Source organism: Cibotium barometz, chromosome 3 (genome assembly GCF_041138505.1).
Source record: "Cibotium barometz isolate CiBa-2024 chromosome 3, ASM4113850v1, whole genome shotgun sequence".
Taxonomy (NCBI): Eukaryota; Viridiplantae; Streptophyta; class Polypodiopsida; order Cyatheales; family Cibotiaceae; genus Cibotium; species Cibotium barometz.
In genome coordinates this window covers 27,055,668-27,127,756 of record NC_141048.1, presented here as the reverse complement: position 1 = coordinate 27,127,756, position 72,089 = coordinate 27,055,668, and the positions used below count along the sequence as shown (strand labels likewise).

The 72,089-nt window shown below is 45.8% G+C and overlaps 1 protein-coding gene across 1 annotated transcript; it reads left to right on the top strand.

Moving 5' to 3' along the window:
* The first annotated feature begins 20,280 nt into the window (after nucleotides 1-20,280).
* Nucleotides 20,281-68,489, top strand: LOC147639891 (protein HIGH CHLOROPHYLL FLUORESCENCE PHENOTYPE 244, chloroplastic-like). The gene is made up of 8 exons (XM_086775062.1): nucleotides 20,281-20,648; nucleotides 21,281-21,519; nucleotides 39,205-39,303; nucleotides 39,404-39,598; nucleotides 39,712-39,804; nucleotides 67,556-67,651; nucleotides 67,775-67,915; nucleotides 68,028-68,489. Exons 1-8 carry the CDS (start codon nucleotides 20,414-20,416, stop codon nucleotides 68,202-68,204), a joined length of 1,275 nt encoding a protein of 424 aa, XP_086631188.1. The 5' UTR covers nucleotides 20,281-20,413; the 3' UTR covers nucleotides 68,205-68,489.
* The last annotated feature ends 3,600 nt before the right edge of the window (nucleotides 68,490-72,089 follow it).

Here is a 72,089-nt window from a genome sequence, read left to right as displayed (position 1 = left end):
AAGGGCAAGAGAGTGGGAAGAATGTTTACTTTGCATGTAAGCATGCCTAAGGTCAAAGCTACTATGTTTGCACAAGGTTCAGGTATTATGGCCGATATAAATATTTGGCAAAAACATATAATTCATGTAAATGAGCAGTGATTGAAGTCCATGTAGAATTTTGAAATTGTTACAAGTTTGCCAAAGTTTAAGGTGGATGGAATATATAAGGTTTGTGAAGCATGCCGATTTGGAAAGCAAACAAAGAATGTATTTCCACATGAAAGAAATGTAAGCAAAAGGGCACTTGATGTGGTGCACTCAAATGTATGGGGGTTGACAAAGATGGCATCAATGGGAGGATGTCACTATTATGTATCTTTCATTGATAACCACATAAGGAATGTGTGGGTGTACTTCATATGAAAGAGAAAAGTGAAGTGTTTACTCACGTTTATAATTTCATAATGTTGGCTGAAAAACAAAGAGGTTTACAAATTAAGTGCCTGAGGTTAGATGGAGGGGGAGAATATTTCTCCAATGAGTTTAATGTGTATCTGAAAAAGCATAGAATTCAAAGGCAATTTAAATGGAGGTACACTCTACAGCAAAATGGTGTTACTGAGAGAGGAAGAACATGCACATTACAGAAGTTGCATGTGCATTACTGGATGAGAAGAGCCTGCCTCATCATTATTGGGCTGAAGGATTTGCAATTGCAATTTACATTATAAACATGACCCCCACAACATCAGTGCATAGTGTGACTCTAGAGGAGAAGTACAGTGGTAGAAAGTCAGATTTGTCACATCTGAAAGTTTCTTGATTCATTGCACATGGACATAACCCTGATGAGCTACACAGTAAGCTAGATCCAAAGGCTGAAAAATGTGTTTTCATTGGTTACTCCCTTGAGCCAAGGGGTTATAGATGTTACAATCATATCACACATGTGATGAGGGTGAGCAGGGATGTTGTATTTGATGAGATGAACAGTTGGTATGCTGATGTAAAAGACTCGATTGGGACTGATGCACAAGAATAGGTGGTTTCACAAAATGCAGGTTAGTAATAATCAGAGTCATTGAGTGGACTGAGAGAGTCCTCTAGTAGTGGTTCTATTGATAGACCATGGAGTGGAAGGCTATGTGAGAATGTCAATCCTACAAATTTAGCACGTACATCACATAAAGGCAAAGAGAAGGTCGATGAGGCCCTTGGTATGTCTAATATTTCAGCAAGGCATTTGTTTGTTTATGTGGAGAGTCTAGTGGCTCAAATCAGAGCCTTGATGAGGACTTTAGGATTCAAGCTATCAAGACACCTCATATAAGGAAGGCTAAGGCAGCCAAGAGGACACCAAGGATAGATCTGGGACCATGTAGGTCGAATAGGATCAAAAACCCTGTTCAGAGATTCATGTATGATGGTTATGTAGCTCACCATTATGCATACATAGCAAAGGTTGTGCAGAATGTTAAAACCACATGTTTTAGGGATGTTGTTGGGCATGCAAATTGGGATATAGCCATGGATGAAGAAATGGATGCATTGGATGCAAATAATACATGGGAATTGGTGCCTTTGCCTAAGGGTAAAAGGCCATTGGATGTAAGTGGGTGTACAAAGTGAAGCATAACTCACATGGAAGCATTAGCAGGTATAAAGCTAGATTGGTTGCTAGAGGTTATGATTAGAACTACGGCATTGATTATGAGGAGACATTGAGCCCCATTGCAAAGATGGAAACCGTGAGAGTTATAATTATATAGCGGCTGCATCAAAAGGTTGGGTCGTACATCAGATGAATGTAAAGAATGCATTCTTGCATGGTGAGTTGCAAAAAAAAGAAAAGTGTATTTGGACCAGCCACCTGGTTATGATGAAGATTTGAGTCACCCAGATTATGTGTGCAAGTTACATAAAGCCTTGTATGGTTTGAAACAAGCACCAAGAGCATGGCATGACAAATCGTCAGGTATCTTGTCACCATTGGCTTTCATATGGCAGATGTAGATCATTCACTCTATATGTAAAAGAGTGATAAGGGGATTGTCGTCATTACCATTATGTGGATGACTTGATTGTTGGGGGTGACAAAGAGAAAGAAGTTGAGCATGTGAAGGGTATCCTCAAGCAAAAGTTTGACATGAAGGATTTGGGTGAGCTAAGATACTTTCTTAGCATTGAGGTCATCATGACACCTCATGGCATATGTCACAGCGACATTATGCTTTGGACATGTTGTCCAAATATGGTATGGGTGGATGTAAGCCCATTTTTGTACCACTGGATCAAAATGGCAAGCTAAGGTACGAATACAGGTGAGATGTTAGAGAATCCCACTATGTACGAGAAGATAATGGGTAGCTTGATCTACATGATGATCACCATGCCAAACTTGAACTACACAGTTGGGTTAGAAAGCCAATTTATGTAGGTTCCTCGAAAGCCACATTTGGATGGTGTGAGGCGCACACTACGCTATGTGAGGTCCACACTAGATTATGGTCTCTTTTATGAGGCTGGTATAGAGTTGTAGGTGTATGGATACACTGATTGCAGATTGGGCTAGTAGCATCTTAGACAGAAGATCTACTACTAGTGGATTTATGTTTTCCTTTGGGAGTGGTGCTATTACTTTGAGCAGCAAGAAATAGCCAACATTTGTCTTGTGTCGAGTGCAGAGGTAGAGTACAGGGGTGCTGCAATGACAAGATGTGAGGTAGCTTGGTTACATAAGCTACTTGGAGATTTGGGACTGCATGTGGAGAGGCATGTTGTCATTTATTGTAACCACCTTAGTAGCATATAGTTGGCTAGGAACCTAGTGTTTCATGTGTGGACAAAACACATAGAGGTCCACTATCACTTCATCAGAGAGAAGGTCTTGGGTGGCAGGAGATATTGATCTCGTGTAAGTCAGCATAGAGGAGCATGCTGCTAACATTTTCACCAAGGCCTTGGGAGTTGAGAAGCTTTGTAGGTTCCATATCATGGTTAGAGTCTTGGAGATGGAGTTAAGGAGTGTTGAGATGTCAAGCTCAACTAGAGTTGACACTCATGACATGCTTGGGTGACCATTCCACATGGTGCATTTGGTAGCTGCTGACATGACGAATTTTCACCAATGATTCTATAGCTGGACTACACCTGCATAGTCCACACATCAAATTATGGCATACTTATCTTGCTAGCTCACCTATTTAGTGTGTTCACATTATTGATCGCTTGTACATAGTACTCTAGTACTTATGTTGAATTTTCACTTATCTTTTGTAGCCTTCTTTTGAGAGTAAGAAGAAGAAGATTATTTCAGCCTTCCATCTTTGTGTGTGTGTTATCCATTGCTGTGTTAGTGTGTATGTACTTGCAAGAACTCAAGCTTTCTCTCTCTTCCCTTGAATCTTTTCACTAAACTCCTCATCAAGGCTCTATTTCAAGCCACTATATCAGTAAAGGAATGATGAAACATCAAGCATTATGAAAGGTTGATCCACCTTCTCATATCCCATGATATATGTGAATTTGCTAAATTTTTAGCACCTATAGTATCACCAAATGCCACCAAATAATGTGTAAAAATTCTTGGTATTCTATCTTAACTTTCCCAACCAAGGTCTAACAACAATAGAGTATATGTGCTTGTTGCTCTCTATATCCACATTTTTGTTTACATAAGCCTCTATCAAATCCACATTATTGTTTACATGAGCCTTAAATCAAATCCTTCATTGGTGTATACTAGCTACTCATCTCATTAAACACAACGTCCTTGCTCACTCATATCTCACCATAGTAGTTTATAGCATCTAAAACATTTTTTCTCAAGAAAATATCTAATAAAGATGCATTTTTCTACCTTGGGATCCATTTTGCTTCTCACCTCATCTGATATGTGTACATAGGCAAAATATTATAAAGTGCACCAAATCTAGTCTTTTGCTTGTAAACTTATGTTGAAGCGCCATGCTATGAACTACATTGTGGGGGTTTAATTCATAGTATAAAGTTAAATTTATATTGCTTCCTTCTAAAACTAGTGAGGCATTCCTTTCTCAATTATGAATGCACGGGTAACTTTTACAATATGCATGTCCTTCTTTTCTATAATCCCATTTTGTCGCAGGGTGTACATGTATATAAACTACCTCCATTGAGTTCATTGGGATAATTATTCTCCCCCACCATATGATCATCTCAAGAATTTTATGGGGATGTATTTTCCTTTCTCAATTGTAGCCTTGAAGCTCTAAAAGTGTGTGAATACTTCACTTTTCTCTTTCATGAAGTATACCCACACTATACTAGTGGTGTGTTGCCATATATATAGGCAGTGATGTGTGTGAACACACTTAGGACCGCCGGGGCACTTTTTCCCTCTTTAGGAGGTTTTTTCCCCCCGGCTTGTATATACACCCATCATTCTAGGGCTAACTTATCTTTTGTACATTGACACAATCTAATACACTTTGTGTTGTGTGCATTCTTGCTTCTTCTTCTCCAAGCTTTGTGTGCTTTCCTGCAACCCTAATTCCAACAATTGGTATCAGAGCAGGCATCGGCTCCCAGGGCTACACTGCCAGCACCCTCCGACTCACGTTCTCCGATTGAGGTGAGCTTTCATGAGCGCTTCCAGGTCCCTATACTCTGCAAATAAGTCCGTAAGGCTTAGCGTTCTCAGAAATCGCATCTGAGGTCGTTTCGGGCTCCGTTTTTGCATTTCAAGTTCTACACAAGTGTTCGTCATTTTCTGCAGAAATTTCGACAGTGTAGTTTTCTGCAAAACAGGCATACGAGTTCTATTGTGGACCGTGCTACATAGCACAAGTTGTCTTTTGTTCAGTCTTTGCTTCATTACAGGTAGCTTTTGTATCAGTTTCAGTCAGTGGCCATGGTGGATAACAGCAATGATGTATTTCGCATGTTGTCTGCTGAAGACAAATTGGATGGAGACAGCAACTACCCACTTTGGGCATACATGATGCAGCATGTTTTGGTTGCAAAAGGAGTGTGGAACATTGTGCAGGGTATGGATGTACGTCCAGGTTCTGTGGATGTAGGATCTGTTGAGGATGTTGCAGGTTCTAGCAGCTCTACTGTTGCTACTGTTTTACCTACTGCTGAACAAGCTCGTTGGGATGGTAAAGATGCGCAGGCTCATGCCTTGATTGCACTTTCTGTCAAACGTAACATCACCCCACATATTCGTTCAGCTAAAACAGCAAAACAGGCTTGGGATATTCTAGCTGGTTTGTATGCAGGTCGTAACGAGGCAAAAATCGCTTACCTGCGTAAAGAGCTAGAATTGAAGATTATGCAAGAAGATGATGACATGAATGTTTTTCTTGCTGAGATTAAAGATCTCAAAGAACAGTTGATTTCTGCAGGTGAGATTATTCCTGATCATTCTCTTGTGCACAGACTGTTCTTGATGCTTTACCTGAGACATATCAGACTTTTGCTTCCACATGGAGACTTCTTAATGAGGACAGACCTGATGCTGTCAAGTATGATACTTTAGTCAACAAGCTCTTGCAAGAAGCACAGTCCAGGCAAAACAGGGCCAGGCAGCATGCAGTTGATCAAGCATTTATTGCTGCCCAACAGCAGAGAAGAAGTGGTAAGGTAGCCCCTTCCACTGTTTCTTCTCCTATTAGTAGGTCTGCAACTTCTTCTCCTTCCACAGGTAACAACAATAAGTCTGAGAAGGCTCTTGATAAAGGCAAGAAAAAGACCAGGTGCAACTATTGTAAGGCAAATGATCATGTCATTAAGAATTTCCCTAAGCTAAAGGCTAAAGAGGCAAAGAAGAAAGAGTCAAATGCAGCCACAATAGCGGATGCTTCTACAAATGCAGATTCTGCAAATGTTGTGCAGGATACAGAATGGGCGTTTAGCGTGTATTGCCAGTATGACCCATCTGTACATGATGCATGTTTGGCAGTTTCTGTTGACTCTCATGTCTGGTATCTTGACAGTGGTGCTACAAAGCACATTACCTCGCATCGTGATATGTTCACTTCTCTTGAGGCTGTCCCTAATGGGAATACTGTCACATGTGCCAACAATGCTTCTTACCCAGTGAAGGGCATTGGTAAAATTATGCTTACTGCTGTAAATGGCAGCACTTTCACACTTTCAGATGCTTTGTATGTGCCAGGGATAAAGAAGAATCTATTGTCTGTCTCTGCGCTTGCTAGACTTGGACTTGTAGTCAAATTTGTGGATGACAGATGTACTGTTCATGATTTGACTTCTGGTGATACGATTATTGTATCTGGCACCTTGTTTCGTGGGCTGTATAGGCTCAATTCTTATGACAAGTGTGTGGAAGATTCAGCAAATGCAATTTCTGATGAAAAGGCAGTTTCACATGCAAAACTATGGCATGCTCGTTTTGGCCATCTGAACTTTGCTAGTTTGCTGCGTTTGCAGAAATTTGATATGGTTGCTTCATTGCCCCCTCTTGAGGCACCATTGAAACATGTTTGTGAAGGCTGTATTTTGGGCAAAATGCAGCGTTCTGCGTTTCCAAAGGATGGTTCTGTGCGGGCCACTCGCAAATTGCAACTTGTACATGGTGATGTATGTGGGCCTATGCAAACTCCGTCATTTGGTAAACACTTGTACTTCGTGACTTTCATTGATGATTACTCAAGGCATGCATGGGTATATCCACTGAAGGCAAAGTCCGAAGTGTTTTTGTGCTTCAAATAGTTTTTTCTTATGGTTGAAAATGTATCCAATTGTACTGTGGGCACCCTCCGTTCTGATCGAGGGGGGGGAGTACATGTCTAAAGAGTTTGATGCATTTCTGGCTAGCCGTGGGATAAAACACCAATGTACAGTGCCGTATACCCCTCAGAAAAATGGTGTTGCTGAGAGGAAAAACAGGTCACTTATGGAGATGGCACGATGTATGGTCAAGAGCTAAGCTTTGCCACATGCGTTTTGGCTTGAGGCTGTCATGTGTGCTGCATATGTACTCAACAGGTGTCCCACTAAGGCCTTGCAGTCTATTACTCCATACGAAGCTTGGCATGGCAGGAAGCCTTCTATTGGTCACTTGCGTATCTTTGGTTGCTTGGCCTATGCTTCAGTGCCTATGCAACAACGCAGAAAATTGGATGATAAGGCTGTCAAATGCATTTTTGTTGGTTACAGTGCTGAGAGCAAGGGTTACAGATTGTATCATCCGCAGTCAAAGCGTATGTTGATTAGTCAAGATGTTGTTTTTGTGGAAGATGCTATGCAGCCTTTGTTATCATGTACCAAAGAGACAGGTGTGAGCTCACGGGATGTATTTGATACATTGTTGCCTCTGTTTACAGGTGGGAATTCAAATGTAAGTCCTAATGAGGCAAATATTCAGCCTATGCAGATTTCAAACGACATCATAGATCAGCCTATTTCTGATGCAGATTTATAGGATGTAATTTCTGAGGATAGGGCTGAAAATGAGCAGGCTAGAGGTATGCCTAAATGGCTGGTGCAAACCTTGCGTGATAGTAAGATTGATGCACCTATGACTAGTCGTACTCGTTCAGGTTTTCAGCATGCCTCTTATGCATCAGATTGTTATGCTTTGGCTGTGTCTAGTATGTGTGAAGAGGAAGAACCTCTTTCATTTGATGAGGCACAAAATTCAAAAAATTGGTTGGCTGCAATGCAAAGTGAATATGATGCTATAATGAAGAATGGTACATGGTCTTTGTGTGATTTGCCTATTGGTAAAAAGGCCATTGGGATGTAAGTGGGTTTTTAAATTGAAACGAAAGCCAGATGGTAGTGTTGATCGCTATAAGGCTAGACTTGTTGCAAAGGGTTATGCTCAAGAAAAGGGCATTGATTTTGATGAGACCTTTGCTCCCACTTGTCGTATGACTACCATTCGTAGCATTTGTGCATTGGCAGCTCATAATGGTTGGAATGTACATCAGTTGGACATTAAGATTGCATTCTTGAATGGAGATTTGCATGAGGAGGTGTATTTATCGCAGCCTCGTGGTTTTGTTCAAAGAGGGCAGGAAAACAAAGTGTGCAGGTTGAAAAAGGCTTTATATGGTTTAAAGCAAGCTCCACGAGCTTGGTATGAAAAGATACATGCATATTTGACTGCACATGGTTTTCAGAATAGTCCAACAGAAAGCACTTTGTATGTTAAACGTGTGGATGATGTACATCTAATCATTGCTCTCTATGTCGATGACATGCTGCTCACAGGACCAAATGAGAGTCATATTGCTGATTTTAAGGCTGACTTGAATGCCTCTTTTGAAATGTCAGATTTGGGGCATTTGCATCATTATTTGGGGATACAATTTAAGCAGTGTGATGGAGGTATTGCTTTGTGTCAGACAAAGTATATTGAGACATTGTTGCAGAGATTTGGCCTTGAAGACTGCAAGCCTATTGCTACTCCAATGGAGACAGGTTTGAAGTTGAGTCTTCATGATGCTGGAGATCACTTTGATGTCACACTCTATCAGACAGCTGTTGGTTGCCTCATTTATGTATGCATTACGAGGCCAGACATTCAGTTTGCAGTCTCACAGGTGAGCAGGTTTATGCATAGCCCAGGGTCTCAGCATTGGAAGGCAGTTAAACGCATCTTTCGCTACTTGAGTGGCACCATTCATCTTGGGTTGTTTTATCCCAAGGGGGGATCATTGCCGCCAGATTTACATGCTTTTTCGGACTCAGATTGGGCTGGTTGCTATGACACAAGAGTGTCCACAACAAGTGGTTTTTGTTTCATGCTCGGTAGCTCATGCATATCTTGGTTGAGCAAGAAGCAACCTACTGTGGCCACTTCTAGTTGTGAAGCTGAGTACAGGGCAGCTTTCACAGCTACGGTTGAGTGTGTGTGGCTCAGACGGCTTATGGCTGACTTGGGTGTTGGACAGGAGTCTGCCACCTCTATCTTCACTGACAGTAAGAGTGCATTGGCAGTTGCGAGAAACCCAGTTTTTCATGCTCGCACAAAGCACATTGAGGTTCATTATCACTATGTCAGGGAGAGACTCTCAGCAGGAGAGATCAGCTTGACCTATGTGCCAACACAGGACAACCTCGCCGATCTTTTCACAAAGGCGCTTCCTCGTGAGAAGTTCGAAGCTTTCCGCAAAGCTTTGGGCTTGCTCCCCTTTGTGGATTGATCTACTTCGGGCATGGCACTCCCCTATACATGAGTGCCAGCTCTCGTTCACACCATCACTCCCAGGGGGGATTTGTTGCCATATATATAGGCAGTGATGTGTGTGAACACACTTAGGACCGCCGGGGCACTTTTTCCCTCTTTAGGAGGTTTTTTCCCTCGGCTTGTATATACGCCCATCATTCTAGGGCTAACTTATCTTTTGTACATTGACACAATCTAATACACTTTGTGTTGTGTGCATTCTTGCTTCTTCTTCTCCAAGCTTTGTGTGCTTTCCTGCAACCCTAATTCCAACATGGTGATCATCAATGAAAGACACAAAATAGTAGCATCATTTTGATTGATGATGTCTTTATTGCCCCCAAACATTAGAATGCACTACATCCAAAGATCTTATATATTCTTATTATGTGGAAATGTATGCTTAGACTATTTTTGTAATTGGAATGCTTTACATACTTTGTGCATTCCATCCATTTTGAACTTCGACAAACCTATAATAATACTTTGGGCTTTCATATTTTTTAGCCATTAAATATTGATATGAAAAATGCATTTATGCCAAATATCAATATTTGTAATTCCACTTCCACATGTACCATGTGCAAACATTATTGCAGTTTTCACTTTAGGCAACATGTTTACATCCATTGCAAACATGTTTACATCCATTGTAGTTTTCACTTTAGGCAACATGTTTACATCCATTGCAAACATTATTATAGCTTTCACTTTAGGCAGCATGTTTACATTGATTATAAATATTGTAGCCTTCTCTTCAGGCATGTTTACATCCATTGTAAACATTATGCCAATTATGTTCCCTTTATAACCATATGCGACACTAGTTATTGAAATCTTCTACATAAAAAGTATGAGGGTAGACCCTGCTCAACCATTTATCCAACAAAAACTAGGTTCTTTGTAATATTGGAACATGAAGTACATCAGTTAGGTACTCTATTTTTCCATCTTGTATAAACAATAGCACCTTATCAACATGCACAGTAGGATGCACAATATCATCACATGTTTCCACATGCCTTGGTTTTTTCATTTTTTGCATATTTTTAAACCACTCACTATGACTGGTCATGTGGTTAGAAGTGCCTAAATCATACCATATATCTCCAAGATCTTGTGCATCTACAGTTGTGGAACTAAGCATATGTTACATCAAAAAAGGAAGTAGCTCACTTCTATTTTTGACTTGCTTACTTGAAGATGCATAGTTCTCTAATTACTACAACCCACCTTTAATGTCATTCTACTTTTTATAGCAGCCCTCGGTCTCTTTAGCTCCCCATGCCATCTCTAAAGTGGCCTCTTCCACTTGTTTGTGCGTTACATTCATATTTTTGCTAACCATGATTTTTGTTTCCAAAATGATTGGCCTTTAGGTAAAGATCCACCTCTACCTCTACCTCTACCTCTACCTCCTTGTGTCTGTGTATAAAAGGCCTACTCTCCTATATATTTTTGGAAGATGATTTACTTTTGACATTTATCTCCTCAATGATCAAAAGAGTTGTAAGGTCTTTAAATTTTAGGAAGTTTTCTTGAGTTTAGACAGACCTGTCCGAAACTGATCATGCTTTTTACCAAGCCCACTCAATGTGATCGTTCGACACCAAGTTAGAGCTCCAATATAGGGAAGGACATATGTAAGCCCTTTCACTTTCACTGATACTTAACTTATTCCTCTACCTCCTTGTGTCTGTGTATAAAAGGCCTACTCTCCTATATATTTTTGGAAGATGATTTACTTTTGACATTTATCTCCTCAATGATCAAAAGAGTTGTAAGGTCTTTAAATTTTAGGAAGTTTTCTTGAGTTTGGACAGACCTGTCCGAAACTGATCATGCTTTTTACCAAGCCCACTCAATGTGATCGTTCGACACCAAGTTAGAGCTCCAATATAGGGAAGGACATATGTAAGCCCTTTCACTTTCACTGATACCTAACTTATTCCTCTACATATTATGTAGGTCTTGATTTAACTGTATCTTTCTTGCCTTGGTAATATTACTATACAACTTAACCAAGGTACTTATCCTTCTTTGCCTTGGTACTATATCTTTCTTATATTGGTACTTATATGCTATACAACGTAACCAAGGCATCCCATGTAGCTCTTACTCTAACTACATCTTTCTTGCCTTGTTTCTTATGCTATACAACTTAACCAAGGTAATTATCCTTCTTTGCCTTGGTACTATATCTTTCTTATATTGGTACTTATATGCTATACAATGTAACCAAGGTATCCCATGTAGCTCTTACTCTAACTACATCTTTCTGGCCTTGGTTCTTATGCTATACAGCTTAACCAAGGTGTCCCATGTATCCTGAGGTATTTTTCATCTTGTATATGACCCATCACATAGTAGCTTAGGTGTCATTGCATCATATATATGACCAACACACTAACATATAATTAGTACATAACTTTGCTAGCTTTGATGTTATGCCTTAAAGGCTTGTGCTTGTGCTTGTGCTTGTTGAGGAGTGTCAGTTTCTTTTGGTTGCTCTGGCTCTATCTCATCACTTGAAAACAAACTCCTTATAGCCTTTGAGGAAGTTTCTTATCCTCAACTTTGATGCTTGAAAGTTGTTCTTGCCTAACTTCTTGCTCAAAATCTGGGAATAGATCATTAGACAAGATTACTTGCACAACAACTTACCAAATAATACTTGTAAAAACTTCTGCACTTGCAACAAACTTGTAATCTCCAACATAATCATCTCTCTTGTAGTATTGTAAACCTATTATACTATCAATGTTGTATGTATGTGAACCAGTCACATAAATACACGTCTACCAAAAACCTGCAAATCTCATATTATTTACATAGAATTTCCTACAAGTAAATTTTTTCCACAAATGTGCATCTAAGAATGGCATTTCCATAGAGAACACAAGAAGAAGGAAGGATGGCCTGTGTAGCAAAATGGGATTGCAAATAGGAAGAACATGCATATTGCAAAAGTTGTTCATGTGTTGATAAATGAGAGAGGGATGCCTCAATTTTTTTGTGCCGAAGCAGTACATATTATATTATGAACAGAATCCTCACTGTTGTAGCAACAGTTCATGGCATGATGCTTGAACAAAAGTTTATCGTCGGTAGAAAGCTTGATTTTCCATACTTGAAAGTGTTTTGCTTCATTGCCTATGTACATGTGCTAAATGAAGTGAGAAGCAAACTAGATCCCAAGGTAGAAAAATGTATCTTTATGGTGGATAATTCCTTGAGCAGAATAGGTTATAGATGTTATAACCTTTTTGGATGCTCATTGCATTTCATAAGTAGTAGGGTTACTCAAGAAATGCGAGTGAGTAGGGATGTTGTTTTTATGGGATGAGTAGCTAGTATACTCCAATCAAGGATTCCATAGACACTAATGTAAACAACAATGTGGCACAATGAATCACATGTGCTTGGTGGACCTAGAGAGTCCTCTAGTAGTGGGTTTATTATTAGAACTTGGTCAAGAAGGTTGAGGTAGAGTGCCAAGAATTTTGACACATCATTTGATAGTACTACAGTGCTGAAAGTTCAGACCTTGGTCAAGAAGGTTGAGGCAGAATGCCAAGAATTCTGACACATCATTTAATGGGTGCTAAAAGTTCACTAAATTCACATGTATAATGGAAGAGAAGGTGGATCAACCTTTCATAATATATCATGTTTCTCTATGCCATTATTTATTGATAGGGATAGTGACTCAGAATATAGCCTTGATGAGGGGTTTAGGATCCCGATTATTGTTACACCTAGTGTACAAAGAGCCAATACTGTGTTGAGAACACTGGCACCTACTAGAGCATGGTCAAAAAAGATAGGAGAGTATCTTGTCATATTAGATTTCATATCTCTATGATAGATTTTAAATAAAATGCCCCAACTGGTCTTAGTGTGTTCAAAACACATTACTACCAAATATGGCTACAAAATTGTCAAATATGTGAACCTTGGGTTGATGCTACAATATTCATTAGAGAAGTGTATTCCTCATATGAAACTACGATGTAATCAGAAGGTGTGACAAAAATACTGAGTATCTAAGCTTTTGGAGGATAGGTGACTCATAAGTGTATTCCTCATATTCCTCATATGCAACTACGATGTAATCAGAAGGTGTGACAAAAATACTGAGTATCTAAGCTTTTGGATAGGTGACTCATAAGTGTATTTATGTATACTAAAAGGTCTTTGATTTGCTTCCCTCTTCTATCCCCTTTTGATGGATTAGGGGACTTGTAACTGTATTTATGTGTACTAAAAGGTCTTTGATTTGCTTCCCTCTTCTATCCCCTTTTGATGGATTAGGGGACTTGTAACTGTATTTATGTGTAAAAAGGTCTTTGATGTACTTCCCTCTTCTATTGCCACTTGATGGATTATGGGGACTCTCCAGTGAAGTAGGTTAGTTTGGTAACATAGGTGTAGGCATCTTAGGAGGTCTGCCCCCCCTCTCCTATGGCTACTGGACTTGGAGTTGTAGTGCTCGTAAAGTAAGAGGCCTATGAAAAGGAGTAGGTAAATCCGATGCTCCTACTTAATTAACTCTCTTAGAGCGGTTAAACCTATGGCAATGGCTAGTGTTGTGATTTCCCATTCGTGCACAATAGCCACACCACAGATTTGGTCTTAGTTTTAGGTGCACAATATACGACATTCTCTTGACTTATGATTGAATTTATAATATGTGCACCAAACCATGTCCGAAGATTTCTTGTCTCTTTATTAGAGTGATCTCAACTCATCCTTCAACTGCTTGATCAATCGTCCAATAATATGAGGGAATCTTTCTTAACTTCAACCTTTTGTCCCCCTAATTTGAATGATGCCTCAAAGCTAATTATTTCCTTAGGTGGTCCCATGAAATTATTATCGTAATTAATGGCATACACATTCATTGAAGGTCTTGTGCCTTTGAGCATAAAGGGCATCATGCAATATTTTGCTTTGTAAACCTTCTAAAAGAAATGATGGATTAAGCGGGTTTGGCTAGGTCTATCATGAGGCTTACACCTACTATAGAGATATATGGCCTTGTTAATATACACATGTATTTTATCTCTTTCTTTTTACTTAAATGTATTTAGTTGGTTTACTGAACTCCACTTGGCACTAGTTCTAGCATAAGCAATCAAAAAAGATTATTTCAAGTCTTGATATGTTGCTTTACCTTCTTCTTCCGGTTCCAATGTTTGAAATAATTTTGTAGCTTTACGCTCAAGGGTGAATCCAATCCTTGAGGGATCATCATATTCACTCCCAAGGCTTCACAAACTTGTTCAAAGGTTTAAAGATGACCATGGATATCACATGAACCACTAAAATTGTTCATGGCCTTGGAGATACTCCACACCCTAGAATTTCTTATGTTATGTTCTCTTTCTCTAGAGAGTACAGAAGCAACTGTTGTCAAAATAGCAGAGGTTGTCGAGTTGTTCGTGGTCTTGCATAGCTTCAACAATTTTGATGGCATCATTATTAGAAATCATTTCTAAAGGTGGTGTAGGATAAACATGAGTGGTGCATGATGTGAAGATGATGTTCTACATGAGTGGGTCTTTTTGTTAGTACCACCACACTAGAATTCCTAGGGAAGCTCCTCAGGGGGGTTCACCTCTAAGAAATTTTATGTACCACATGCGTTCAAGGGGTATTTAAAAAACCCCCTTACACTTACATGCTTTTATGAATAAAATGGTCCCTTTTTCTTCATAAACTTATGGTTTTTTTCCAAATTTGGTTTTAAAAAACCCTCCTATAAATGTACTTCTGTAACTTTTTTGAATTGATATACCCTTGCTAATGAACTCACGTGCTACACTTACATATTTTTAGTCGAGCCCCTTGAGGGAAGCTCCCCTACCTGCAGCATAGCATGCACACTTGGAGGGGTGTAGGTGGGTGTTAGGTGATGCAACCTTTCTATTTATTGGTATCGCCATGCTAGAATTCCCAAGGTTGCCCCCCTACCTACTAGCATAACATGCACACTTGGAGGGGTGTAGGTGGGTATTGGGTGATGCAATCCTTCTATTTATTCTTGCTAATAGTTTAAGAATTTGTTTATGTACATTGGTCCCATGGGAGTGGAATCTTTTGTCAATAATATTTATGTACTCATTGCCAAAGAATATGCATACATGTTCACTGAAAGAACTAGGTAGATCCATTGTATTGATAATACTGATATGGCACACAAGGCTTGAGTATTCTTCATATATCACACTATGAAGATCAGTTAATGTAATTCTATCACGAGGAAGAGGAGGTGCAAAAGGTCTACTTAACTCTAAGGGGGTACTATGAAAAATTATTTTTGGGAACCCACTGGAGGCTCCAATCCCACATCCATTTGGAGATTATGTCATCTGCATTTCACATCCAATGAGGTAGAACCCGAACCTGACAATTTTTTCTCTTTGGGTTGGGATTTAGAGAAGCATCTATCTCCCCCTACCTAAGCTCTTACTTAAGCTGGTCTTAACATCAAATTCTTTATACAAAATGCAATGATTCTCTCAAACATCTCTATAGAAATAGAATCCCAAATTGGGTCTATCAGTTCAAAACACTATTTGGTTTTCGAGTATGGATGTGTGCTTGACTGAAGTTGCCTCACAATATCAAAAACTTTGTTCTTGTTGTCCATATAGACATACTTGGAAATAGAATGTAAAAAGCTTTATCTGATTGTCTAAATCAAGAGCCAACTAAGATTTTGTCACTTTACAAGTGCATAGGAATGCCCGATTAAGTTCAAACTTTGATGGACCTTTGGTTAACAAAATTTAAAAATAATTTATCAACTTTCTAAAAATAACACTTTTGACCACCTTCACATAGGAGATTGTTTGATAGGCTTTGGACGATCAAGAATAGAACTCTAGATTTTTCTATCAATAATAACCTATTATGATTGTGGAAGACAAATAACTTTTTTTGGCACAGGTTCAAAAACTCTCCTACTAGAGGTGGCTACCTTCACAAAGTGCTAGAAATATTAGATTTATGTGTAGCTAGGAGGCTTTAGTTTCTTATGAAATATGCTCAAAGAGACTTAGTCCTAGGAGGCTGATTTGATCACAAAATCACCAAGTTAGCTAGAAAAGGAACTAAAACTGCTAAAGATAGCTACTTGACTAAAGTTGTCCATCTAAGCCCAAACTCGATATGTGGGTACCTCAAGGCACCCTCCAGCATGTACATTAGAAGTGTATTCTCCATTCCAACTAAACCTACTTCAATATGGAGATTTACTTAGGCATGGAAAAATCAAAAGAGGGGACCTTTTTCAAATCCTCGGCATAGCTATAAGCCTGATTGTTCAACTTAAAATCTGTCTAGATGGGGTTAGAGTATAGGTAAGACTTTCTATGTACAAGAGAGATGGTCTGAATTAAAATATAGTTCAAAGACTTCCTTTGCTAAGAGTTGGTCCAATTCCTGCAAACGTGGCGCAAGATAGAGCCAAACATTGAAAATTGGCCTTCTCAAGGGTCTAGACTCCCAAAGAATTACTCAGACACGTCTAAATAATGTCCAATCAAATCTTCTTGGCATGGGGCTAGTATCATTTGCTATCGATAACACTAGCCAAGAATTAGATTTAAGAACAAGAAAATGCAAAGAGAATTAGGATCAGGAAAGGAGACTAGCATTCTTTGGCTAATTTTTGGTCTTAGACCCACATATAATAAGCCCACATTTCAAGGATAAACACTTTAGATCATCCTCCTTTGGGGTTGCATGTAGCACCAAAAAATATTATACTAGAATGAGCTCAAAACTCCTTACAAGCACAACAAGGTATGAGAGCACAAGTGTGTATGCCTTTCCTTTATGGAAATTCTTAAGCTTGGTACTAAGAATTCCATGGGCATGATAGCATTTATTCTGTATATCAAGTTGAAAGATGTGGTGTGGATGTCCATCTTGTAAATGGTTCTATAAGCCCAAAGAGAAGTTGGCAAATTCTATTGCTAGTCATTTTGCGTGAGGCTTCAACAGTGTTGGTTAGGATAGCACATATAATATTGTTGGTGCTTTCAACAACCTGACCATTAGAGCTTGGGAGTAGTAGGGTGAGGATTTGTGATGTACTACCATGAGTTTTCTCAACAAGAACTTGATCACATCATTGATGAGGTGAGTCCCCATGTCGCTTATTACTAGTTCGAGTGGACACTCGATTATATTCTCATAAAGACTTTCTTATGGGATGATGATTCAAATTTGGCACTTAAAGAAAATTCAAAATAGTTTCAAGACAAAGTGATGACATGAAATGTTAATTTAAAATCTTTCCAACAATCTTATAAAAGATTTGCAAAGATAATGTGTATCATATCATCTAGTTTTTTATTACTTTCTCTGAAGTATTTTAATATCCTCAACTTTTATTTAACTTGCCATTAATCGATCATCTTGTGCTTAAAATCAATTGTTTTCCTTCTCATCTGATTCATGGTGTGGTTGATACACCTGCTATGAAGAAGAGCTTGTTTTGTTCAAGTTTTGGAAATATTTCCCATTGTGTGTCATGTTTTTCCTGGCTTCTAAACAAGAAACTTGGAGGATTGGTAACTCTTATGAGATGAAACTAGATCTCAATGGTCGTATTCGTACTTAGGATGCATGCTCCTAGATTTTATCAAAATGTCTAGAACATTTGATCATTTTTTTGTGTATTAACCGCTCATGAGCTTTGAGCTTTATGATGGGATTAATTATGTAGTTATTTTGATACTACAAAATTACAATTACTGCTAGGGATCTCACACTGTTAATTATTGATGTTAGTTTCATTGACTTTGATGTTCCTCGAGTGGTGCCACTTCCTTTAGTAGTGCGTATTCCATCACTGTTTTGGTGCCATCTCCCTCACCCATTAAGCCCTTTAAAGCCACTTGGACGAAGTTTAAGGGGAAGAAGCTGATTAATGTTTCAGATATGCATGTGTTGCAATTGGTATAGACCATGATAGGGATATCATTAACATGTTCCTTAATGGATTGGATGGTCCATCCATTACTTAGGTGCATCAGTGTGATTATGCTCATTTTTTGATATAGGTTACATTGAAGAGTGTTCTTTTTTGAAAGGTTAGGAAGGATAAAACAACTTATTAGTTGTTGCATAAATTGTAAACCAACCCACACAAAAGAAGTTAGGGACTGTGGCATCTTATGTTCAGAAGCTACAATGATTATTTATAATGTTTGGTATCAGGTACTCACTTGGTGGATTACTTTCAGTAGAATTATTTGGGGATGTACAATAAGTTTTGGAATGCTTCGGCATCAAGTACTCACTCAATCGATTCACTTTTGGTAGAATGATTTGGGGATGTGTAGTAAGTTTTAGAAAGCTTTGGCTCCTAGCAGATATGCCTTTTGATCATGTGGTGGCAGAACCAAAAAGGATGGAACAAATCCTCAATTTATCTACAAATTCTCCAAAGAAAAAGAAAAAGAAATCCAATAAATCCAAATACAAGTTTTCCAAAGAAATCCAAGGAATCCAAATACAAATAAATCCAAGAAATGTAGATACAAGTTTTCCAAAGAAATCCAAGAAGGTAGAATTATCGGATTCAAATTTTGATGAAGAATCTGATTTCGACAACTTAGAGTCTGAAGTCTCATAGGAGGAGAAGCCAAAGAAGAAGCATTTCCAATAAGAAGGTAAGAAGGTAGGAGACCAAATCTAGGAGATAAGCTAAGAAGATAGGATACTAAAGATAAGATAAGCTAAGAAGGTAGGATACTAAATATAGGATAAGCTAAGAAGGTAGGTTACTAAATATAGGATAAGCTAAGAAGGTAGGAGACCAAATTTAGGATAAGCTATTAGAGGTGTCTACCAAGCTTAATCCCATATTTTACCTAGATGTGTGGTGCATAAGTTGCTCACTGTACAGCTAAGAAGATACATTTGTGCTATTTTTATGAACAACATTCATTCTACGATAGAAGATTACTACTAACAATTTCAAAAAGAGGAAGAAGTTGTAGATTTAACTCAACATAATCTAAGAGTAGTCAATCAAGTGGGCACTGCATCTAGTGGAGGTCTGACATAAAATTTTTGAAGACATGAAGATTGACAATAAAACTTGAAGTGCTAAACATCGAGGTTCCAACTATGGCATCCCGAGTGTGGGAAGCATCGAATTCCTCATGTAAGTTCTCTGTAAGCATGTCCAAGATCATGAGCCAGTAAGCAATTTGTTGTTGGAATCTCATGAAGGGCTACGTGAACACTTTGCTTGAGATGATGTAACAAGCTGGAAAGTTTTTTAAACAAGATTATATGCTTCAATAAGACAACAAAGGGTGCTCTCATCACTTTTTAGCTCCATTATGGTGTTCTAATTATTACGATCACAAATTAGCTAGGTATAAAGAATAAGTGAGTTATTAGGGTCATCAAGTCATGTACTAGCACAACTAATTTTACAACAATGCTTGACCAAGATCGAGGTCTCCAATGTTAGCGGTTAAAAGTTAGTGGGCACTAATTGCATCCAAGTTGAGCCCAAAAGCTTGTTAATTTGTAAGGGTGATTACAACTTTGACACCTCTAGCCAATTCTTGCAAATATCTCCCTTTTGCTCACAAGGGACAATTGAGATCTCCCTTTTGATGGGGGCAAGTTTGAGGTATGGATAACTACTTTGATGGGTGGGTGGCTCAAATGTGTGCGATGGCCCTAAGGGCCTTTATAGATTGTGCGTGCATAGTTGACTTGTAGTACACACACGAAAAATCACTATTTGTGATCCATCTTCCATGGCCGGGTTGTGTAGGCCATCCACGAAAGATTTCTTATGGGGGATGTGTAAAGTGGCGTTAGGAGTGTGTTCGTGCAAACTCAAGGGCAGCTTCCCCTTCTTGCTTGTAATATTCCTTATGATAAATGCATGCAAGTAGCTAGAATGACATCTAAGTGGTTAGTCATGTTTTAGTGAGGCTCAAAATGGGGGTGTCTAAGGGATTGCTTTTAGGAGGCATTTATTTTGAGAATTTTTTAAATTAAAATTTTTGTGGGAAGATCGTCATTCGCATTTATTAAACTTTTATACTTTGAAGGTTTAAAAAAAAAATAAAAAATTTGCGCGACAACGCTGCGTTATCCACTCTTGCAGCACATCATGGGACAGCCACCCAACTTCTGCATACTGAAAATGTGTCCGAGAAGAGTTGAGCAGAATCTTTGTGGGCTCTAAGGCCTTCCGGAGCTTGCATGGTTTGCATACCCCAGAAGAATATACACATGGCAGGCCCCATGGCCTTGGCCCAGACCCCCGCCCTCCATAGCCTCTCTTCTCCTTCCTTCGCTGACAGGAGCCACACTACATCATCATCCCCATTGGCCAGTGCAGGATCGCCCCCTGAGCTCTCCATCAGCTCTGCTTTCTGGGGTTCTATCAAGCTCAATTGCCCTCCTTCGAATGCTTTTGGCAAAGCTACCAGTTCAAGTAAGCCGTGGCATGAAGTTTTAATTGGCGATTCCTCAGTGTTCTGCATATGGGATTATTGCCATTGTTAATTAACGGACTTGCATCTCTCATTCGAGGGTTGTGGTCCAGCTTGGATTTTCCGTACAATTAGTCTGCATCTCTTTGATGATGGAAGTTCTGCTTGTGGGACTACTGCACTTTGCCATAATACTTCTGGGTTGCTGCACAATGCTTTACCGGTTATAGCTCTGCATGTGGGATTCCTTTGCACCTGTAACTTGCTGCACAATGCATTTTCATTTAGTTTGATGGTGGAAAATCTACATTTGTAATTATACTGCAGTTGTCTATTGCTGCACAATGCATTTCCATGCATCCTGATGATGGTAGCTCTGCATATGTGTTTGTGTGCTGCTTCAAGATGCCTTTCTATACATTGTGATGATCATGTTATTTATATACGTTGTGGGTTGCCATACAACACACTTTCCATTATACATTACAATGATGGCAATTTTGCACATGGATATCTGCACAATGCTTTTTATACATGCTCATGACCTCCGCTTATTGCAATTATGGGTTGTTAACAGCACATTGTGTTTTCTACACATATTGATCATTCCATATGCATGTGATCCCTTTTTCAGAGAGAAGGGCAGCCTGCTTATCTGTGAAGTGCGACGCCAACAAGGTTATGGCAGCAGCCACAGCTATGTCAGGGACTCCTGTAAGGCCAACCAGTATACTAGTAGTGGGGGCCACAGGGACTTTGGGACGCCAAGTTGTCAGAAGGGCTCTGGATGAAGGCTATGAAGTAAGGTGCTTGGTGCGCCCCCGCCCTGCACCTGCTGATTTCCTGCGTGACTGGGGAGCCATGGTGGTGAATGTAAGCCTTCTTGTAATATTCATTTTTGTTTTTACTCTTGCTCTACAAACACACCCATAGGCCATTGAGACAACAAGGAAGGCCAAGTCACCTTGGATCACTTCTGGCAATAATGTTGAAAGGCAAGACCTCGTGGAAGGGTGACAAGGTTTTACAGGTAGCTGCCCAATCGGTGACCTCTATTCTAACCTAGGCCCATAACGTCCCTCTGATTTGTACGGACTTTATCCTCTTGCGAAAAGGGCCTCAGCTGGCCTCAACGTGAAAATAGGACTGGTAAAAGTAACCCCCTAGTTAAAAAAGAAGTGACCAATTGAACTGGATCACCTTGTAAACGATGTGAGGTATTAGAAATTATAATCTTGATTTTACTAGGATTCACTGTAAGATCCCTCTCACAAAAAGATTGAAGTGCATTGACGTGTCTCTGCAACTACTCTGCTGAATCTGAAATGACCATGCCATCTGCTTAACAAAAGAATAGGCACTACTATCCGGGCCAGCTGTGATCCTGTACTCCCAACCTCTCAATAAACTCTGAAATTTCATCAATGTACAGTCCAAATAGAGTAGAAGAGTGTGGACAACCCTGTTTGACATCAATCGTGTTGATTACCTCGCCTGATTGACCTCCTGGTGCTCGTGCTTGTCCATTCACAGACTTGTATTGTGCCGTCACCTCTCCATATCATCATCAAAAGCCTTGTGGAACTCCATAAAACAAAACATAGTTGAGGGAAACTGGAAAAGGAAATGGAAATGGGACAGAAATGGAAGTTTCTAAGGGGTGGAAATGAACGCCACGTCAGCAAGGAGTGCTGAGGGAGGGAAGGGGGTGAAACTTTATAGTTGTTTGCAGCCCTTTATGATCATATTATGGGCAGGGATTGTAAGGTTTGTGAGAAGGGAAGGGGAATTAAAGGGAGGGCATTTTCTTACACGCTCTTGTTGATTTAGCTGAAACGTTTCAGGCTTCAGCCAGCGGTTCAGGGTCACCAAAATGTTTCGGCACCTTTGCCTGTTTTACAATTTGACCCTCCTGAGTAGCCACTTCTGCCTTTTCTCTTAATTATGAAACTAAAGTAGACTTATTGATGCTCTCACCTCATCAATGGTAGCCCTGAGGGTAAAGATATGATAGTTTCAAATACTTCTGCCTAAATCCTGCCTACCCTACGGCCCTCTTCCTCTGTCTCTTTGCCAAAGAACTGATCTCAGTCTCCAAATTTACCCCATAAATCTTAATCAAAGTATGACATGATGGTACGATAGTTGACAAATCATGATAGGGTGGATTGGAGCAATGGTGTTGATGGTCTGAGTGGGAGGGAAACCCTCACATAAAGGCCTATTAAAGATGCCAACTAAGGTAGGGGCCATGTTTTTTGATCTTCGGGAAAAGTGCTTCATCCAGAGATACTCATGGCTCTATTGTTATGACGTCAGTTGTGTTGAAGAGGGCTGCAACAGTGGGACATGGGATGTGTGATATATCCAGTGGGAACTGATTGCGATTATCATACAACTTACGTGTATATGTCGCCTATATGCTGGGGCCAGTGATGGGCTTGGGTGGCCTCTACTCTTCACAACAATGTGCCCAGCATTTGAGCTGTTTGCACTCAGAAAGAGTTGGTATAGATCTGATTCATGCTTAGGCAGGAATGCGTGTTTCTTAAAACATTGAGAAATGGAGTCCTCTTTGAAGAGCAGTTCATAATGAGTTGTGAGGCAGCGGCCATGAGACCAGGTGCTAAAAAATCAAGATTTGCCACCTGCTGGTATAAGTTCTTGTCATAAACACAATCAAGAGCATGATGAAAGTGGATGCGGGTAAAGGTGAGTGGGTGTTGGGAAAGGTGTGATATGGTGAAGGCAAATATGTGTGATCGATTCCGATTGGTGGTGGTGGAATAGTGAAGTCCTGGATACGTCGCATGAAAGCAAACGTGAAATTCATAGGCTTCAAAATGAGCTCGTGGCTGCCGAAGCTACCCAAGAGTTGCTAACCAACAGTCACAAGCAAGACATGGATGCATTGCGGCTACAATAGCAAGCACTAGAAACTGCCAAGATTGCGGCAGCCCACTTACATGAAGCCCAAAAAGACATCTTGTTGTACAGTCAGCTCATAGATCTACCATAACTGGTGTCCAGTATGGTGTTATACGAGCTTTATTAGGTTTATCTGTAAGGGAACAACTGGGTCTATGTGGAATTAATACATCTGCATCTGTCTACTTTTTCTCTGGGCATTGAAGTCACCCAGAAGGAGGATATCTTCTCTATGATGTATACAAATAAAGGGCATACAGTTTTTTAATAAATCTTGCGCAAAGGTAGAAGGCTCCAGAGGGAAGTAACAAGTGTATTCCCCTCTTCCTTGGCAAGCATAGACAGATTAACTTGAACCAGGCCTCTGCGCCCGTCTGACCATCAAGAGAGCACTATATGTGAATGAGGCCGAAACAAGATTGCCACACTTGATCCTTGGAGTCCTTTGGATGTCCGAGTCTCAATGTCTCTTCTTGTTTATGTCTATAAAGACTCCAGGATCTGACCACAAACTTGAGGTGGCCATGTGCAGCGCATCCATGATCGCATAGACCTTGTGCCCCTATGAGGGGTGCTGATTTGCAATCATAACTCGTCCATCTCTATATACTTCCCACTTCTTCTGCTACTTCTTGTTGGGTCTGGATAGTGGTGGCTTTATATGCTCTAGAGCCTTGTATCTGAATTGCCTGTGCTTTGAGGTCGGCATTGTCCCCTTTAACCAATTTACAGTTTCTCTCCGTTATGTTTCAATTGATTGTTATCTTCTTTTAGGGAGATAACTTCCGGTTCTAGCTTGTTAGTATGCAGGAAAAGAGCGTCTTTCAAGAAAAGCGTAGCTTCTCATAATAGTTGTGCCATGGGCCTGATGGGTCCCAAGGACGACGTTGCTAGAGCTTTAATTTTTCCTTGAGTTTTGTATGTAAATTCCATTTTGCTGAACTGGGCATGGTGACTGGATTTGTAGGGTGGGAAGGAAGGGGAAAAAGGAAAGATACAATGTGAGGGGATCAAAGTGGGTCCTTGACATCTATGATTGTATAGAGGCTCTCCACATCCATTGGCTTTGGAGGGCCATTCCTGTATGATTTGAAGCTGTTGCAAGTGGGTCTTGAGCCTCTAGCATGGTGCACCTGGATTGCTTTATCAAGGGAGACACCTGAGAGGTGGGGTGGAACATGTGCTGTTTAGCGTGCGTTGCCTACCACTCGTTGAGTAGGGGCATCTGGGTCAAGGCCATCTTTTGATCTCATAACACACTGGGCATCTGAAAAGACAGTGCTTGTCTGTGTTGACCTCTAGTGAACAGAATCGGAAAATTGTGTTCTCCTTGGCAATGCCCTCTGCTCGCCCATTCTCCACCCTCAGGCTATCTGACCTGGTCGATTGCAATCCTCATGGCATGTGACATGTGTCTATGAAGATAGCCAGGCTTCTGAATGAAGCCATCCTCTGTAAGCCCCATAAAGTGCTCCCGATAAAACTGCATCTTTGTAGGAAGCTGCAGTGGATCCAGCCATGTGACGGGTCTCTAGTCCAAAGAGGTTGGCTCGTATATGTCTGTTAATGTCCTGGTAGGTGAGAGGTATAGTGGTACATCCAAACTCTAGTGGAATGGGGGAAGGCGAACTATATGAAGCCCATGTGTGAGGAACCACTGCGTAACCCTCGCATACCAAACCCTAACATGTCCTATCTTGGCTTGTCGCCTAGACGATTCCAGTGCCAGTCTAGGGAGCTTGTCTCTATGCAAGGTGTAGATGCGGTGTATGAAGGTCATTGTCTGGAAGAGGGCATCAACTACCAAGGGGAGTGCTCCAAACTCTACAAGAATAATGGAGCGCATTGAGGGCTGACTTCGAATCCTCCATGAAAACATCCTGACCTGCAATCTCCCTATCCTCCTCCAGTCATCCTCATTGAGGTTTGGTCCTGAAAAGGAGGCCCCATACATCACAGTAGGTGTTTCAAGTGTGTCAATAGGTCACGTTTTAGTGCTAGGCTCCTGAATGTGACTCTAGAAGCATTGTCACTCCAATTGAGCCAAAGCCGCATACCCTCTCATCAGCTGAACCTAGGCAGTTGGGTGCATAACGAAGTAGGGTCCAAAAAAGGTGATTCTAAAGTATACATAAGATGAGATAATGTCTACTTGATCTGAAACGAGACCCAAGCAGGGGTCACCCCTTCCTGGACTCACTTCTCCAATTAGCACTTTAATATACACTCTTAAAAGACAATAGCACAAGACAAAATAGCAATAAAAAGTAATTAACAACTCTGGGCATAGATAGTTGACACCACACTGAGGCCGGAACGGCCGGCCCCCCCCCCAAGGATTGATATTATTACTTGGGAGAATTTGTTACAAGTACACGGGCCCAAGGCCAGATTTCCAATAAGCAATGCACAATGAAAAACAAAGTATCAAACCCAAATATGTTTGTTGATGCCGAGTCTGCAGTCACCAAGGGCTGCCCCGTCCATAGCACCTTCCAGAGTCACACTCCGCGTGCAATCCACCCGTCCCTGGCACTACGGATCACGCCGTGCCAGTCCTAGCGATGGGGCACCCTCACAGAGTTGACTCAGTGAATGGAAGAGGAGTCCAGACATAGGAGAGCAGGAGAATTCCTCATTCTTCGCGATGAAAATCTTCTGGAGCCCCACCGTACAGCCAGTAGGAAGAGTGAAACAACCTGGGCCACTTGTAGGAAATGCGTATGACCTAAATCCACGAGGATAACCCCACTGGTCTGACCTGAATCACACGTGGGAGTGAAGAGGGCTCCTGCTAACTGTTTTGAGTACACACGTGAGAGAAAAAGAGAGCTGTCCAGACCTGAATCCACGCGTGGAAGTGAAAAGAGAGAAGCTGTACATTCAGTCCATGGGAAAAGGGTTCCAAGGATGCTGTACGGCCAGAATCAACAGGTAATGATGATATTGTACTTTCTGTATCTGCTGTACCTACTGTACGACCAGAATCAGCAAGAAATGAGGGTAATATACCTGCTGTACCTGCTGTGTGGTTCAGTCCTCAAACAATAGATGGAATAGGAGCTGTACGACCTGTTTCATGAGAATATTGAGTGCTCCAGCTGCTGTACAGCCTGTTTTCCCTAAATCCCAGCAAGCAGTTGTGTTTTTCTCCTTCAAAATGCAAGGGAGAGGGCTGGAAGTGAGGCGCCTTCTTCCCATGCAAAGGATTGGGTGTGGTAGGTGGGGTAGGTGGCCAACCCCCACCCCACATGCTATAAAAGGGTGCCCAGGCCAAAAGAAGGTGCCCACACTTATAAAGTGTCCACCTACTTTTAATGAAGTATGAAACCTGTAAGTTATAAGACTTATAACTTAAAACTCTTATTAAAATAAGGATTTCCCACCTGTTCACACGCCACAAAACCTGTCAGAAGACAAGGCATTCCACGGCTCACGCGAGGGCGTCCCCGACCCCTGAGCTAGACACACATGTCAGGCATGCAAACGAAACCAGTTCACGCGAAAACATTTTAAAGGCAGGCAAACATGAGTGCACAATGCAACATTGTTAAAGGATAATCTCCGTTCATGTACTTGCACAATACTTGACATTTCCGGGCACAAACAGGCCCACCGGAAAGTCAATTCCAGGTACACACACAGTGTACAATCCACCCGTCCCTGGCACTACGAATCACGCCGTGCCAGTCCTAGCGGTGGTAATCCAGAAACATACACCGTGTGCAATCCACCCGTCCCTGGCACTACGAATCACGCCGTGCCAGTCCTAGCGATGGAGCACCACTACGGAGTATGCTCATCCAGAGCCCAAAGCTCACACAAGAAGATAAGAGGACCATTAGATAGCTCAATGGTGACATCTCCCCGTCTTCTAAACAGTTGTCCGCAACTGAAAAGCTTCCAAATAGTCATGGAGAAGCTGCGGATAATCTTTGAAGTAGTCCTCATCAACCCACTTAGCATCAATGGGGAGATAGTTCTTGAACTTCACTAAATAGCGTCTCACAAGCTTGCCTGCAGATAGCTTACGGTCTTTATGAAACACAATCTGCTCTGGTTGCAAAATCTCTTCCAACTCATCCACTTCTGGTGGATCCTCAATGATAGGAAGACTTGGTTCCGGACCCACATACTTTCGTAAGAGGCTAACATGGAAAGCATTATGTATCTTCCAATGGGATGGCAATGCTAAACGAAAAGCAACTTCATTGATCTGCTCAATGACCTTGAAAGGCCCATAATACCTAGATGAGAGCTTGGGAAACATCCCCTCCTTACCAGATCTCTTACGGAGTCTAGCTTTTTCGAATTTCAGCAATACCCAATCATTTACCTTGACATCCAAATGCTTTCTATGCTTGTCTGCAGCCTTCTTATGCTTCTCTTGAGAACGGGCTATGGCTGTCCGTACCTGTGCAAAGGCAACATCCAAGTCCCTGACAAAGTCATCAGCAGCAAAAATCTCATCCTTAGTACGTAGGATGGGAGGCAATACCACTTTGCCATAAACTATCTCAAAGGGAGCCTTCCCAGTAGAAGCATGCACCGTGTTATTGTATGCAAACTCCACAAGTGGCAAATACTTTTCCCACAAAGTCTTTTGATCAGCCACATAGCATTTGAGAAGGTCCAATACGGCTGAATTTGCTGCTTCACTTTGACCATCGGTTTGAGGATGAAAAGCGGATGAAAAATTCAGCTTTGTGCCCATATTGTCAAAAAGTGCTCTCCAGAAGAGACTGGTAGTTCGAGGATCACGGTCACCCACAATAGATTTAGGCATACCATGATGCTTGAATACCTGTGATAAGAAAACTTTTGCCATATGATCTGCCTTGATCGTTTTCTTGACCGGCAAGAAATGAGCTTGCTTGCTAAACCGGTCAACGATAGTCCATATAGCATCATTACCTTGCTGAGTGCGAGGCAAATCCATGATGAAATCCATAGCTATACTCTCCCATTTGCTTTCCAATGAAGTCCACTGAAAGGGGACTTTCTTCTTTGTCAACTGATGAAGAGGAGCAGCAATCAAAGCAAAATGCCATATGAACCGTCTATAGTATGAGCATAACCCAAGAAAACTACGAACCTCATGCACCGACTTGAGTTCAGGCCAATTCTTGATAGCCTCAATCTTGGCGGGATCCATTCGTATGCCATCTTGAGAAACAATATGCCCAAGATAATGAATTTCGGAGAGGAAGAACTCACTCTTCTTAGCATTGATGTGAAGTCTATGCTTTCGGAGTTCTTCAAAGACTATGGCCAAATGCTTTCTGTGCTCTTCTTCACTCTTGGAATAAACCAAGATGTCATCGAAGAAAACTCCAGTGAAAGATCGATGATCTCTAAAAATCCTGTCCATCATACGGTTAAAAGTGGCAGGAGCATTTGTAAGACCGAAAGGCATAACAAGATACTCATACAAACCAAATGCTGTCCTGAAAGCGGTCTTATGCACATCCTCTGGTACTACCCGTACTTGATGATATCCACTCTTCAAATCAATCCGGCTGAAATATGCCGAGCCATCCAATCTATCCAAAATATCATCAATGCGAGGAATAGGAAACCTATTCTTGATGGTTAGCTTATTTAGAGCCCGATAATCCACACACATACGATAAGAGAGATCCTTCTTCTGCACTAGAAGTACGGGAGAGCAATACGGTGAAGAGCTAGGGCGGATCAAACCTTTTTGCATGAGCTCATTGACTTGCTTCATGATCTCCTCCTGCTGTGATGCACTCACACGGTATGCCGGCCTATTTGGTGGAGAACTGCCAGGCACAAGGTCTATACGATGATCCTCCGGCCGTGGTGGTAGTAGCTCCCCTGGAAGTGAATCTGTAAAGCAATCTTCATATTGTTTCAAAAATTCCAGCCTATCACATGTGAGAGAATCAAGAGAATGATCAACATGGTCTACTCTATCACGAACAAAAATCATGTACGAGCAAAGACCCTTTCTCATGGCTTTATTTATTTGTATGTGGGATACAATAGGGATAGAATTCCCTTCCACACCGGCATCAATAACATGCTCTTTGCCCCTATGCATAAATGTGATCCGGTTGGTCTTGTAAGCCTTGCGAGGATCAAGACGGGAGTGCCAAGGCTTTCCAAGCAATACATCACACCCATTTAATGGTGCAATGAGGAAGTTCTCATGGTCCAAATATCCCTGAATATGCATGCGAAGCTTGCCAATAAGAGGTGTGACCTTGACTTTCTTGCCAACAAATGCACTTCTGGCCTCAATCTCCGGTCCCATGTCACCCACACTAATGCCCAATGCTGTAGCCATTTCCAATGATATGAAGTTGTCCGTGGCACAATCATCAAACATAAATAATGCGGGTTGATCTTTGAGCTGTCCCCATGCCTTGCATACCATCCTATCCAAAGCATCATGGGCTGTCCCCCCTTGTACATCGGGCACCATATGCACATTAACCTTGGTTTCCTTTGCATCCTCTTTGCCTGCTTTCTTTGGGCATTGCCGGACCATGTGATCTTTACTACCACAAGAAAAACACTTACCGTCACGTATATATTGCACCCTTTGTTCCGGAGTAAGTCCATAGTTAGGCCTTTTGTTGGGACGCTTCTTCTCTGAGGTACTTTCAGCTTTTAGAGCTCCCTTAACTTCATTGGAATCCCTTTTAGGTGGCTGTCCACCCTTATGCAGATTTGGGACAGCCTTGTCCTTCCCCTTTTGAGCATGTCCATCTCTATAGTTTTGCTTCAGCTTTTGCTCCAATTGCTCGGTGGCCAAAGCAGCTGAAATGAGTTGTTGTAGAGTGTGGTTTGGGTACAACTCCAAGCCCGATTGGTAAACCGGTTGGAGTCCCGATTCAAACTTTCTCTTGCGTTCCTCATCATTTACCTGCATAATAGGGGAAACTTCCAAGAGTGTTTTCCAAAACTTGGATACATAAGCATGAACTGACTCACCTTCATTCTGCTTAACCCAATCCCACTTCTTGCGAATGTTCTTCTTGGCATTAGGGGGTAAGAATTGGACATAGAATCTAGTTTTGAATTCAGCCCAAGTGTCCACGGGAGTGCCTGAGAGCTTTTCTGCAAGCCACCAATGAGCGGCCGTGCCCTTCAAGAACATGCTGGCATGCCTCACCTTGGACTTTTCTGAAAAATCCTCATCACTAAAAGCAATGTCAAACTGGGAAACAAATGACATAACCTTGGAAGCATCAAACTCACCATGATATGTCTCGAACTTGACGGATTTGTCCCCGGCTTTGAATTCCTTTTGCTTATGAACATGATGCTCATAATCCCCATGCGTCCTCTTGATTCCACGTTCATGTGGATCAGCCCTGGCATCCATAGATGCTCTTGCATACTTAGGTGGCATACGTGGACGTGAACCATGTGCTGTACCTGCATGCATGTGTGTAGCCCCACCACTATCTCTTGCAGCATAAGCATAATCCGGAGAGGGTGTGGAGATGGGAGCATGAAGAAATGGCTCTTCACGGGAGAGTTCAACAGGTAAAGTAGTAGTACGGGGATGTCGGTGCTCTCTAAGCCCATGAGAAACCTGCAAAGATGAAGAGTGAGGCTTGTAACGATCATCTCTAGAAGTAATGTTACCTTCATAGGCATGGCTATGCCTCCCATGTAAGGTAGAATCACGTCGGGATGTAATGGAAGGCTCCTCTTTGTGGACAGCAGATTTCAGCTTTGGAGAGGCTATCCCAGGCATGTCCACCAATGGAGATCTCTTTATAACAAGCTCCCCATCCTGGCCCTGCAATACATCACCCTTGTCCACTAGGAATGAAAGAGCTAGCTCACGAGGTTTCAGCCCTGATCCACGAGCCAAAGCTTCAAAGTCTTGAAAGACGGTTGCCTCCTTTTGCTTTGCATCTAGCACTTGTTGAATGTGTGGGTCCTCACGTAGGCTGGCCAATTCCATCTCCCTGGCATGGAGAAGCTCTCGCATACGCTGAATTTCAGCATTCATGGCACTTGGCTCTTGCTCTTGCTCTTGCATTTTCTCCTTGCCACAGGACGGCTGTCCCAACCATACATGATCACGGGCATAAGGCATCCGTCCACTTGCTTGTGTTCCACTGGAGTGCCCCTTTGAATTTGGCACTTCCTTGCTACTTGCTTGGCTAGCCATAATAAGAGTAAAGTCACTAATGGAGAGTGGTCAGGAAGCCTTTGGATCGTCTCCCAATGTAGAAAAAGGAAGATTCGTGCTCTGATACCACTGAAACGAGACCCAAGCAGGGGTCACCCCTTCCTGGACTCACTTCTCCAATTAGCACTTTAATATACACTCTTAAAAGACAATAGCACAAGACAAAATAGCAATAAAAAGTAATTAACAACTCTGGGCATAGATAGTTGACACCACACTGAGGCCGGAACGGCCCCCCTCCCCCAAGGATTGATATTATTACTTGGGAGAATTTGTTACAAGTACACGGGCCCAAGGCCAGATTTCCAATAAGCAATGCACAATGAAAAACAAAGTATCAAACCCAAATATGTTTGTTGATGCCGAGTCTGCAGTCACCAAGGGCTGCCCCGTCCATAGCACCTTCCAGAGTCGCACTCCGCGTGCAATCCACCCGTCCCTGGCACTACGGATCACGCCGTGCCAGTCCTAGCGATGGGGCACCCTCACGGAGTTGACTCAGTGAATGGAAGAGGAGTCCAGACATAGGAGAGCAGGAGAATTCCTCATTCTTCGCGATGAAAATCTTCTGGAGCCACCGTACAGCCAGTAGGAAGAGTGAAACAACCTGGGCCACTTGTAGGGAATGCGTATGACCTAAATCCACGAGGATAACCCCATTGGTCTGACCTGAATCACACGTGGGAGTGAAGAGGGCTCCTGCTAACTGTTTTGAGTACACACGTGAGAGAAAAAGAGAGCTGTCCAGACCTGAATCCACGCGTGGAAGTGAAAAGAGAGAAGCTGTACATTCAGTCCATGGGAAAAGGGTTCCAAGGATGCTGTACGGCCAGAATCAACAGGTAATGATGATATTGTACTTTCTGTACCTGCTGTACCTACTGTACGACCAGAATCAGCAAGAAATGAGGGTTATATACCTGCTGTACCTGCTGTGTGGTTCAGTCCTCAAACAATAGATGGAATAGGAGCTGTACGACCTGTTTCATGAGAATATTGAGTGCTCCAGCTGCTGTACAGCTTGTTTTCCCTAAATCCCAGCAAGCAGTTGTGTTTTTCTCCTTCAAAATGCAAGGGAGAGGGCTGGAAGTGAGGCGCCTTCTTCCCATGCAAAGGATTGGGTGTGGTAGGTGGGGTAGGTGGCCAACCCCCACCCCACATGCTATAAAAGGGTGCCCAGGCCAAAAGAAGGTGCCCACACTTATAAAGTGTCCACCTACTTTTAATGAAGTATGAAACCTGTAAGTTATAAGACTTATAACTTAAAACTCTTATTAAAATAAGGATTTCCCACCTGTTCACATGCCACAAAACCTGTCAGAAGACAAGGCATTCCACGGCTCACGCGAGGGCGTCCCCGACCCCTGAGCTAGACACACATGTCAGGCATGCAAACGAAACCAGTTCACGCGAAAACATTTTAAAGGCAGGCAAACATGAGTGCACAATGCAACATTGTTAAAGGATAATCTCCGTTCATGTACTTGCACAATACTTGACATTTCCGGGCACAAACAGGCCCACCGGAAAGTCAATTCCAGGTACACACACAGTGTACAATCCACCCGTCCCTGGCACTACGAATCACACCGTGCCAGTCCTAGCGGTGGTAATCCAGAAACATACACCGTGTGCAATGCACCCGTCCCTGGCACTACGAATCACGCCGTGCCAGTCCTAGCGATGGAGCACCACTATGGAGTATGCTCATCCAGAGCCCAAAGCTCACACAAGAAGATAAGAGGACCATTAGATAGCTCAATGGTGACATGATCCCTTGCATATGTGAAGCTCAGTCGGGGCCAACTTGTGAAGGCATCTAAGAAGACACTCTCGGGTTACAGTATCAAAGGCCTTGGACTCTTGCGGAAGTCCACAAAGCAGCAATAGACCTTCCGCCCTTTTGACGAGCCTCCTCAATGACGGCTCTCAAAGTAAAAATATGATCTAGGGTGGAATAGGAACCTGACTGTACCCTAGCTCTGTTCCATGTTTCTCTGCAAAGGTTTTGACCTCCCTATAAAGTTTGGCCAATGTGTGGCCAATCATGATGGTGCGGTAGTCATTTGGATCTAGTGGGTCCCTGGATTGGCACAATGGTGTTATATTTTACTAGACCATGAGGGTGGAAAATCTTGGCAAAGGGCTATGTTAAACATATCAGCTAGGAGGGGTGCAAGAGTGTCATAGGCATGAGGGATATGCTCAGCTAGTAAATCCTCGTGGTTCTTGGCTTTTCCATGCTGCAGTTTATGTATGGATTTAGTAACATTATGTATGGTAAAGAGGGTGGCGGAAGTGGGTCATGGGAGGCGTGATAGATCTGTTGGGGTGAGGTTAGGAATATGGTAGAGCTTTCGAGTGTAGGTGTGCCAAATGGCCGGATCTGTGATGGGCGTGGATGGTCTGTTCTCAAGATGTTTTCGCCAAGCCTCCCTACTATTGTTGCTCAAAAAGGATCAGTAGAAGTCATCCTCGCATTGAGAGAGAGAGAGAGAGAGAGAGAGAGAGAGAGAGAGAGACCAAAATTGTGGTACATATGATCCATGTATGTGCTCACTTGTAGAGGTGTGGGTTCATTTATGAAAGGCAAGAATGGGGTGCAAAACATATCTTAGCACCCTCCTCAATGGCTGCTCAACCACTTGTTAGTGTGAGAGCTAGGAGTTCTAACTTCTTGTGTAGAACATTACTAATGATTAATATAATCTTAGTGGATCCTTTGTGGACAATAACTTGTGTCTCTCATGCTTAGGAGACTCTGTCGGAAGGCACTGCGGAAATGAGACAAACACCTGTGAGAACAGAAATGCAGAACTGTAGGAGAGAGAGAAGCTGTATAAACTCTACCATATACAAGAGATCCGGTACAACAATGGTGTGGGGGGCAAGGCTGGTATATATACCACCCTAGGCTGCTGGTTGGCCACAGCAAAACAGGCCGACAGCAGCACACGACTGGATAAATCCCAGTCGGCCAGCAAATAGGTAGTCGGCCAGCACATGATGAGGTCGGCCAGTGAAACATCAGTCGGCTAGTGAAACAGCAGTTGGCCAGTGAACAGATCAGGTCGGCCAGCACAGTACAGTCTCCCATGACCAGAAAAACAGGGAAAAACATGGACAATGAGGAAAAATTGAGAAAACTCCTGGGCACACCCACAACAGATGCCCTCACTCCCTACTGAGTAATATGGTACAGTGATGACTGCTAACACCCCCTCTCAGCTCCTGGATGTGGAAGCAACCCCAGTGAGCTGGAGTGATGACGAAGCATCTATTGAGGTAGAGGCTTCGTGAAGAGGTCCGCCGCATTGTCCTCCGTCGAACAATAGATAAGCAAGATGTCACCAGCCAAAATCTTCTCACGAAAAAAGTGATATTGTATCTCTATATGCTTGGTCCGGGCATGGAAGACCGAGTTCCGAAAAAGAGGGATCTGGGCTGTTTTGAGCAAGGCGCATCCCTTTGGAGCTTTTCTCTCTCTCTTATTGGCCGACCGCAGTCTTCCCTCTCCTCCCATGTACAGGAGCTGGCCGTATATCGTGCTATGTTGTCTCTTCTCATCTAGCCGACAATAGTATGGAGTTTTCTCTCTCTCTCTCTCTCTCAGTCAGTTGCTGCAGAGGTTGGAGTGGCCGTACAACAGTATGGAGTTTTCTCTCTCTTTCTCTCAGTCAGTTGCTGCAGAGGAGGGAGTGGCCGTACAACAGCCCGTACAGTGGTGTTGCAGCCGTACAGAGGCTGTACAACACTTCCTCTTCTCTCTATGCTGGTTATACAGATGGTACAACAGCCGTACAAAAGGCGGTACAGGTTCACACGTGTGAAAAATCAAGGGCTGTTTTTTTATGGAGCTGCTTTTGGGACAGCTTTCAGGCTTTCTTCTGGGGCTGGTTCATGGACTGTTTATGGCTGATTTATGGGACTGTTTTTGAGACAGTTTTGGTGATGTGTTTTGTCTTGGCTCGGGATAGATATCCAGACAAGAGATTTGTGCTGATGCTTTGTGGAAAGATCCGGTGTTGTTCACATCCGCACCTTGGTATCTTGTAAAAAGCTTCTCTCTCAATAAAGAAGTTCCTACGGGGGGCCGGCCGTTTCGGCTCAGTGCGGTGTTATTTTATATTGTATTGTTCTTCCGCTGTGAAATCATGTTCAGTGTCTTCATGCTCTGTGTTTGGTATCTAAAGTGTTGGTCTATTATTATTGTTTCGGGTCTCCTATTGGTGATACCTCGTGTATGGATCTCCTCCCCAATCAGAGTCACTCCAACCTCGGAGACTGACTCGGTCCTTTGTTTCCCCTCCAATGTCATAGAAGAGTCCAAGATCTGGGAAACAAAAAACACCCATGTGAACGTGCTACAATCATCCACAAGCAGCATGAAATACAAGGAACCTCCCAGAGATGGGGTCTACATAGGTACACACAAGTCAACGTGTACCAACTCCAAAGGTTTCGAAGCCGCCTAATAGCTTGCTTCGGAAAAGACTCCCTGTGCTGCTTACCACGAATGCAAGAACTACAGTGTCCGTGCTTACTGCCAACATCTAGCAAGCCATCCACCATGTGGTCCCGGAAAGCTCGCCGCAGTGCATCCACATTTAAATGGCCAAAATGGAAATGCCACAAATCATCGAGCTGAGTACCTATTAGAGAAGAGAGTATTGAGAGTTTGTAGATCCCATTCTCCAGCCCGCCTTCCCAAACAACCTGGTCTGTTGCTTTGTCCTGGAGAGCAACAAAATACTCATCAAACTCCACCCGCATGCCAGTCTTGCAAACCTCATGCATTGACAAAAGATGAAAGCCGAAAGATGGGACATAAAGAACCTGGGAGGAATGCTTCCCCCCTTTGCTATCGGGAATAATCTCCAACCCGTCCTCACTGTGAATCGGGATAGTGGATTTGTCACCAATAAAGATGTTACCTGTCTGCCGTCGAAGATCCTGTAATAACTCACGGGAAGGAGTCATGTGCTTGGAAGCACCACTGTCGAGAATCCACTCTCGAGTATCCCTAGCGGTGAGACCAACTGCCTCCCTGCTTGAAGAAGATGAAGCTCCGGTGTCCATAATCTCCAAGTGCACAAAAGCTGGAGTCTTTGCAGCTGCAGCCGAGGAATGAGCACCTTTCTCGGTGCTCCGCTGAGAACACTTGCTCCAATAGTGACCCTTCTAGGCACAATGGTTATAGGTCTGCTCGGCCTTCAAAGCATCATGCTCGGGCTTCTTCTTAGAAGACTGTGCCGGTGAAGACTTCCCTTTGCCCTTGTTGTTGTTGCGGCCTCCACTGGCCAGTCAAAGCCTAGAACCTCCGCCTTGTGCAAGATTTGTAAACCGCTCTTCCTGGTCCAAAACCATCGGCACAAGCTCTTCCCACATGTAATGGTACTGAGCCTCCCACTGGTGATCAAAGAAGAATAGAAAGCCGAGTACTGAGAGGTAAGATGAGACAGCAAAGTGATGGCCATATCCTCTGAAGATATCTCCTTCCCAGTGTGAAGAACCTCCTGCTGAAGAGCTTGGAGTTTGTTGATGTGCTCTCGCATCGTCGAAGACTCTGCCGGATTCATCACTCGCATCTGCACTTCCAATCCTCTTCATGGGCGATATGCTATTGTACAAAGAAGCCAAGTGTTGCCAAATCCCTCGGGCCAGCGTCATGTGTTTGATGTGATTGATCACTTGGGGTGTGCAATTAAGGAAGATGAAAGAACGCACACGGGCATTGACATGATCCCACAATTGTGCATGAACCTCCCGCTCTTTCCTAGTAGAAAGTGAAAGCTCCTCCTCCTCCAACACTGGCCTTGGAACTCCAAACGCAATGAAATCAGCCAAATCATAAGACTCCATTATCTTCTAGATGCCATAGTTGGTCCCGTCCAATTGTCAGTCCACAGGGAATGTCGGTTTGGTGGGGATCTTCACATGCTTCTCAGCCATCTCGAGCAAATCAGCCATCTCGGGGGTTCACAAGGTCTTGTGAAGGGAAAGTGGGTGGGAAAAAAAATGAAGAAGAGGCTGCAACTGCTATGCAAGGTGGCTGTCCAGCAATAATGACCGCCTTCTACCTAATTCTCCATGTCCCGAACAACCCAAAAATTGTCACTGGCTCCAAGATACCATGTCGGAATGCACAGCGTAAATGAGACAAACACATGTGAGAACAGAAATGCAGAACTGTAGGAGAGAGAAGCTGTATAAACTCTACTATATACAAGAGATCCGGTACAACAATGGCAAGGGTGGTATGTATACCACTCTGGGCGGCTGGTCGGCCACAGCAAAACAGGCCGACAGCAGCACACGACTGGATAAATCCCAGTCGGCCAGCGAATAGGCAGTTGGCCAGCACATGATTAGGTCGGCCAGTGAACAGATCAGGTTGGCCAGCACAGTGCAGTCCCCCACGACCAGAAAAATAGGGAAAAACATGGACAATGAGGAAAAATGGAGAAAACTCCTAACCGGGCGGCACACCCACAACAGAGGCCCTCACTCCCTACTGAGTAATATGGTAGACAGGAGATGACTGCTAACAGACTCTAATCTTGCTTTGTGCTTAATGTGGTGTGTTACAAGTCTATTATGTGCAAGCTCACAAGCTCGTTTGAGTACTCAACTCTAGGTGAGTGTGTTAAGCTTAATCTCGCTTAATCTTGTGGAGTCTTAATCTGTGTTAAGAACTCCTAATTTCTACATTTTGTATGAGAGCTTCCCTTCCTGGGAATGCCTCTCTAGTGTGTCTGCAAAGAGCATTGTGTGGGTCCTTGCTTAATCCTTGATTAGGGAGTGGTAACCTAACTAAGCTTATTAGTAATCATTCTTTGATTTTTCTATTCTTGGTGGGGAGCTCACATGTAGAGGTGTGGGTTCATTTATGGAAGGCAAGAGTGGGGTGCAAGGCATCTTGTAGCGCCCTCCTCAAGGGATGAGGTCATAATGGCCACTCCACCACTCACTTGTTAGTGGGGTGCAAGGCATCTTGTAGCGCCCTCCTCAAGGATGAGGTCATAATGGCCACTCCACCACTCACTTGTTAGTGTGAGAGATAGTTCTTGCGTAAAACATTGACGATGATTAATATTATCTTAGTGGATCCTTTGTCGACATTATCTTGCGTCTCTCATGCTTAGTAGACTGTAATCTTGCTTTGTGCTTAATGTAGTGTGTTATGAATCTCTTATGTGCAAGCTCACAAGCTCATTCTATAAGTTAGTGAGTAGTTAACTCTAGGTGAGTGTGTTAAGCTTAATCTTGTGGAGTCTTAATCTATGTTAAGAACTCCTAATTCCTACAAAATATCCAAATGGTCTTTGAGAGGCCTGCTTGAGAGAGAGAGAGCGAGAGAGAGAGAGAGAGAGAGAGAGAGAGAGAGGTGTTTAAACTTTATTCTACTTTGTAACTAATTTCTATGTTTACTTCTCTTGTTTCCCAATCAGGGCGATTTGAGTAAACCAGAGACGTTGCCAGCAGCTCTAGTGGGAATACACACAGTTATTGATTGTGCAACAGGTCGGCCTGAAGAGCCTATAAGAACAGTGAGTCAGTCAGAGAGCAGCTTGGAATTTTTGGCATGAATATTTTATAATGATCTTTGATGTATGCCTTTATTTTACTGCCCGTTTTTCATGATTTCAGGTAGACTGGGATGGAAAAGTGGCTTTGATACAATGTGCCAAAGCTATGGGGATACAGAAATTTGTGTTTTTCTCTATCCACAACTGCGAGAAACATCCAGAAGTGCCTCTCATGGAGATAAAACGCTGCACCGAAAAATATATATCAGATAGTGGCCTCAACTATACCATCATTCGGCTGTGTGGTTTCATGCAGGTTGAAGATAAGAGAACATTTATCTCTAATACAGCTAACAAAATCAAGGACTTGGCATGACAGCTTTATTGAGCGTTTTGAAATCATTTACATCTTGCTGTGTGTTTTTTTAGGGCCTTATTGGGCAGTATGCTGTACCTGTACTTGAAGACAAGTCTGTTTGGGGAACAGATGCTTCAACAAGGATTGCTTACATGGACACACAGGTACTCAACTCAAAAAGACGAGATGGGTTCACAATAGCCTGCCTTGTTTTGGGAGGAGAGAGAGAGACCAAGAGGCTTGCCTTGTGTTGGCCAGCCACAGAGAGAGAGAGAGAGAGAGAGAGAGAGAGAGAGAGAGATGTTATTAACGTATACTAAAGACCCAATGGGTCTATGAGGCCAAAAGTGTTACATATGTTTGATATGTAACAGAAGATTATAACCATAAACATGGAAACATAAAAAAGCCAAAAAAAAAGACGGCGTACTATGGGGCTTCTATATGTACAATGAGTAGGGAGGCTAGTGAAATCAGTGGGGCTCATCATGTGTCAGCATACAAAGGGCAATGTCCCCTGTCTGGGGCGGTGTGACTCTATGTGGCTGGAATATGTCCTGGATCTGGAGCCGATAAGAGGATGACACAGATCTTGAGGGGCAGGGGTGTCTGACTTTAAAGGAACAGTCCGCATATACAAGGAGCTAGCTGGTCTTGGGTCCGGGCAGCTGCCTTACGGGCTCAGGTGTCCGGCCGTCCAACCTGGGGGCTCCCAAGAGCTGGTTGCCTCCTTGGAAGGCTAGCTGTCATTGGGTGCGGGCCAAAGAAATGAAAATGTGTGTGTGTGTGTGTGAGAGAGAGAGAGAGAGAGAGAGAGAGAGAGAGAGAGAGTTGTATTAACGTCTTCGAAAGGCCAAAATGACCTATGAGACCAAAATGTCACATCATGTCCATGGAATACACTGTAAGTAAAACTAAAAGAAAATATCCGTAAAAAAAAAACAAAGAGCCTCAAGCTCTCGCCTGAGCAAGAATATCTCACATAGGGCGCTGCAACATGGTACCTAATGTAGTGAGGCTGATAGGGTGGGAGAAAGCCTTGCGGTGGTGGGAAATGATGGCTTTGATCCTCTTGAGAGTTGACGTAAGCATGGCGGTGGCCACTATGTCAGGGGTGTTGGGTTCTGCATAGCTTGGTGGCTCTGCCTTATGTCACTCCTCTTGGCCGGGCTCTTGCATCAACTTGGAGTTCGGGGGGAGTGGGTGGATCTTCTCTCGAGACTCTAGTTTGGAAGAAGTTAGTGAGAGCTCTCTGTGTTGGTCCTCGGGCGGGTGCACTTGATCTCGGCCGCAGTAGGGATTCCCTGTGTTTGTGGAGCTCTAGTTTGGATCTGCTCTCGGGGCTCTAGTTTGGAAGAAGTTAGTGAGAGTTCTTTGTGCTGGTCCTCGGGCGGGTGCAGCTGATGTCGGTCACACCAGGGATTCCTTGTGTCTACGGAGCTCCAAAAGAAAGAGCCCTAGGCATATTTGGTCTAGAAAATCCATGATCCTAGAGAGTGGTCCAAATCTCTCTCGGATGAAAGAAAGAAAGAGTGGTTCATGATCACGAGGAGTGAATCCTGAGAAGTAGATGAATCTGTGACTGCCATGTATGCAACTTTGGCATATCCCTCCTCTGAAACTTTGTCCTTGCCCTTGTCTTTGGTGTTGTCCTTGTCAGATGCTTTGGAAGCATCCTAGGCTTTATACTTGGCTTTGGTGGCTGCTCGAGAGTCATCACGACGAGCAAAGCAGCGAGCCTCAGTATGACCTGTCTTGCCACAATAATCACATTCATTGCTTTTGTCCTCGGACTCCTTTGAATCTTGTTTACCCTTGCCTTTGCCTTTGTTTTTGTTGTTGTTGTTGTTGTTGAAGGTCCCTTTTCCGCCTTTGACTTTGCCCTTGTCAGAGGCAACAAAAGCAGACTCCGACTTGCCTTTTCCGCAAAGCATGCACTTGTCGTGGAGATAACTCACGACTTTCTCAAAAGGGGGGAGAGGATCATGGAAATAAATATTATCCTTAAAAGAATCAAAGGAAGCAGGCAATTTACCAGGAAGTTTATGGATGGGATTGTTGATGGTGCTCCCATACTCCTCAAGCTGCAGCTTGATACGGGTGAACCCTGTTAGAAGTCATCTCCTGTCTAGATTTATACACCAGGGCCTGTGCCCGCCCTTATGAGGTGTTTTCCCATTTTTCCCCACTCTCCGTATTTTTCCCCTATTTTTTCCCATTTTTCTGAGGCTTGGGAGGGCTGCCAGACGGTGCCAAGAGCAGTACAGTGCTGGCCGATTGGGTGTTTATCAGTCGTGGGCACTCTTGATGCTGGCCGACTGGTTTTGATCAGTTTTGGGCACCAGATTGCTGGCCGACTGCATTTATGCAGTCGTGGACCTTTTTATCAGTCGTGGGCTTTTCCTTATGCTGGCCGACTGCCCTCTAGGGGGGTATATATAGGTCCTCACCCCCCATACCTCATTTGTATCATTCCTCGGGATCTTCTTGTGTATATAGAGCAGAGTTACACGTCTACATCTGTCTCTCTCTTGTGCTGTTTTTCTGCCTGCGTTTTTGCTTTTGCTCTTGTGTTCCCAGATTTGGTCATCATCTCCGCTGCGTATTCTGACATGGTATCAGAGCCCTAGGCTCTTGATAGTCTTGGGATTTGTGTGAGCAAGAGGGGGACTGTTTTTGTGGCTGATTGGTGGACTGTTTTGGGCTGATCGGGAAGAGGAGAAGCAAGAGGAAGGCGGGCTGATTTGTTGGACAGCCACTTGCAGGTTTTAGTTCTTCTTTGTTCCCACCCACCCACCCTTTTCAGAGTACATCCCCGCGATGGCAGATCTGTTTGAGATGGCCGAGAGACATGTGAAGATCCCGACACTCCCCACGTTCCCGGTGGACCGTCAGTTGGACGGGAGCAACTACGGCATATGGAAGGTGATGATGGAATCCGTTTTGCAGTCTTACGACCTCGCCGATTTCGTCATTGTTGGTGTTCCACGGCCGGAAGTAGAGGAAGGGGAGTTACCGTCAACCCGAAAGGACCGGGAGGCCCAGATGCAGATGTGGGATCCCGTCAACGCCAGGGTCCTTTCGTTTATTTTCCTCAATTGCACACCACAGGTAATTAATCATGTAAAGCACATGACGCTGGCCAGAGGTATATGGCAGCATTTGGCCTCACTTTACAACAGGGTATCGCCCATGAAGAGGATTTCCTTGGAAGTACAGATGCGGGTTATGAGCCCTGCAAAGTCGTCGACGATGCGGGAGCATATTAACAAGCTGCAGGCTCTTCAGCAGGAAGTTCTTCAGGCTGGGAAGGAGATATCGTCAGAGGACATGGCCATCACGTTGCTGTCACATTTGCCCTCTTCGTACTCAGCATTTTACTCGTCGTCGATTACCAGTGGCAGGCTCAGCACCATCACGTGGGAGGAGCTTGTGCCCATGGTCCTGGACCAGGAGGAACGATTCATGAACCCTCCTCAGGGTGGAGGTTCGGAGGCCTTTACTGGCCAACGGTCGAAAGGCCGTAACTCGGGCAAAAGGAAGGCTTCATCGGAGAAGGCTTCTGAGAAGAAGTCCGACGCTGACCGCGAGAAACTGAAGGCAGAGAGGACCTGTAATGATTGTGGCGAGAAAGGCCACTACTGGAGACAGTGTCCCAAGCGGAAGACCGAGAAGGTTGAAGTTACCTCAGCAGCAATCATGAAGACTCCGGCTTTTGTGCACCTGGAAGTGATGGACACCGATGCTTCATTTTCTTCAGGCAGGGAGGAGATTGGAGGACTCTCCGCAACGGATACTCGGGAGTGGATTCTCGATAGTGGTGCTTCCAGGCACATGACTCCTTCCCGTTCCGGTTTACAGGATCTCTGCAGGCTTTCTGGTCATATTCTTACTGGGGATACCTCCACTATCCCAGTTCACAGTGAGGGCAGGATGGAGATAGTTCCCGATGGCAGAGGGGGGAAGCATTCCTCCCAAGTGTTGTATGTTCCGGCACTTGGTTTTCATCTGTCGTCAGTGCATCAGGTTTGCAAGACTGGCGTGCGGGTGGAGTTTGATGAGCACTTTGTTGCTCTCCGGGACAAAGCAACAGGCCAAGTGGTTTGGGAAGGTGGAGTGGAGAATGGAGTTTACAGGCTTTCAGCACTCTCTCTCCCAGGTCCTCAGGATTGTGATGAGTGGCAGTCTGGTAATGGCTACTCAAGTGTGGATACGCTGCAGGTGCGGGCTTTCCGAGACCAGGTGGTGGATAGCTTGCCAGTAGATGGCAGCAATTGGCAGGAACTTTCCAGTACTGATGTTGGTAGTTCTTGTGTTCGTGAGTCCGAGGAAGCTGAACAGGTCACTTATGCTTTGATGTCTCGTCGTGTTCGGGACATAGAACTTCCAGTAGTTGAGGATGTTCTTTCCACGGGGACCTTTCAGAAAGCCAGGCAGGTGACAGGTGATTACTTGCAGAAGGAGGTGGTTTCTCCAGGCTTTGTGGTTCCGGAATCAGAGGTGGTGGTTGACAGGTTTCATCAGGTTTCCAGGACTTGCTTGTGCACCGTAACAGGTGTTGATCCTTGTGAGCAGTGTGATGTCTCTGTGACTCAGAAGCTGTATGGTTCATTGATCTGGTTGATGGACACCAGATTGGACGGGAGCTTCCTGATGAGGCGGTTGAGCTCATGGTTGCAGATGTCTCTTTGGGAGGCAGGATTGCGTTTCCTGTGGTTTCTGCGGCATGCGAAGGATCATGGACTCTTGTACACAGGAGGGGGATTGTTGGATGGAGTCCGACTCCACGGTTGGAGTGACTCGGGGGAGGAGATCCGGACACGAGGAGATCTACTTATGCCCCAGGAGCAGTTTTACGGAGCAAGAGGAGGTTACATTGCAGGTTTGGGCTTCCACTGGAGGAACCCTTGGTCATCCAGAGGCACTTTTTTCGTGAACAGATTGTTGCTGATGACATCTTGCTGGAGTTCTGTTCGACGGAGGACAGTACGGTGGACCTCTTCACGAAGTCGCTCTCTCAGGACTTGCTCAGGCGGCACCCCAGCTCCCAGTGGTTGGTTACACAGCCAAGAGCTGAGAGGGGGTGTTAGAAGTCATCTCCTGTTTAGATTTATACACCAGGGCCTTTGTTGTGGGTGTGCCCGCCCTTATGAGGTGTTTTCCCATTTTTCCCCACTCTCCGTATTTTTCCCCTATTTTTTCCCATTTTTCTGAGGCTTGGGAGGGCTGCCAGAGGGTGCCAAGAGCAGTACAGTGCTGGCCGACTGGGTGTTTATCAGTCGTGGGCACTCTTGCTGCTGGCCGACTGGTTTTGATCAGTTTTGGGCACCAGATTGCTGGCCGACTGCATTTATGCAGTCGTGGGCTTTTCCTTATGCTAGCTGACTGCCCTCTAGGGGGGTATATATAGGTCCTCAGCCCCCATACCTCATTTGTATCATTCCTCGGGATCTTCTTGTGTATATAGAGCAGAGTTACACGCCTACATCTGTCTCTCTCTTGTGCTGTTTTTTTGCCTGCGTTTTTGCTTTTGCTCTTGTGTTCCCAGATTTGGTCATCATCTCCGCTGCGTATTCTGACAAACCCTCCAATCTTCTCAATCAAGTTATCTGACTCATTGATTGTAAGATTCTCTAGATCTGACTCCAATTTGGCAATCTCTAGCACATGAACTATCTTGACAATCGCGCGTCACTAATACCCTCAAATTATTTGAGTCTAGAACTCATACCTTGACGTTCCTCTTGAGAATTCCATTCTCAGTGGTAAAGCTACGTTTACCAGACAATAAATCAGAGGAGCTGATTCCTCTTCTACTTGGCTTGGCTTATTCTATAACGATTGAACATATGGATCCGGCTTTTGAGCTTTACGTATTCTATGAATGATCTCATTCTCGAGTATACTGAAACTCATTTGATACATTATACGAGACAATGCATCGGCGACGACATTTTCTTTTCCTCATCTATACAAGATTTCCATGTGAAACTCTTGCATCAATTTGGCCCATCTTGCCTGACGGCCTCTTAAATTTGGCTGGTTACAAAAATACTTCAGTATATCATGATCCATGCATATCTTAAACTCAGCTCCATACAAGTAATGCCGCCTCCACACCTTGATTGCATGTATAACTGCATACAATTTAAGCTCATGTGTGGGCCACTTGCATCGTGAACTACTGTGTTTCTTACTTTCAAAAGCTACTGGTTGGCCTTCTTGGCTCAACAAAGCTCCTATGGCAATGCTACTAGCATTTGTCTCTGACAAAAGGTAATGATGGATCCACGATCTTCAACGCAGGTGTAGTTGCAACCGCCTGCTTTAACTTATCAAAACTTTGTTGTTGAATGCCGGTCCAGACAAAAACAAGGGTAACTTGCAACAAGTCAGTCAATGGCATCACTATTTCAGATTAGAAAATAATAAACTTTCTATAAAAACGAGATAGTCCTAAGAAAGATTTGAGTGCAATAATATCCTGTGAAACAAGCCATGCTAAGATCACTGCTACTTTCTTTGAATCCATCTTTACACCTAGCGCCGATATAATGTGTCCCAGATACTTAACTTCCTCTTGACATAGGAAAGTCTTTTGTTTATTGGCATACAACACATTTTCTTAGAGCACGCTACTATAAACAAGTGTGGTTCTTGCTCCAGTAAAGATTTACTATAAACCAAAATGTCATCAATAAAATCCACCACAAATTTACCCATGAATGTCTTGAAGACATCATTCATTGACATCATAAATGTGGCTAGCGCATTAGAATAAGTTCTGTAACCGAAAAGTGGTAACCGCGACTAGCCTCTGAAGATAAGATTGTATCTGCAACCGTGGGTACCTGTTTCTCAATTGACAGTGAGAGTATCCTAGTAGAATGGTGGGATGTGTGATCTGAAGTATCATCCAATAAATCCTCTTTGAGATCATCCCTGTGATCTGAATCTATAGGCTTAGTGGTCATATTTATAGCTATGCGCTACTTCTTCAGTGGATAATCACGCCTTTGATGCTTGTCCATACAAGCATAGCGCCTTCATTCTTTGCTTTCTTAAATTGCCCAGGAGTGAGAGAAGATCTGTGGTCATTCTTCGTTGACACCTTTCTCTTAACTCTTGCAAGATTTTTTGTAGACGAATGTACACTAGACATAGATGCTTTTGCTTTTTGCCGAGTAGTTTACCTGGAAGCTTCATAAGTAGGTTGCATAAAATGAGACTTTGACCCTTGACCCACTGCTTGACTTTGACCCTTTCGACCATCTTCATAAACTAAAGCATCTCTATAGCTCTGGATAAGGTTTGATAAATCTCTCGAGACAGTAATTGTGAGAAAACAATATTTTTCCAGCCATAAAAAGGGCATTTTTTTTTTCTTGGGTATTTTATGATTTATTTTGGGTTTTTTGTCTTGGCTGCTGGCCTACACCTTTTAGGCTGACCGACCAGCACCCCCCCCTTCAGTATATATAGCCTTGCCTATCCTTCATCCTTTGTGTACCACTTCATTGCTCATATCCGGTACCACTCTCTACTGCTGCTGCTGCTGCTTTTGCCAAGCTCTACACCACCTTTTAGGCTCTTCATCCTTTGTGTACCAGTAACAGTACCACTTCATTGCTCATATCCGGTGCTGCTGCTGCTGCTTTTGCCGGGCTCTACACCACCATCTCCGCCGGACAAGACAGCACCTCAGCATTTGTCATCTGGCCAATACCCGTGACAGAAGCCCCTTCTGCTACAGGCCACCGTGGAACAGCAGCCCTCTCTGCTATCATCAGCGTTTTACAGCAGCCTTACATCAGGCTTACATCAGCCTTACATCAGCCTTACATCAGCGCTTACATCAGCACTATCATCAGCGTTTTACATCAGCATACATCAGTGCCTACATCAGCACTTCATCTGCGTTTTACATCAGCAGACATGAGCGCTTACATCAGCGTTTACACAGCCTGTCACCAGAGCTTACTTCAGGGCTTACATCAGCAGATTATCTGTGCTTACATCAGCACATCTGCGTTTTCTCCACAGCTCATGGGACAGCAGCCCCCTCTGCTATACATAGAGCACTTCAGAGTTTTTCCCTCAGCTCTCACCATCGGGACAGCAGCCCACTCTCTGCTTAGCTTCACCATCAGGTATGCAGCACCCGTGTCACTAGAGCTTGCACCACTAGAGATACATTCCTTTTGCCATTGTGTCTGTGTGGGACCCTGGCATCCATTTTTTTCTCTCATCTTCTCTCATGGTCCCCTTTTTGGTCTGAGAGGGGGTGTGAGAAAACAGTATTTTTCCAGCCCTAAAAAGGGTATTTTTCTAGGTATTTTATGATTTATTTGGGGTTTTTTTGTCTTGGATGCTGGCATACACCTTTTAGGCTGACCGGCCAACACCCCCCCCCTCAGTATATATAGCCTTGCCTATCCTTCATCATTCGTGTACCACTGCATTGCTTATATCCGGTACCACTCTCTGCTGCTGCTTCTGCCGGGCTCTACACCACCATCTCCGCCTGATAGGACAGCACCTCAGTGTTTGTCATCTGGCCACTACCCGGGACAGCAGCTCCCTCTGCTACAGGCTACCGTGGGACAGCAGCCCTTTCTGCTATCATCAGCATTTTACAGCAGCCTTACATCAAGCTTACATCAGCCTTACATCAGGCTTACATTGGCTTTTACATCAGTACTGTCATCAGCGTTTCATATCAGCATACATCAGCGCCTACATCAGCACTTCATCTTTGTTTTACATCAGCAGACATCAACGCTTACATCAGCGTTTACATCAGCCTGTCATCAGCGCTTGCTTCAAGGCTTACATCAGCAGATTATCAGTGCTTACATCAGCACATCTGGGTTTTCTCCACAGCTCATGGGATAGCAGGCCCCTCAGATCAAGTACGCAGCACCCGTGTCACTAGAGCTTGCACCACTTAGGACGGCAGCCCTCTCTGCTCCTCACCACCCCTCAGGTACGCAGCACCCGTGTCACCAGAGCTTGCACCACTCGGGACGGTAGCCCTCTTTGCTCCTCACCACCCCTTAGGTACGCAACACCCTTGTCACCAGAGCTTGCACCCCTCAAGTACGTAGCACCTTTGTCACTAGAGCTTGCACCCTCTAGGTACGCAGCACCCTTGTCACCAGAGCTTGCACCACCACCACTCGGGACGGCAGCCCTCTTTGCTCTTCATCTACCACCTCAGGTACCGCAGCACCCTTGTCATCAGAGCCTGCATCACCTCATCTTCCGCTGCCATTATCACCTCGGAGCGCCTCTGCTTTCACTGACACGAACCTTCGACACCGACCATCTCTCAGAGTGCTTTGCCTCACATCGACACGAGCCTTCGTCATCAACCGTGCTTTAGCTCCGACATCATCTCTGCTTCTACACTGGTCTTTCTACTCAGAGTCACCTCACATTAGAGGGCTCTTGTACATATTTGCACTCACCCTTATATATAGACTCGCTCACATATTTCATGCTGTGTTGTTTTGCTCTGATCTCTCGTACATCTGGTCCTTTCGTCCTTTTGCCCTCACACTAATGGTCGAAGTTTATCATTTAACCCCAAGGCAAACTTATTAACGTGTAAGAAATCTAGTAAAATTTGGGATATTTTCATAAGCACTTCTCGATACTTGTCTGCATACTCTTGAACGGTGAGATTCTTTTGAGAGAGAGAAAACCAACTATCAATTAACCTCCTCTACTCATCTGGTGGCACAAAATTTTGAATAAATATATCCTCAAATTCTTCCCAAGTATTCGGGATTGCCTTGTCCTTTTGAATTTTCCTCCACCAACGATGAGCCACATCCTATAAATTATATGTAGCATGTTGGATTCTAATGTGCTCATCTAAGATATCACATAAAGTAAATCATTGCTCCCACTTAGAAATTGATCCACTACATCAACTGTGCGAGAAGGTGAAGTGCCAGTGTACTGGTTTCGAATCCTTTAGTGCAAGTTTTGGCTTTAGTCCCTTTTTCGGAGTACCCTCACGATTACCCAAGGGATGGGCATCCGAAGTCGACAGTTGAGGTACTATAGGTGTTATCATAGTGTGGATATCATTCATAAATAAATTCATTTGTTCTTGCAAGTCATGCAGTTGTTGGCGAAGAGGGACAGATTCTGGTGATTGTTGGGTAGAGTGGTTGGAATCCATTTTTAATGAATAATACACAAGAAGCACCAAATGATGGAAAATAAAAGAGAAGGGATAAGTGGGCCCCCTGGTCGTGTGAATGTTGAAGTCGATGAAGACGGAGGCCATGTAGAGCTATTGCGGCGTAGGTCGGGCTAAGTGCTGCGACAAACAGGCCGCCGGAGGAAAACATTGCTGCCGAGAAACATCGCGTAGGAACCTCCTCTAAGGACCTTCAAGAGAGAGAACCTTAGAGCTTTGATTTTTGTTTGTAATGAGCCTCTTTTTTTTGTAAAAGAAACATGGCTTTTTTTTTCTTTTAATCTCTGCACTACGTTGTTGACGGGCGAAGGCGATAAGGGTTGGTGTGGATTGCATCGGTTGTAGCTGGGTCGTGAGAGAGATGAAGTAGGCCTGGCTAGCATCTTATCAGGTACTTGTGGCCTGGCCACAAGATAAGTAAGCGACAACCACGACAACGGCAGCTCGACGGACGACAACGAACAGGAGCAGCAACGGATGGCAGCAACAACGGAAACGAATAGACGAGCGTCGACGGCGACAGGATTCTGGCAGCGTCGACGAACTGCAACAACAAGAAGCAAAAAAAACGGGCGGATGGCTATAAATTTCCATGCCTCCTCCTTGCTCAAAGTGAGCTCATACCTGCTGCAAAGCTTCCCCCATAGTCGAGAACGGAAGAACCAAAGACTAGGCTTTGATACCAAATGTCAGGCCTCCATGCAAGGCAACCTAGGTCTTTGTATCAAGCCTCATGCAAAAAAGGTGAGAGAGAAGAAGATGAACCCAAGAATAGCAAAAAGAAACCTAGCTTGGCATACCATGTTTAACCACCCAACCATTATATATACCAGTGACCCCGGGCGTCCAGTGTGTACCTTCCCGGCCACACACCATAGTCATGTGCCCCCTGTATCCTCACTGGTACCCCCATGCTACACATCACTGGGTCGTTGGCCTACAACTGTCACCCATGAACATTACCCGTTCACACTTATTATTATAAGTGATGATGTGCAATAGTATGCCGCCATTGGTTTTCCCGTGCAACGTCCGTATGTCCCACGCATTACTGGCGTGTAAATCCCACATAACAATGTGTACGTGTCCCACGTGTAAGGGTTGTAATATGATCACCCTGTTTAGTTTTGTGCGGCTAAGAGCAAAGGAAGGGGCCTCTATGTGTTAGAAGTCATCTCCTGTCTTTATCAGACACCAGGGCCTCTGTTGTGGGTGTGACCGCCCTTTGTAGGTGTTTTCTCATTTTTCCTGACTCCCCGTATTTTTCCCCCATTTTTCCCTATTTTCTTGGCTTGGGTGGTTGCCTTGTGTTGGCAGGAGAGCCCATGAACTGGCCAACTGATCATTCAAGTCCACGACCTCTCACAGTGCTGGCCGACTTGATACAGCTGGCCGACTGGTGCATTTTGCTGGTCGTGGAGAATTCAGTCCCTGTCGGCTGCCCCTTCTACTGGCCGACTGCTCTCTTGTGGCCATATAAAATGGCCCCATAGCCCCCTTGCCATTGTATCTTGTTTACACTTCGGGATCTTGTGTATATAGAGCAGAGTTACACGCATATCTCTCTCCTCTTGTGTTGTCTATTTTCTGCAATCTACTTGCTCTTGTGGTCTCATATTTGGTTATCATCTCTGTTTCGTATTTTGACATGGTATCAGAGCCCTAGGCACTTGATAGATCTTGGGAGTTTTCTGAGCAAGAGGGGGACTGTTGCGTTGCTGATTGATGGATTGTTAGGGACTGTTCGGGAAGAGAAGAAGCAAGAGGAAGGTGGGCTGAGTTGCTGGACAGCCACTTGCAGGTGTAAGTTTTTTTCCCCACCCACCCTTTTCAGTTACATCCACGTGATGGCAGATTTGTTAGAGATGGCTGAGAAGCATGTGAAGATCCCAACACTCCCCACGTTCCCAATGGACCGTCAGTTGGACGGGAACAATTACGGCATATGGAAGGTTATGATGGAGTCTGTGCTGGAGTCATATGACCTTGCTAATTTCATCGTTGTCGGGGTTCCACGGCCGGAAGCAGAGGAAGAGGAGTTACAGTCAACGAGAAAGGACCGTGAGGCACAGGCATAGACGTGGGATCGTGTCAACGCCAGGGTCCATTCATTTATCTTCCTCAACTGCACACCGCAAGTAATCAATCACGTAAAGCATATGACGCTGGCCAGAGGCATATGGCAGCACTTGGCTTCTCTTTATAATAGGGCATCGCCCATGAAGAGGATTTCCTTGGAAGTACAGATGCGGGTTATGAACCCTGCAAAGTCGTCGACGATGCGGGAGCACATTAACAAGCTGCAGGCCCTTCAGCAGGAAGTCCTCCATTCTGCAAGGCAGCCTTGTTGGCGTGCCCGCCAAGATCGTCAGCGTAGATTTTTTGGGACGTTGATGGCACGGAAGCGGTAGAGCTGTCTACGCCCTTATAGCATGCCACACTTCCACACACGCATGCAAACACACCAGAACACCAGACCAAAGAGCATGAACAAGACTCATATTTCAGAAAAGACCTTGACCTTTACAGAGTCGGATATCCCAAAATATCCCAGACACCAGCTACACCAAGCATCCGCTCGCAATCGGCCCTCTCCAGCTCCTGGTCGCTCCAGATCCCTTCGCTCCTTGCTTCTCTGCAGCAGCCCTTCTCGTTCTCTGCACTGCACCTCACCTGAAGATCTCTCTGCTGCTCCACCAGCTCACTGCCACTCCCCAAGCATAGAATCAGTCACCTACGCTGGCTGTCTTCACACCTCTGCCCAGCAGCTTGCCTCCACACGGCAGCAACCACACTTCTCTAGCTTCTCTGCAGACCCTTCCTTACACCAGCACCTAGGCGGTTCACTCCTTGCACTCTCCCCCCGAGAGTCCCAGCCGTATCCACACCCTGCCAAAAACAAGCGACCCTTCGCTCATCTTCCTTGCTGCGCCCCCAGCAGCCACACTCTCCAAAAAACAAGCAGCCCTTCTGAGCCCCTCAACAACCCGGTGGCCTCCTCAGCTACGCTCGAGGCCCCTCTTCCACTCAAAACAACACGGCCTCCTGCCCAGCACACACCCAGCGGTGGCCTCCTGCCCCCCGTCTGCTCCCAGCTTCAAGCTTCCATCTTGCGCTTTCAGCTCTAGTACTCTCCTTCGCTTGCTTCAGCTACTGCTAGCGTCAAACCAATTAAAGCCATTCCATTATTCTGCCTTCGCCAGTGCCACCACCTTTCCTCAGAGGCGACAACCTTCTACGTCAGCACCACTCCACATCAGACAGTCGGCGCTCTCCAGTCGTTGCCCGCAGCTACAGCTAACACCTCTTGGTCTGTAGTGGTTACCAGCCACGCTGACCTGCACGCCTTAACCACCCTTTGTCTGTCGCAACTAGCCACCAGCTTCAGCAACAGCCTGTCGTAGCATCTCTCTCCACAAGGTCACCAACCCTACCAGCCACCTTGCCTCGTGACGACCTCCAGTACCAGCTCTCCCCTCTCACAAAACGGCGCCCTCAGCTGCGCTCCAGCTACTCTACACCACGGCCTTTCCTCTCGCACCTGCAGCAGCCATGCCACCAACTTCAAAGCCGCCTCCTTGTGGTCTCTCTCTTTTTCTGCACTTGAGAGCCTCTCCTCTGCTTGTCTGCGTCCGAGAGATCCCCTCAACAAGGCGACCTCCCTTGCTTTTGTCTTCGCCAGCTTTACACGCTTACAGCATTCGCCAAGCTTCTGGAGGACGTGCGCTGGCGGCCATTCCAAGCTCCACGTTGCTTTGCCAGCTGGCCACCCACTTCTTTTTATTTTATTCTTCTAATGCCTAAAGATAGCCACCCCCCATACCTTCTTTTTCACACCAACAGAGGCAATATTGGCCACATCAATAGTTGCTTTCCCATGCTCTACACACCTTCACTCTCAAGGCAACAAGGGCCCCTCTTGTCTTTAATGCCCATGCCTCCATACACACTTCACATACAACCTTTCGATGCCCGCTTCATTCTTGGAGACGCACACCAAGAGCTGCCAAATGGTTGATATCAACCCCATCTGACCTTTCACCAGACAAGCCTGCAACAAGCTCAACAGCAAACCGATCCATGCTGAACACCTGGCAACGCCTTCAAAAGCAAAACTTCACACACGCCATGCACATGTATGTACACATTATCAGCCTCTATTTTTAGCCACACAACGTGGCTACTACCAGGTGGATTTCGAGTCCCCCCAGGCAGCTCAGATGGTGCTGGCTCGGAGCCCCATTGCCCTCCGCTCATCCCGGGCGTTCCTGGCGCGATGGACTCATGGTTTCGACCCCGCTTCTGACCCGCTAGCAGGCGCGACAGGTTTCTCGTCACTATCTGCTTTCCTGGACTCCGTAGGGAGTACTTGCCCCTCTTGTCATCCATTGGCAAGGCGTTCGGACAGGTGGTGGAGACGCCTCAGACAGCGGCTTCAGTGATTGCTCGGGCAGCAGGACTCCCGGCCATTCGTGTTGTGGTTCCGTCACCGGAGTCCCTCCCGAAGACGATCCTCCTCCCTTGTCTTTCTGGAGGACATCTGATACAGCGCGTGGAGTATTCGGGCCTCCCCGGCCAGTGTTACACATGTCGGGAGATGGGCCATCTCGCACGCGCCTGTCCCCGCAAGGGGGTTCATCCTTCACGCTATGCCGCCTCTGGACCCCCTGCAGGAGACCCGAGTGGTGGCCATCCACCTCAGAGACCGGACATCCCTGGCTTGCCACAGCAGGCGCCATCATCTGACGAGCAGGCCCCGGCGGAGGATGCCGCGCAGACCCAGGAGGCTGGCGGATGGCAGGAGGTTCGCCGGCGGAAACGCCCAGCCCGCAGGGACTGTCGCAGACGCCAGCAGGCAGCACAGGCTGGCGGACAGGCGACTCCGGCTGGCGTACAGGCACCTACCCGCACTTATGCTCCAGTCAGGGATAGGCGGCCAACAGGTCCCACCCCGATGGACGAGGATTCAGACTTAGTGCCCGTTGAGGCCGCTGGTGGAGCCTCCCACGTGGAGACCCCGCTCCCGCCTCCCCCCGCGGGGGGCCCCGCCCCCTCCTTGGAGCAGATTCCTGAGGATCCCGGGCCGCACTCTGCGACCCCCGGCTCCCCTTCCCCTCACCCGGAGAGCACTCCTTCCACCCCCCCCCTCCCCCCCCCCCCCTCCCGCCTCCCCCGGCAGCCCCCCCTGACACCTATCCTCTGGCAGATGCCTCTCCATCCTCTCCTCGCTCTCCCCCCTCCTCGCCGCGAGCCCCCATCCCTCCCTCGGCCTCTCCAGGATACTTCGCCAGACCACCCACTGCCCCGGGGCAGCGCAGCTGGGTAGGCCAGAGTTCAGTCCAGCGGCTGTTCCACTGCCACTCCGGGCCGGTGGAGATGGCGATCCTAGCTTCGCCCGCCACAGAGTTCTCTCCAGCCTCCCCTGGGGGGCCCCCGCGAGTGATGGGGCTACCAGTGGATTACGGTTTTTTCAGGTTCCTCCAGCTGGATGCTGGCCCGTTCGAGACACTGGTCGCGCCCTTGCGAGTTTGCGTGGTGTGCCATCCCTCTCGTTCTCCTTCAGTGGGGTGAGCAGCATGGTGGCCTTCTCCTTTCCTCTCAGTGTTGCCCCAGACACAGCATGGGATTGCAACTTTGTAGAGGAAGTTTTGCGTGATCAGATACTGGAGTTTTCTCACCACTTCAGCGACTTGGGGCTCACGGACCTACTGCAGACCCGATTACACTCAACCCGCATGAGCTTGTTTGGTATAGGAGATTGGCGGGCGGATCCGGTCCACACCTCAGTTGAGGCGGTGCTACTGATTCTCCTCCATGCCGCCCCGAGGGTGCAGCCGACCTTTAGATACATATATGCAGAGGATTGGTCTCACGCCTATGCCCTGGACAGGGCGAAGGCGGAGTGGGGCTGGACACAGAGATAGGTCACCCTCTTTTTGGAGAGACTCCGCACCCGGACAGACAGTGACTATTCTCCCTCCAAGCCGGCGCCCAAGACTCACAGAGTGGAGGGCAGATCATCCGGGCCGGCTGAGAGGGGTGAGCCAGTGGCGGCTGCTTCACTTGCCATAGCTCATCCATGAGGATCCTCTCATGGAACATCCAGGGTCTCGGTGGACATCGCTGCTACATTGGTCGGGGTAGACTTCGCCAGGAGATCCAGAGGGCTCTCGTTGGAGGACCCATAGATATCCTTTTCATCCAGGAGCACCACCTTTCTGCCGGGCGTACCCGCACCTGCGGGAAGATCTTGCCAGGCAGGAGTCACACTTTTTGGTCACCGGCATATGGCTCCCAGGGGAACCAGGGCTGAGTATGCATCTCAGTCAGCGAGCAGCTTCTATCCGAGGTTGTGGACTCTGGTCCAGGGTCGAGCGCAGTGGATCATCCTTCGGGTTGGGGAAGACCGCATTGGCTTCCTCAACTTCTACGCCCCTAATGGGGCGACCGGGAGAGCCCAGTTCTGGAGCACCATTAGGAAGTCCCTCCCCTTGGCAGACCACTGGTGCCTAGGAGGGGATTGCAACATGCTGGAGGATGCAGAGGACAGGATGGGGGCAGCCAGGAGACCATTCATGGGCCGGAGCTTGCTGCCTGGGAGGAACTAGTGCTGCAGGTGAGAGGCCAGGATCCATGGACTCTCCCGGAGTTTGGCAGGTTGCAGGGGAGTCTATCTTTTTCGCGCTCGGATAGACGGGCCACAGGAGTTAACCTTTCCCGCATCGACAGGTTTTACATTGATGAGTGGGCTTGTGATAGAGGTGGCACTGTGGGCATACTTGCAGGCTCCTCGTTTTCAGACCACTTTCCAGTGCTTCTCCAGATCGAGGACCCTACGAGAGGAGAGCGGGGCCAGAGCGTCCGGATTCCAGATTGTCTCATAGAGGAGCCCGAGATTGCGATCAGAGTTGAGCAGGTCTGGCAGGAGCTGCAGTTCAGGAGAGGAACGGCAGCCAGCGATCTTGCCAGTGGCTTGCAGGAGATCAGTCGGATGCTCAGACAGGCTGCCTTGGACCGTCTGGAGGCCTTCAAAGAGCAGGAGAGGAGCCTACGGAGGAGTCTAGCGTCCCTCCAGAGACTCCAGGAGAGGGATCCTACAAGCCCTTGGATCTCAGAGCAGATGGAGTCAGCTCGCACTGAGATCAGATCCATCGAGGAGAGGAGGGTGGAGTTCCAATTCCATGCTCGGGCTTCTTTTTGGACACAGGCTGGAGACAGAGTGACTCGAGATTTCTTTGAGGCGACAGGGCCTCGCTTCAGACGAGAGGGTCTCAGGCGTCTTCGGCAGGCTGATGGCCAAGTTGTGGTGGATCCCCCCAGGGTTCGAGCGATAGCCACAGATTTTTACAGGGATCTTCTCTCTGCTGAGCCAGCAGATGACAGGGTGAGAGAGGCTCGGGAGGCAGTCTGGAGCTTCACGAGACCGGTTGTGCCGGCCCATTTGCAGCACTCCCTTCTCTCCCCCTTCTCGGATACGGAACTGGAGGAGGCTCTTCAGGCATTACCTCGGGGCAAATGCCCAGGAGAGGACGGTCTCTCAGTGGCTTTCTTCCAGAGGTATTGGGGCCTATTACATAGGGGCTTCAGATTGGCATTCCAGGAGATTATGGAGTCGGGAGTCATGCCGGACAGCATGGCAGAGGGGTTGATTCACTTGATCCCCAAAGAGGGAGGAGACAGACTGGAGATTAGACAGTGGAGACCGATCACCTTGCTAGGCACGGCCTACAAGGTCCTAGCTAAGGCGATCAGCAGGCGGCTTCAGCCTCACCTTCCGGACATCATCCACTCCACGCAGACAGGCTTCATCCAGGATAGGAGCATTCTGGATAACATTTTCTCTTTCTGGGAGGCTACGGCTTTGGCTAGATTTCGGCAGGAGGATCTGGCAGTGCTCCTTCTCGACTTCGAGTAGGCATATGATCGGGTGGACTGGGCCTTCTTGGAAGGCACTATGGAGAGGATGGGCTTCCCCCCTCAGTGGATCCGTGGGGTCTCTGCACTCTACACATCGGCTCATAGCCAGGTGCTGATACAGGGCGTGCGCGGAGAGAGGTTCCAGCTCTCGCGCTCGGTGCGGCAGGGGTGCCCCTTGGCGCCCTTTCTTTTTCTTTTTGTGGCGGAGGCCATGAGCACTTTTTTGACGGCACAGGATACAGGTTTGCGGGGCCTCCAGCTTCCCATCCGCACCTCGGAGGAGCTCCTAGACTCGGAGTTTGCGGATGACACTGCTGTCTATCTTCAGGGAGGTGAGGAGAACCTCCGCCGCTTCGCCTCAGCCATGGACAGGTTTTGCAGAGCTTCGGGTGCTTTGATCAACTGGCACAAGTCGTGTGGGTTGTGGGTCAGTTCTATGCCCCCCCCCGACTTGGAGGCCAGTTGATGGTTTTCAGTGGCTGCCCCCCGGCACTACGGTGTGTTATTTGGGATGCTACGTGGGCATTGACATATCTCCGGAGCAGCAGATAGCCCCCCTTCTTTTGAGCATTCGGAAGAAGCTTCTGTATTGGAGTACCGCTCGTTTATCTCTGGCTGGCCGAGTAGTTGTGGCCAACCAAGTTCTGCTTGCTACCATGTGGTACATCACTTCTTGCTGGGCCTTCTTGCGGGCGTGCATTGGCCAAGTGCAGAGGCTCATCAGGAACTTTCTTTGGTCCGGTGGCGACGGGCGGCCCGCCAGGGCCAAGGTGGCATGGGCTGTGATCACTCAGCCGAGGGAGAGAGGCGGCCTGGGCATTGTTGATCCTATTTGCCAAAGCCGAGCTTTGCTTGGCAAGTTGGTAGTTCGTGGCCTCCTGCCAGGCGCTGAGCCGTGGAAGGAGTTTCTTGTTTCCAGGATGCTCAGCCGCACTCCTTCTCTTAGTGGCCCCTGGACCCCCAGCATCAGGTGGATCTTTACAGAGCAGCGATCCAGAGGAGTAGGCCTTGGCTTTGAGGAGCGTTTTGCAGCTAGCCTTCTGAGGGCTTGGGCGCATCTGAGGCCGTCACTCTTCCAGACTCCCCCGGGCACCGATGAGGAGCGCCTGAGGCAGCCATTGATCTGGAACCCCTTGATTCGACTTCCCAGCGGCCATATGGTTGGATCGCGGCCTCACGTGTCGTGGGGCCCGTTGAGCTCCGGCCCAGCCCAGTCCCTAGACGACTGGATATGTTTTCAGCAGCTGCCTCTAGAGGCTCAGGAGAGGAGACTCAGTGGGATGAGGGGCAGAGAGTCGATGAGACAGGACATTGAGGCAGCCATCCCCCGGGAGTGGCGGACCCCAGTACAGGACCCTCCACCTCCACAGTGGATGGGTGTCTTTACTCGGCATGAGATCCTTCTAGTGGTCTGCGGCACAGCGGAGAGAGTCGCCCCACTCACTTTCGAGGTGGGAGAGGGTGGCCAGCTTCAGAGGACACGACTGGATTTGGATGGGCTCCAGGGTTGTATTCTTCAGAGGGTGCGGGTGGTCGGCTTTCATCAGAGACAGTGGCATGTAAACCCCTCACCGGCCTCGATAGGGGAGGACTGTTCTTGGAGATTATGGGCTTGGGACAGCAGGCCTCTTATTCGCCTTCAGTGGGATCCAGGTGAGTGGTTTTGGGGAGATCCCTACTCGGCCCCCACCAGCCCAGGCACCCCCTTTTTTCAGTACACAGCGAGGCTGGGGCGGCGGATTCAGAGGCACAGGATAGCGAGCACCCCGGCGGCGGCCGAGCATTGGCGGCGACAGGGGCTCTCCCCTGCCTTTCTTAGGGACTTCTGGCAGCGCCTTTGGGCCAGCTTCCGGCCCCGGAAGGTGACACTTTTTCTCTGGCTCACAGCGCATAGAGGACTGGCTGTGGGGGCTTGGCAAACTTTTGGCAGACACCCAGCGTCCTGCCCTCGGTGCGGCCATGCACAGGAGTCGCAGCGGCACTGCTTATGGGATTGCCCACAGGCACAGCAGGTCTGGCAGCGCGCTCTCAGGATGGTTTTTGCAGGCTCACCAGGTGAGATGTTGGTGACGTGGGGTGCGGTGGCTTGGGCCACGGACAGCGGCCCGGCCCTTGGATATGAGGACGTCCCTGGCAGTGCGACCATCCAGGTCACTGACAGGGCGATGGCGGTGGTTCCGACGCCAGACTTCTCTTCGGCAGCCCCTCAGGAGGGGGTCGGGCACAGATGGGAGATGATCAGCAGCATGACGGCTTGGCACATATGGAGAGCCCGATGCAGGGAGGCCATTGACCGCCAGGCGACTCCACCGGCGGAGGTCATACAGGCCCTCTGGGTGGACATCATTCACACCTTGAGAGGACATTGGGGGAAACTCCAGGGCGACTCGGACCGCATGAGAGGGCGCCGCAAGGCTTTCCTCCGCACGTGGCAGCCTGGCCCTTTCCTCACCGCGAGGGGCGAGGATGTCACTTGGCACTATAGGCCTCCAGTTTGGCTTTTCTCACCTCCCACATGTACTATTAGGTAGCCCCCCCCAGAGAGCGGCCAGCCACGGGGGTGGAGCTCAGGTGTTCACTGTGTTTTTATCCCTCCTTGCGAGGTGAGCTTTGTAGCCTTATGGCGTTTTCTCATTAACTAATAGAAGGATCGTTTTTCCAAAAAAAAAAAAAAGCAGGAAGTCCTCCAGGCTAGGCTGGGAAGGAGATATCATCAGAAGACATGGCCATTACTTTGCTGTCCCACTTGCCTGCTCAGTATTCCGCTTTCTACATCTCTTTGATTACAAGTGGTAGGCTCAGCACCATTACATGGGAGGAGCTTGTGCCCATGGTCTTGGACCAGGAGGAACGATTCACGAATCCTCCTCACAGCGGAGGTTCGGAGGCCTTAACTGGCCAACGGCCGAAAGGCCAGAATAACAACAAGGGAAAAGGGAAGGCTTCACCGGAGAAGTCTTCTGAGAAGAAGCCTGACACAGATCGAGAGAAACTAAAGGCCGAGAGGTCTTGCAATGATTGTGGCGAGAAAGGCCACTATTGGCGGAGGTGTCCTAAGCGGACTGGGAAGAGTGCTGATTCTTCAGCCTCAGCTGCAAAGACTCTAGCATTTGTGCACTTAGAGATGATGGACTCGGATGCTTCATCGTCTTCGAGCGAGGAGGCAGTTGGCTTCACTGCCGCAAAGGATACCCGGGAGTGGATTCTTGATAGTGGTGCTTCCAGGCACATGACTCCTTCCCGAGACTTCTTTTGGATCTTAAACGGTAGTCAGGTCGCATCTTCATTGGCGACAACTCCACCATTCCGATACATTGTGAGGGCCGGATGGAGATTATTCCCGACGGCAAGGGGGATAAGTATTCCTCCCGTGTTCTTTACGTCCATGCTCTTGGTTTTCATCTTCTGTCAGTGCATGAAGTATGCAAGACTGGCTTTCGGGTGGAATTTGAGGAGCATTCAGTTGCTCTACGGGACCGTGAGACTGGCCAGGTTGTTTGGGAAGGTAGTGTGGAGAATGGTATCTACAAGCTCTCTGCACTCTCCTCATTGACAGGTTCTCAGGTCGGAGATCTGTGGCACTTTCGTTTTGGCCACTTAAATGTGGATGCACCGCGGCGAGCTTTTTGGGACCAGATGGTGGTTGGCTTGCCAGATGTTGGCAGCAGGTAAGGATGTTGCAGTTCTTGCATATGTGGTAAGCAGCACAGGGAATCCTTTGCGAAGCAGGCTTCCAGGCGGGCTTCAAAACCATTGGAGTTGATTCACACTAACTTGTGTGGACCTCAGCAGACACCATCATTGGGAGGATCTCTCTATTTCATGCTGCTTGTTGATGACTGTACCAGATCTACGTGGGTCTACTTTCTTTCACAGAAGCACCAAGCTTTTGCACGGTTCAAGGATTGGCACGTGATGGTGGAAAAAGAGTCTGGATTGCAGGTAAAGACTCTCAGGGCTGACGAAGGGGGTGAATTCTCTTCGAATGTTTTCTTCAGATTTTGTGCAGATCATGGCATCAAGAGGGAACTGGCCAATACAGGATCGCCTTCAGACTGTAGTGGAGATGGCGAGGACCATTCTGGAGCATTGTGATCTTCCTCGTCCACTTTGGGGAGAGGCTGTGTCAACGGCTGTCCATACCCTCAACCGGTCTCCAATGACTTCAGTACCTAATATGACTCTGTTTGAGGCATATATTGGCAGGAAACCTGATGTCTCCCACTTCCGTGTTTTTGGGAGCGATGCGTATGTACATATTCCGAAGAAGGAGAGGGGGAAGCTTGACTCCAAATCACGTAAGCTTATATTTGTGGGGTATAATTCTCTTTCCAAGGGATACAGATTGTATGACCCAGAGAGGAATGAGATTGTTGTCAGCCGAAATGTGGTCTTTGATGAGCATGTTCCAGTATCCACTGTCGAGGAGCCGCCACTTCTTGGAGATCCAAAGGAGTTTGATAATGATTCCTAGACCATTGTTTCAGTTGGTCAACCACAGTCAGTACAGGAGGTTGAGCCCGCAGCTGGAGTAGAGCCCTCGCAACAGTAGGAGGCTCCACGATTTGTTCAAGTACCCAGGTGGTTGATGGACACCCTTTGGGAGTTAGGTGTCACGGAGCTACCCTCTGAGTGGACCATAGAGGACGGCCCTCGAAGATCGCACAGAGTCCGCGACAAAAGCAATACAGCGGAGCTTCTTCAGGTAAACTATGCTTTGATGTCTCGTATTATGCGGGACAAGGAGCCCACTTCCGTTAAGGAAGCCCTTTCACAGATACTTGGAGGAAAGCCAAAGTGGAACTTGATGCCATCGAGAAGAACAACACATGGGAGTTGGTACCGAGGCCCCGTCGAAACGGTCAGTCATTGGTGTCAAATGGGTCTTTAATACCAATTATGCGTCAGATGGGTCGGTGGACAAACACAAAGCCAGACTAGTGGCTAAAGGTTATGCTCAACGAATTTCATGTGGTACTGAAGGCTTACTCCTGATCATGTGCGAGATCATCATCACTAGTGGCCTCTCCATCGGCTTCCACCCATCATGTACCTCTCCATCGGCTTCCACCCATCATGTACCTCTCCTGTATTTGTCACAGCTGACTCCCTTCTCTCTCTCCTCTTGTGGTATAAACTGGGACCCCAAATGAGAGCTCCATACAATAATGCAGGTGTGACTAATGTGTCAAACAGCCAGAGCTTTGTCCTTGGCTCCTAAAACTGTATCTAAGAGCAATGCCTCTCAAGTGAGCCGAGAGCTGCATACCCTTGCATCAATCTAGTCTCGGCTGTCTTCCGCACAGAGAACTAAGGCCTAGAAAGTGTTCCCAAGATATACATAAGAGGCCACATACTCCAGAGGTGTCATGTGCATGAAAGATGCCATGGACATTCTCAGATACTGGTCCAGAAGAGACAGCCAGATAAAGAGTATGAGAACCAGGTAGAACCAAGAAGATGGAGCACAGAGCACTTATGGCAGTGTGGACTTGGAGATAGATGCAAGGGAGGGCAGTCGGCTGCAGATGATCTGTCGATTGTACCTGATTGGCAGCGGCTGTACTATAGGAGGTTGTTGGCTGCAGGCGCCACATGGAGTATGGGTACTCGAGTCGGGCAGGCGTTAAATGATTTTATGAGCTGTGGACTGGCCGACCAGCAGTCGGCCAATTTGCCAAGTCTTGATGAAGGCCTATAAATAGGCATAAAGGTGTCAGAATACGCAGCGGAGATGATGGCCAGATCTGGGAACACGAGAGCAAAAACGTAGGCAGAAAAACAGCACAAGAGAGAGAGAGAGATGTAGGTGTGTAACTCTGCTCTGATATACACAAGAAGATCCCGAGAAATGATACAAATAGTGGTATGGGGCTGGGGGCCTATATATATGCCCCTAGGAGAGCAGTCGGCCAGCATAGGAAGTGCCCACGACTGCTGAAAAATGTCCACGACTGCATAAATGCAGTCGGCCAGCAGAAAAGTGCCCACGACTGAGAAACTGCAATCGGCCAGCAGTCCAGTAGCCCACGACTCATGTGTATGCAGTCGGCCAGCACTGGAGTGCTCCTGGCATCCTCTGGCAACCCTCCCAACCACTGGAAAAATGGGAAAAAACAGGGGAAAAATACGGGGAGTGAGGAAAAATGATAAAACACCTGATAAGGGCGGGCACACCCACAACAAAGGCCCTGGTATATAAATCTAGACAGGAGATGACTTCTAACACCCCCTCTCAGCTCCTGGCTGTGAAACCAACCACTGGGAGGTGGGGTGCCGCCTGAGCAAATCCTGAGAGAGCGACTTCGTGAAGAGGTCCACCGTATTGTCCTCTGTCGTCGAATAGAACTCTAGCAAGATGTCATCAGCAACGATTTGTTCACGAACAAAGTGCCTCTGGATGACCATGGGTTCCTCCAGTGGAAGCCCAAACCTGCAATGTAACCTCCTACTGCTCCGTGAAATTGCTCCTGGGCCATAAGTAGATCTCCTCGTGTCCGGATCTCCTCCCCAAACTGAGTCACTCCAGACGTGGAGTCGGACTCCATCAATCAATCCCCCTCCTGTGTACAAGAGTCCATGATCCTTCGCATGCCGCAGAAACCACAGGAAACGCAATCCTGCCTCCCAAAGAGACATTTGCAACCATGAGCTCAACCGCCTCATCAGGAAGCTCTCGTCCAATTTGGTGTCCATCAACCAGATCAATGAACCATATAGCTTCTGCGACTTTACAGGGCTCATAACCTGCATCTGTACTTCCAAGGAAATCCTCTTCATGGGCGATACCCTGTTGTAAAGTGAGGCCAAATGCTACCATATACCTCTGGCCAGCGTCATATGCTTTACATGATTGATTACCTGCGGTGTGCAGTTGAGGAATATAAACGAACGGACCCTTGCGTTGACACGATCCCACATCTGTGTCTGGGCCTCCCGGTCCTTTCGGGTTGACGGTAACTCCCCTTCCTCTACTTCCGGCCGTGGAACACCAACAATGACGAAATCGGCGAGGTCGTAAGACTCCAGAACAGATTCCATCATCACCTTCCATATGCCGTAGTTGCTCCCGTCCAACTGACGGTCCACCGGGAACGTGGGGAGAGTCGGGATCTTCGCATGTCTCTCGGCCATCTCAAACAGATCTGCCATAGCGGGGATGTACTTTGAAAAGGGTGGGTGGGTGGGAACAAAGAAGAACTAAAACCTGCAAGTGGCTGTCCAGCAAATCAGCCCGCCTTCCTCTTGCTTCTCCTCTTCCCGATCAGCCCAAAACAGTCCACCAATCAGCCACAAAACAGTCCCCCTCTTGCTCACACAAATCCCAAGACCTATCTAGAGCCTAGGCTCTGATACCATGTCAGAATACGCAGCGGAGATGATGACCAGATCTGGGAACACGAGAGCAAAAACGCAGGTAAAAAAACAGCACAAGAGAGAGAGAGATGTAGGCGTGTAACTCTGCTCTGATATACACAAGAAGATCCCGAGAAATGATACAAATAGTGGTATGGGGCTGGGGGCCTATATATATGCCCCTGGGAGAGCAGTCGGCCAGCATAGGAAGTGCCCACGACTGCTGAAAAATGTCCATGACTGCATAAATGCAGTCGGCCAGCAGAAAAGTGTCCACGATTGAGAAACTGCAGTCGGCCAGCAGTCCAGTAGTCCACGACTCATGTGTATGCAGTCGGCCAGCATTGGAGTGCTCTTGGCATCCTCTGGCAACCCTCCCAACCACTGGAAAAATGGGAAAAAATAGGGGAAAAATACGGGGAGTGAGGAAAAATGATAAAACACCTGATAAGGGCGGGCACACCCCTGGTGTATAAATCTAGATAGGAGATGACTTCTAACAAAAGGCTCCTCATTCTATTTATTCAACTCACTTAGGAGTTGGGTCCTTAGGGTCCCAGATAGAGACAGATTTTGGTGATGTTCACCTTTTCCAAGGAGGCAGCCTAGGGCTGTAGAAGAGTACCTTTTTGTACTTTATTAATATACTGAATTTACAGCATCTCTCTCTCTCTCTCTCTCTCTCTCTCTCTCTACTCTCTCTTCATGTCTGCGTTTTGCATCAGCATGCTTCCAGTAGTGTTTAGGGCTGAAAGAAGACTCCAAGAGCTTCCGCGTGTTACATTGGTATCAGAGCATCAGGCTCAGCAAAGCTAAACACTGATTCAGTCCCATATGATTGTGTACAGGTCCAAGGTACATGAAAGTACACGGGTACGAAGCCCAAGGCAAGGAACACAGGAACGGGAAGAGCTCCCAAGAGGTTTGTTGGTAGTGTTCCACAAAGCCAGAGGGGATGGCAGTCGTGTGAGCCAGATAAGTTCTCGGGCAACGGTCCCAAGGGAGGATTATCCTCCAAGGGGTGATTTGAGAGTGCCAGACTCATTTCTCAGGAATGAAGACCAAGACAGTGTTCAGAGTCAGGGCAGGAATGGATTGTGGACTAGATGGAACAGATGCATAGATCTTTATCTGAGACAGAGTGGTTTTGGAGACCGTGCCGGGCTTTCAGAGAAAAGGGTTGCCAGGGATGGAAGGATGACAAAGGGACTTTGGGAAAAGATTGGGATGATGACAGTCATCCAAGAACAGGTTTGAATCCCGTCATCAAGTTTAGGAGAGGGAGATGTCATGTGCATGAAAGATGCCATGGACATTCTCAGATACTGGTCCAGAAGAGGCAGCCAGATAAAGAGTATGAGAACTAGGTAGAACCAGGAAGATGGAGCACAGAGCACTTACGACAGTATGGACTTGGAGATGGATGCAAGGGAGGGCAGTCGGCTGCAGATGATTTGTCGGCTGTACTACAGGAGGCTGTCGGCTGCAGGCGCCACATGGAGTATGGGTAGTCGAGTCGGGCAGGCGTGAAATGATTTTATGAGCTGTGGACTGGCTGACTAGCAGTCGGCCAGTTTGCCAAGTCTTGATGAAGGCCTATAAATAGGCATAAAGGCTCCTCATTCTATTTATTCAACTCACTTAGGAGTTGGGTCCTTAGGGTCCCAGATAGGGACAGATTTTGGTGATGTTCACCTTTTCCAAGGAGGCAGCCTAGGGCTGTAGAAGAGTGTCTTTTTTGTACTATATTAATATACTGAATTTCCAGCATATCTCTTCTCTCTCTCTCTACTCTCTCTTCATGTCTGCGTTTTGCATCAGCATGCTTCCAGTAGTGTTTAGGGCTGAAAGAAGACTCCCAGAGCTTCCACGTGTTACAAGGGGCTACGCACTATATGTAAACTGAGGTGCGGATCTGCCTACCCATTGGGGATGTGTTAAAGATCATAACCTTGGTCTTCCCAAGGTTCACCATGAGGTCCCGATCCTGGAAAAAATCCCATAATGCATCCAAGTTTCTCTGCAGCCCCTCTGGTGAATCAGAGATAAGGACAATGTCATCTGCCTACAATAAGACAGGTATCAAGACTCTTGCCAACTGTGCTCCTGGTCCTCCCTGTCTATCTATGTAGTTAGATATCTCATCAAAGTATAGCCCAAAGAGAGAGAGAGAGAGGCTACACATTTATCCATGCCCATCCCATGGGTGGGCGGGCACTTTGAAAGATTTCTTGTAAAAAGCTGAAGGCCAGTCAACATGCATGGGTCCCTCTTTCATCAACCACGGCCCAAGCATATGAAGCTATTGTTGTGTAGATGTTTTGGCTTACACAAGGGCAACTTTGTTTTTTGCATGGTGTTATTGTGCATGCCCATGGGAATAGATGTAGTTTATGGCTCTGATCTGGACTTAAACTGGCCCTTTGCAGGATATAGCACGGCTGACTCTGACAGCACTGAGAAGTGACAAGGCGGATCAAAAGCTCTTCACCTTTGCAGGCCCTCGTGCTTGGACAACACAAGAGGTACACTTATTACGTGTTGCTGGTCATCTTTGAACTTTATTAAGGAACTTCGAAGGATAGATCAAAGGTTTGCAAAATTGGTAATCAGAGCCTAGCTTTATATTTGTTTATGTCAATCAACAGGTCATTAGTCTATGTGAGAGGCTTGCTGGGCAGGATGCAAAAGTAACAACAGTACCTGTGGGAATATTGAAGTTCACACGTCTACTGACCCGTCTTTTCCAGTGGACCAATGATGCCTCCGATCGCCTGGCCTTCTCAGAGGTCAGTTAAACACATGCTTCTAACAAGTGGATAGTTGTCTGTTGATGTTATGATGAGGCATACATTGCCTGTTGATGTTATGATGAGGCGTATGTGCCCTTGGCTTTTGCAGGTGCTTACAAGTGATGTGGTCTTCTCTGCACCCATGACTGAAACCTACTCTGCCATTGGCGCCGACCCGAAGGACACCACAACACTAGAACAATACTTGCAAGAATATTACACAAACATTCTGAAAAAACTGAAAGATTTGAAGGCCCAATCAAAACAAGGAGACTTCTACATTTAAATTACGTGCTCACTTCACCTGTCTCTGTAGGCTGATTCATCATTGTATTTTGAACAGGCACCAATAAAGGTTCCTTTAACTGCTTGTGTGTGTGTGTGTGTGTTTTTTTTTGGGGGGGGGGGGGGGGGGGGGGGGGGCTGGGTCGGTGGTGCGGGATGGTATTCAGGCCCGCAGTGTAGAGCACGCTAGCCCGACTCCCCCGCCCCTTTTCTGTCTTTCTTCGTTGTATCACTTTGATCCCATTCTTGAATCCCTTCAATAAGCATTGCTACATTAGTACCAAAATGGTCCCATTTAAATGACTTGAAAAGTGTACCATTCAAGATGTAAGATTTTCAGGTAGGAAATCAAAGAAAAGGAATTCTCTCTCTTTAAGTGGCCCCAGTGTGAAGGCTCAAATTCAAGGGTATTTAAGGAGGGCATGTTAATCATCGTACAATGCCATGTCTTTTATTGTTGCTTTTCTTTAGCAATATTGAACATGTTAAGAGGTACAAATCTTGCATGGGTAATGGGGATTGCAAGATGGAAATAGGGATGGCAAAGACAATGTGGAAGATGAAAGGACATATATGGTCTAATGGGACCTATCTATCTTCAACTTCCCTAAGATTGTCTTTTGTGAAAGATTGGAGGGTTGGTGTGACAGAGTAGGGACATTCCTTAGCATGCCCATACACTCCACAAGCCCTTGCAGGCTTGTGCACCTTGTGGGTCATAGGACTTATGCACCTTGTGGGTCATAGTTGCCCTTGCCGTGTGGGACACACAAGGCATTTTTGCAAGCCATTGTTTCCAGATGTGATGAGGAACCATGACACATCATGGTGGTATGAGAACTCTTGGTTTCCAAGAATGTATCAGAACTTCGGTTCATGGTTTGGGCCACTTCTTTGTGCTCGATTGGAGGGCGGTGTTGGAGGTTCAAATCTCGTCTGAATGATGGGATTGCAAGTTGAAAAAAAGAGAGAGCAAGTAATCCCACACATGCAAAGATGTTGTGGAAGGTGAAAAAGCATATGTAGTTCAGTGGGGCTCCTTCTTATCTTCAACTTCTCGAAGCTTCAAAAATTTAAGGGTTGGTTAGGTGCAATGTTGACCAACCTTAGCATGCCAGTGCGTCCCACAAGTCCAATTGGGCTTGTGTACCTTGTGGGTGTTAGGAGCCTTTACTTTGTGGGATAAGTAGGGTACAATTGGTCATTCTAGATGTGGTGTGATAACCTTGCCACATCGTGGACGGTGCGGTAACTCTTGGTTTCCAAGAGAAGATATATATTTCCATGTTAATTGTAAATAGAGTTTATTTTTTTTGAATAATGTAGCCTTCTTAAGGTTGAGACCCAAAAAAAAAAGAATACACAGAGTGTTTTTTTTCCCAAATTTAGAGACAGAGAGATTACACTTATTATGCCTACGGAAGGCTAAAATGCCATATGAGACAAAGTGCATATTATGAAGTTTTTTGGTCTTAATTTAAATCCATGGTCTAGCAAAGAAATAAAAAATAAGAGCCTACCAATCAATAAGTACATTTTGGGACACCAAGTATAAAAAACCATCTGAACGTGGTTTTTGAATTTTTAGTTGGTTTGGATTTTGATTTCGACTTTCAAAAATCTCCAATGAGAGAGAGAGAGAGAGAGATTTTTTCCTACTTTGATTCATCCAATGCAATATGGACTTATTAAAGGTCGGAATATTTTGCATAATATACTGAATGTACAAATTGGAATTGATCATGCAAGGGCTTTGAGGCAAGAGGTGGTTATGATTCAACTGGATATTGAAAAGGCTTATGATCACGTTAGTTGGTCTTTTCTTTCATAGCTTATGTAGGCTATGGGAGTTGGCCCACGTATGTCTTCTTTGATTTATACTATTAGCTAACATGATGTGGCTAGGCTTATGATCAATGGTGGGGCGACTGAGCCCATTCATTTGACAAGATCGGTCAGGTAGGGAGACCTACTTAGTCCTCTCTTGTTTACAATTTTTACACATCCAATCTTATCTCGACTGGATAAGCTAGTAGAGGATGGTGAAGTTGTAGGGCTTACTCTTCCAAGCGGAGAGTAGATGGTCGGCCAAGAATTGACAGATGATTCTTTCATGCTCCTTAAGGCTCAAAGAGATAATGTTCAGAAGGCTATGGCTGTTTGGGATAATTTTGGTCTTGCTTCAGGGTTATACATTAATATGTAGAAATCTACTCTGATAAGCTGCAATTAGAGCGATTTGCTTGGTTTGGGATGGAATGGACAGGTCATATAAAGGAGATGTATCACACGTCACTTGGGTTATCCGATTAGAGTTGATGTTGATTCACAAGCTTTGTTGGCATGGAATTCTACAAGGATAAATGATAAGTTTGTGTATTGGAAATCTCAGGGTTGGCCTATGCATGTTCGTCTCAAAGTGGCACAATCCATTATGATTAGCATCAATATCTTTTTTCTTACCTTTATTGCCATGGATGGGAAAAGCTTTGCATTAGATACAACAACCAATTAGATTTATGCTATGGAAAAGAGTAGGAAATAAGCCAGGACAGACATGGATTTTTTGGAACATGTTACTACTCTGAAGAGGAGTGGAGGGGCAATCCTATTAGATGTCAAATTATATATGGTCGTTAGGAGATGGCCTTTATTGCAAGATATGTGTGTATCTCAAGAGCCATGGGTGGTAATGGCTACGGCCCTTATAGAGGAGGTTGCACTTGTGCATGGCAATACCAGGATTGATGGTACATGGTCGGATGTGGTGAATGGTTTCCAACAGGTTCGAGTGGTGGCTTCACCTCTCCTTTCCCATTTGATGATCTCATGAAAGGAGGTGTTGGCACACACTAAATGGAAGCCTTCAGATTAGCAGTTGCAATTGAATTCTATGACAAGTCAGGTGTTGACTACTTCATGACTTCTGGAGTGGTATGACAAACTTGTTGAGCGGCCAAAATTAAATAGAATGGCTCAATTGGGACTAGTGAGAATTATGGATGCTTTGTTGCCACGTAGAGGTTGCTTATTGTCTTTTCAGAAAATCCGTTAGGTATGGAAGAAGGTGAGGGCAGGAGTTACACCGTTTGGTGATATTCCTCAGTTGGAGGATTAGCAACCTTGGTTAGATTGGGCATTTAGAAAGCCTCGGGACATTGTCCACAGCGTACAACAAATCAGATGGTGGAAGATAAGCACTGGATCACTGAGAAGGCTAATAGGGTATGGAACATTAGGAAAAGTAGGGCGTGGTGGAAGGAAGTAATCTTACAGGGTTGGTGGTCTAAGTTTCCATATCAAGGGAAGGTGTTCCTATGGCGCATGCTAGTTGGAGGCCTACCATTGGGGGACCAATTTGTGAAAGCGACGGATCGCTTCTAGTAATTGTGTTTTGTACTACATGCTTGGAAATATGCCCGTATCTTTTCATTTCGGATCGCTTCTAGTAATTGTGTTTTGTACTACATGCTTGGAAATATGCCCGTATCTTTTCATTTCGTGTCCGATGGCAAAGAAGGTGTGGGATTTCTTTTCTCGCATATGGATTCCGTTGACAAATAGGCCCGTAAGGTTAAAGATTGGATTTTTGGCAAGATTCCGAATCGACCAAATAACTCAGAACATTCAGTTTTCTTTCATTTTTTCAGGTGGACAGGTTTGTGGCATATCTAGTTAACTAGGAATGCCTTCATATTTGATGCAAAAGTTGGTATTACAGCTCACATAGGTTGTATAAAAGGGATACTATTGTGGCAAGTCTCTTCCTTGTGGGGTCAGCTCATTTGGTGGAGAATGACACTACTATATATTGGATGAGGGTACTTTGAGCTACACCCGTGGTTCGGAGTAATTAGTGAGGTAAAACTAGTACATCACATGGTGC

Bases quoted from the DNA above. Each gene is read 5' to 3' on its own strand.
- LOC147639891 (XM_086775062.1), top strand. From the start codon at position 20,414: ATGGTTTGCATACCCCAGAAGAATATACACATGGCAGGCCCCATGGCC. The intron at 39,599-39,711 runs GTTGAAGATAAG...GTGTTTTTTTAG, and splicing joins GGCTGTGTGGTTTCATGCAG to GGCCTTATTGGGCAGTATGC. The intron at 67,916-68,027 runs GTCAGTTAAACA...TGGCTTTTGCAG, and splicing joins ATCGCCTGGCCTTCTCAGAG to GTGCTTACAAGTGATGTGGT.